The sequence below is a fragment of the Amblyraja radiata genome, chromosome X (assembly GCF_010909765.2).
Source record: "Amblyraja radiata isolate CabotCenter1 chromosome X, sAmbRad1.1.pri, whole genome shotgun sequence".
Taxonomy (NCBI): Eukaryota; Metazoa; Chordata; class Chondrichthyes; order Rajiformes; family Rajidae; genus Amblyraja; species Amblyraja radiata.
In genome coordinates this window covers 7,593,419-7,665,507 of record NC_045999.1, presented here as the reverse complement: position 1 = coordinate 7,665,507, position 72,089 = coordinate 7,593,419, and the positions used below count along the sequence as shown (strand labels likewise).

At 45.3% G+C, this 72,089-nt stretch overlaps 1 protein-coding gene across 1 annotated transcript; it reads left to right on the top strand.

Annotated features, from left to right (window-relative positions):
- Window positions 1–13,218: 13,218 nt before the first annotated feature.
- furin (furin, paired basic amino acid cleaving enzyme) lies at window positions 13,219–69,227 on the top strand. Its single transcript, XM_033014823.1, has 14 exons — window positions 13,219–13,332; window positions 27,829–27,924; window positions 31,764–31,892; window positions 33,905–33,981; window positions 35,053–35,141; window positions 38,079–38,251; window positions 38,696–38,908; window positions 40,896–40,996; window positions 44,986–45,089; window positions 49,112–49,229; window positions 59,417–59,596; window positions 62,031–62,155; window positions 63,447–63,572; window positions 68,149–69,227. Exons 1-14 carry the CDS (start codon window positions 13,219–13,221, stop codon window positions 68,715–68,717), a joined length of 2,214 nt encoding a protein of 737 aa, XP_032870714.1. The 3' UTR covers window positions 68,718–69,227.
- Window positions 69,228–72,089: the final 2,862 nt, after the last annotated feature.

The following is a 72,089-nucleotide window of genomic DNA, read 5'->3' as shown; positions in this document are numbered from 1 at the left end:
CCTGTACGTCTTTGGAGTGTGGGAGGAAGCCCGAGATCCCGGAGAAGACCCACGGGGAGAACGTACAAACTCCATATACGCAGCGCCCATAGTCGGGATCGAACCAGTGGTCTCTGGCGCTGTAAGGCAGCAACTCTACCGCTGCGCCACCGAGCCGCCCTTTTGTTTTTTTTAGTTGCAATGGATGGCAAAGTGGCAAAAATAGTGGTGGAATGTGTATTTGATTGTCCGCATTATCTTTGTTGTAACCATTTCAGACACGATTAGAACAATCCGAATAGATTTAACACAAGATCCACCTGGCAGATTTTGCTAATTAATGCTAGATCCCTGAATGAGTACATCTGATACGTTTCAGGTTTCAACCTGTAAAGTTGAGTTCATGTTTTGGGTCATTAAAACTTAGAAAGCCCTGTAATCCAAAACATTGTTGTACTAAACCTTAAGGACGTGACAAAGAGAGTGAATCTGTATTCTTACCTGATACTACAGGCTCGTGTATTAAGGTAACGTAATATCCTAATAGATGATTTAGAACAATTTGCAATAAATATGTGTAGGAAAGAACTGGAGATGCTGTTTTATACTGAAGATGGATACAAAGTACTGGAATCACTCATCGGGCCAGGCAGCATCTCTGGGGGAAAAGGATGGATGACATTTCGGATCGGAACAGTCTGAAGAAGGATCCCGACCCAAAATGTCGCCCATCCTTTTTCTGCAGAGATGCTGCCTGACCCGCTGAGTAAGGGGTCTTAAGGGGTTGGACAGGCTGGAAGATTGTTCCCGATGTTGGGGAAGTCCAGAACAAGGGGTCACAGTTTGAGGATAAGGGGAAAGTCTTTTAGGACTGAGATTTTTATTTATTTATTTGAGAGTGGTGAATCTGTGGAATTCTCTGCCACAGAGGGTGGTTGAGGCCAGTTCGTTGGCTATATTTAAGAGGGAGTTAGATGTGGGCCTTGTGGCTAAGGGGATCAGGTGGTATGGAGAGAAGGCAGGTACAGGATACTGAGTTGGATGATCAGCCATGATCATATTGAATGGCGGTGTAGGCTCGAAGGGCCAAATGGCCTACTCCTGAACCTATTTTCTGTTTCTATGTAACTCCAGCACTTTGTGTCAATCTTTTGCAATAAATATGCCTCCGCTGCCTTTGGATGCAAACTTGACATTGCGTGTAACTTTGCAAAGTTGCCGTACAGAGGGGATTGCAAACCTTTAGCATTGTGAAAATATTCCAACAGTGTATTTGCAGTGCATCTTGTGTCATGCAAGTTCTGCATTGGTTTTGTGGTATTATCTTTGCAGACATCACGCCAACCCTGCAGCCACACGCATAGTATTTTCACTTGCTCGCAATGCACCGGAACGAATAGATTCCTGAAATGAATGGAGCACAAGGTTGAAATGGTATCAAGCGCAATAACTAAATAGCGCTTTTATTTTCCCCTTTAGTTTCATATATCATGCCTCACGAATGTTTGACGTCATCTTTTGTGATTAGCCATAATCAGCAAATTGTTCAATCTTTGATGTGGAAACTTAATGTCGTCTCTCATGTCTTTTGTGACATAATGTTATCTGTAAATCAGTAGGAATTGTGGTTTTCCTTCTTGAATTGCTATCTAGACTTAAAATCCATCAGAGGTGCAATTAAAGTACTTTGTTACCCGTTTAACAGTTGAATTTGAGGATAAAACTTTATTTTTGCTTGTTTTATTCAAGGATACGAATTACAATGTGAAAATCCAGTAGCAACTTGGTCGAATTTATTTTTGTAAAAGCTCATGTTACGGAATGGCTACACTTCAAACAGCTGCAAATGCTTTTGAGTCTCTAAGGTCTTCAAATGCTATGTGAATACAAGTCTTTTTTTTTCTTTCTTTGACCAAAATAATGGGAGTCTCCACTTCAAGTCTGTGACTTTTGAGGGGACAAGTTGTAGACCAACAAGTATAATTGGACAAGAGTTCCGATACCTCACAACTGTCTTCCACCAGAATTTAAGTTCTGGTTATTGAACCAAGAATTGGTTATTTTCATGGGACTATGGGCGAGTTTCTTCTCAAGTCGCTAATTGAAAGAGCCATGGTTCCTTTCATGCAGGTATAACTGCTTACTCAGATATGACTGAGTCACCTGTTACCAGGTTAGATGGGAGGAGAGTGGAAGGAACAAGAGGAGCTAAGGGTTACCTGAATTTGGAGAATTTAGTGTTCTCATCATTGGGTTGTGGGCCGCCCAGGTGAGTGTGAGGTGTTGGAAGAACCACATGGGGCAACGTGCTCTGGTTCCTCGTGGTCTTGTAGCTTGTTGGGGTGATTGGCGAAGCTCGCGATGGTGAGTTTAGGGAAAGGAAGGGAGCAGATCATGATTCCTCATCTTAAACAACAGTCTCTGTTGCTAATTATGTTTCATGGGACGACAGGCAAATGTATTCTCAAGGCTAATTGAAAGTGATATGGTTCCTTTCATGCAGATGATATCTGCTTACCTTATCCCTGAGTCGGCTGTTACCAGGTTAGATGTGGGGAGAGAGGAAGGAACAAGAGGTGGTGTGGATTACCTGAATTTGGAGAATTTATAGTTCGTGTCATCGGGTTGCAGACCACCCAGGTGTGTATGAGGTGCTGTTCCTCCAGTTTCCATTTGGCCTCGACCTGACGGGGGAGTCGAGTCAAGTCACTTTTATTTATATAGCACATTTAAAAAACAACTCTCGTTGGCCAAAGTGCTTTACATTGGTATAAGAATAGTGTAACAAACAACAGTGGTTCCTAGATTAAATACAAACATCGCTACATGCATATAGCCCTCACTCAGAGGACGTCAAGAAAGGCTTGGGAGTAGAGATGAGTTTTTAGTCTCGACTTAAAGGAGTCGATGGAGGGGGCGGTTCTGATGGGAAGAGGGATGCTGTTCCACAGTCTAATACAGATGGATCAGTGTAGGAATGGGAAGGGGATTTAAAATGGCAGGCATCCGAGCAATGAGTGCTTTAATACACAGACTCGGTGTGAAGCACTTGTTTAATGTCAAGGCTAGCAAAATCAGCAAGATTGCACTCCATTTATCTTAGTTAGGTCATCGTAACCAGGACGTCAAGGATAGGAAAGGAGAAAATAAACTGCAGGCTGGGTTTTAGTGGGACGTAACAGCAGGGTGCACTGAATCCATACCGCATACCTGGCAATTAAACATAGCTACCTGGCAATTAAAGATACCGCCTACCTGGCAATTGGGAAATGGCCATGATTTAACCATGGGTAATGTTTAAGAAGGAACCGCAGATGCTGGAAAATCGAAGGTAAACAAAAATGCTGGAGAAACTCAGCAGGTGAGGCAGCATCTATGGAGCGAAGGAAATAGGTAACGTTTCGGGTCGAGACCCTTCTTTTGTCTACCTGTCTAACCATGGATAATGGTATTATTTCCCTTTGCTGTATCTTGCATATCAAAGTGTAATAAACATCAACTAAATGAACAAATCCAGTTGAAGAGTTTGCAGTACAATTTAGAGTTTTATTAATCCCAAGTGAGATTTATTGCCTCTTAAACTAAAACCTAGACCACTGTGTGACAGCAAGAGTAATTGCATTAAAATCTAAATCGAAGTGATCCAGCTAATCTCTTTCAGAACTGTACAAAGTTGTTGCTGTTAGTTTATGAGGAGTTTGCTGTGCGTCCAATGTGACCTGCTGATGTATGTTCGCATGCTGATGTGTCAACTCCATTCCACAAAGGGTGATTGAGACAGTAAAATGAACCGCAACTCTTTGCAGAATGTGTTCTCTGTGCTAGACGCACAAAGCTGGAGTAACTCAGCGGGACAGGCAGCATCTCTGGAAGGAATGGGTGACATTTCGGGTCAAGAGCATCACCCATTCCTTCTCTCCAGAGATGCTGCCTGTCCCGCTGAGTTACTCCAGCTTTTTGTTTCTAAGGTTTAAACCAGCATCTGCAGTTCCTCCCTACACGTGTTTTCTGTGCTATTCGCTTTTAACGTGGCTTTGGCCTGATCCTTGACGCTCCACTAAAGTCAGCCATCGTCCTCCGCCTGTTCCACCATTGAGGTCTTGGTTGGATTGCTCTTTGTCAGGGACCTCCCCCTCGACCATATCTCCAAGGGTGACCCTACCAGGAGCACAGCTCCAGACGGCATCGCTCTCAGGATCTCAGGACCACACAAGCTTCTCCACCACGACAAGGTGACAATCCACGGAGAAGACAATTCACTCAATTAACAATGCATGAATAATTTTGTTTTAACTTTGAAAATTAACTTTGTGTTTAGTATTTCCTGTTCGTGAAACATTGTGAAGCACTTCGGTTCTCCACAAAAACAGTATTATTTCTGACGAAACTATTCCACCTGCAGTATAAAACTTCAAACAACAAGACCTTTTACAACAGAGGGTGGTGAGGGAAATGTGTGCGCATGGGGAGGGGGGGCAGGGGAAAGAGAGGAGGGGTACTATGGACCCTTTGGGCCAGAATGTTTGTGCCAAACACGATGCCATGTGATCTCATCTGCCTGCACATGATCCATATTCCCTGCACTTCCATGTGCCTATCCCAAAGCTTATTAAAAGCCTCCACCACCGCACTGTGTGTGAAAAATTAACTCTTACCCTGTACGTCTCCTTTAAACGTCCCCCTCTGTCATCTTAGGGTCATGTAGCTGTCATCTGAGGTAATGCTAAGTGTCAGGCTTGAAGGATGTGGTTCCTGTCAGGGAAGTCATTTTGCTATTTTTAAAAAACTGGTTGATTTAGCAAATACTCATTTTTCCATCTTCAACTAGTCTAGATTTACCACTGCAGAAATTCAACTCCAAAGCCCGATTCAAGTGACAAGTGCCCCTCCATAATGTTTGGGACAAAGACCCATCATTATTGTCTGAAGAAGTGTTTCGGCCCGAAACGTTGCCTTTTTCCTTTGCTCCATAGATGCTGCTGCACCCGCTGAGTTTCTCCAGCTTTTTTGTGTACCTTCGATTTTCCAGCATCTGCAGTTCCTTCTTAAACCCATCATTTATTTATTTGCCTCTGTACTCCACAATTTGAGATTTGGAATAGAAAAAAAATCACATGTGGTTGAAGTGCACATTGTCAGATTTTAATAAAGGCCATTTTTATGAGTCTGAAGAAGGGTTTCGGCCCGAAACGTCGCCTATTTCCTTCGCTCCATAGATGCTGCTGCACCCGCTGAGTTTCCCCAGCAATTTTGTGTACCTTCCATTTTTATACATTTTGGTTTCACCATGTGGAAATTACAGCTTTTGGCCCACCAGCGCAACACCGCTCAGTGTTTACAGTTTGCCAAATGCATGGATTAAAGAACCGAGGTTATCTAGAAAGTAGGGGGAAAAAGCAGTAAATCTATCTCTGTTGCTGCATATGTTAATATCAAAATGAGGGTGCACCCCTTCACTCTAACCTAGCCAGCCCTTGAGAAATGTCAGCATTAATTGTAAGAAATGATATTTTGTGTCCAAAGTTAAATCGGGAAAATATTTTCTGGCGATCTGCAGGCCAAGAGTCAATGTAGGAGAATTTGTTGGAACAGACATTGTATCCTTGGATGGTGAAATAGTTTTTGCATGCTTGAGGCCATAATTAAAGTGTTTGAATTGAGCTGGTGATGAGTAATGAGTCTAGGAATGGTTCTTCTGCTTCCTGCCTCCATCTCCCACCAGGCGCAGCATCGATGCACTTAATGTCACTGTGACTTCTGCGCATTACAGTTTTCCACAAGAGAATAATAAAAATTTCTGGTGTGAAAAATTCTACTGCTCTTCCAATTAATTAGCATCTGCTATTTGAGGCACCACATCATAGCTGAGTCTTATGTGCAGACGAATGCAGATCTTGCTTGACGTAGGCTTTCCTTTTATAGTCGCTGGCTAGGCATCAGGGCATCGGAAATGTCCTCGCTCTTCAGGGAACGGGGATTCCCCTCCTCCACCATAGATGAGGCTCGCACCAGGGTCTCTTCCATACCCCGCAACACTGCTCTCTCTCCCCATCCCCACACTTGCAACAAGGGCAGAGTCCCCCTAGTCCTCACCTTTCACCCCACCAGCCGGCAAATACAACAAATCATCCTCCGCCATTTTCGCCACCTCCAACGTGACTCCACCACTCGCCACATCTTCCCATCTCCCCCCATGTCTGCCTTCCGCAAAGACCGCTCCCTCCGCAACTCCCTTGTCAATTCTTCCCTTCCCTCCCGTGCCACCCCCTCCCCGGGCACTTTCCGTTGCAACCGCAAGAAATGCAACACCTGTCCCTTCACCTCCCCCCTCGACTCCATTCAAGGACCCAAGCAGTCGTTCCAGGTGCGACAAAGGTTCACCTGTATCTACTGCATCCGCTGCTCTAGATGCCAGCTGATTTACATCGGTGAGACTAAGCGGAGGTTGGGCGATCGTTTCGCCGAACACCTCCGCTCAGTCCGCAAGAACCTACCTGAACTCCCGGTGGCTCAGCACTTCAACTCCCCCTCCCATTCCCAATCCGACCTCTCTGTCCTGGGTTTCCTCCATTGCCAGAGTGAGCAACACCGGAAATTGGAGGAACAACACCTCATATTCCGCCTGGGTAGTCTGCGTCCGGCAGGCATGAACATTGAATTCTCCCAATTTTGCTAGCCCTTGCTGTCTCCTCCCCTTCCTTAACCCTCGAGCTGTCTCCTCCCAACCCCCCCGCCCTCGGGCTCCTCCTTCTCCCTTTTTCCTTCCTTCTCCCCCCCACCCCCTATCAGTCTGAAGAAGGGTTTCTTATTTCCTTCGCTCCATAGATGCTGCTGCACCCACTGAGTTTCTCCAGCATTTTTGTGTACCTTCTATCATCTTTAACGATGTCCTTCCCTGAGGCCAATTGCAGCAACATTGCACCATGCTGCATGCGATGAGAAAGCTTAACATGCAATCGGGCGTGAACCGTGAAATGTGTGTGTGGGTTAATCTATTGAGGTAAACTTAGAGGATTTTTAGCGTTGCTTTAATATTCCACTTCAGTGACACTGAAGATTACTTTGAAGGTAGACACAAAATGCTGGAGTAACTCGGTGTTTAAGAAGGAACTGCAGATGCTGGAAAATCGAAGGTAGGCAAAAGTGCTGGAGAAACTCAGCGGGTGCAGCAGCATCTATGCGAGTCTGAAGAAGGGTTTTGGCCCGAAACGTTGCCTATTTCCTTCGCTCCATAGATGCTGCTGCACCTGCTGAGTTTCTCCAGCACTTTTGTCTACCATGCTGGAGTAACTCAGCGGGACAGGCAGCATCTCTGGTGAAAAGGAATGGGTGACGTTTCGGGTCGAGGCCCTTCTTCTGACATCACAGCTTAATATTGGCAAAGAGTGAGCCTTTGTATAGCACATTCTTATATAAGGAGACATTTGTCGCATCTGACCATCAAGGCTGGGCAGGTGAGGAAAGAGCTGAGCAGACCAAGATGCAGCACATACCACCACAGTAGATTCCTTTTCCCTGTGGCCATCAAACTGTACAATTCTTCCCCTGCTGTCGTGGGGTAGACTCACTTGCTACTCATAGAATTACATTGGCAGTGCCGTTGTGAACATTCATTTGTTCCGGTTGAATCCCAGTCCCTTCGGCTGGTGCTGTATAAAATGTGTCTTGGGGGAAGAGTCATAGAGTCATACCGTGTGTAAACAGGCTCTTCGGCCCAATTTGCCCACACCTTCCGACATGTCCCAGCGATCCTAGTCCCACCTGCCTGCGCTTGGTCCATAACCCCCAAACCTGTGTAAGATAGAACTGCAGATGCTGGTTTAAATCGAAGGTAGACACAAAATGCTGGAGTAACTCAGCGGGTGAGGCAGCATCTCTGGAGTGAAGGAATGGGTGATGTTTCAATCTGAAGAAGGGTCTTGACCCGAAATAGAATTACCCATTCCTTCTCTCCAGAGATGCTGCCTCATCCTTCAAACCTGTCCTATCCATGTACCCGTCTAGCTGTTTCTTAAATGCTGGGGATAGTCCCAGCCGCAACTACCTCATCGGGCAGCTTGTTCCATATACCCACCACTACTTTTATCGTTTGCTGTGAGCTCCTTGTGAATTAGGAAGTTGGTGGCACGCTGTGTACATGACATTAAATGCATCTGACTTGAATCAGTTGGAGGAGCCTGATATGATGGAGGGACACCAGGCTTTGCTGCATCCTCTGTTGCTGGCCTGCAACCTCCGGGAACCGCACAGAAACCTTGGGTGGGGCGCAAAGTCTCCAGAGGTTTCCGTTCAGTTTTCCAACGTCGGACGGGCATTATGCCCCTGTCCCACATAGGAAACCTGAACGGAAACCTCTGGAGACTTTGCGCTCCACCCAAGGTTTCCGTCCGGTTCCCGGAGGTTGCAGGTGGTTGCCGGAGGTTGCAGGTAGTGGAAGCAGGTAGGGAGATTGACAAAAACTCCGGTAACCTCACGGAAACCTTGCGTGGGGCGCAAAGTCTCCAGAGGTTTCCGTTCAGGTTTCCTAAGTGGGACAGGGGCATAACAGTGGAGCCATCGACCACCTCTCTATCAGGTTTGTTCAGGTGCTGGCCATCTGAACCAGGAGGTTAGGGTCTCACGTCATGAAACATCTGATTTGTTCCCTTTCCTGAATAATTCTTCTTCTGCTTTTGCTGTAATCAATAGGCCCTTATTTAAGTTGTCGTCTCAGATGTAAGACTTCTGTAGTCTGTGTCACTGGTTTGATGTCTAAATAATGGGTGACTTTCAATCCACAGCCAAGGCAGATGTCACGCTAACGGCTTGCAACGCAAGTCAACGCAGTTTACAGAGTCCATGAACTCTCTCTTCATGCTTTATGTTTGTCTTTTCTTTTGAAGTTTCTGTGATCAATGCTACTGCAGCCCGTGGCCAACCTTCAATGCACACAAGACACTGATCGCACCAGAGTGGGTCTGACTCTAACGTTTGAACTGTGACTGAGTTCCTACTAAGTATGATTGATGTATTTGGTGGGCAGGTGCGGTTTTTTAAACTGCGTTATCACAACAACGTCAATGAGACGTGGCCTTTTTCTGTGTACCATTTTGTCATGTTAATGTATTCTATGTCAACACAAGACTCAAATATTAAGAGCATATCAGGAAGCATGATTCTTGTCAATATTGTTATTGGCAGTTTATTGTGAGCCCAGAAGCTATTTACTTGTGTAATGCTAAACCCATTCTGTATGTTTGGTTCGGTGTGATATGCAGACAACCTTTTTTCCTCTCACCTTGTCATCTGGAATCAAAATGGTGGGTTTAAGAATAGTATTATCGTACATGCCTATAAATTAGAGTCTACATCTCTAAACAAAAATTAAACTTAAACATCTTAACCCGAAACGTCACCTATTCCCTCTGTCCATAGATGCTGCCTCACCTGCTGAGTTCCTCCAGCATTTTTGTCTATCTTTAAACTTATACTTTGGTTTGAACCAGTATCTGCAGTTCCTTCCTTCACAAACCTATACAGTGTTAAATAAACAGGAAATGCTTCCATGGGCAAAATTAATCTTTTTTAAAGTGCAGACCGTATTCTTGGTCACGCAAACACAAATTTGTCTCGAAATTTTTTTGAAGGTACATGAGCAGAGTTTTTTAGCTTCCCTTGGAAAAGTTTAATTGGGAAGTTAATATTACTTTGATTTAATGATAGTTCCTCGATCAGTGCAAACATTTCTTTGGTCTTCTACTGAGTTACCAGCCGTGATACTCTAGTCCTGGTTTGAAGTCAATTGAGTTCTATTCAATTCAATCGAAGAAGGTTTCTGACCCAAAACAGCCTATCCATGTTTCCAATGATGCTGCGTGGCCCACTGTAACTTCAGCAGTTTGTGTTCTACGCAAGATTCCAGCATCTGCAGTTGCTTGTGTCTTCAATTGTGTTGTGCCAAGTAAAATTTTAATTCCTGGATATTTTGTTTATTTAATTAACTAACTGGTGAATGAGGCAAATTTGAAGGTAAACTTGAAAAAAACATTGAAGTAAAATGGCATTTTTAATTTCTATATTGACTAACAGATTAGTCTGAAGAATGGTCTCGACCCGAAACGTCGCCAATTTCCTTCGTTCCATAGATGCTGCCTCACCCGCTGAGTTTCTCCAGCATTTTTGTCTCCCTTTGATTTTCCAGCACCTGCAGTTCCTTCTTAAACAGATTGTTGTTGAAAGCTCCAAATCCTCAGGGCAATGAGCACCGTCACATCACCTTAACAGTAATATAGAGAAACGGGAAACTGCAGATGCTGTTGTACAAATCAACTCACAAAGGGTCTACGTTTGGTCTTGCTGATGTAGGGGAGGCCACTTTGAGAACACTGGAGGCAGTGGATGAGGTTAGAAGAGGTGGACGTGAACCTCTGTCTCACCTGGAAAGAGATGCTACCTGAGCTGCTTAGTCGCTCCAGCATTCCCACAATATTCGGCATTTCCTAATCATTATTCAGGCTGATCTATTTTGTCAATTTCAGTGCAAAGGTTTGCTCCTATTTCAATTCCTTTATTGATTTAGTTCAGAGATACAGCACGGAAACAGGCCCTTCGGCCCACCGAGTCCAGGCCAACCAGCGTTCCCCGCTCATTGATGCCCCTGTCCCACTTAGGAAACCTGAACGGAAACCTCTGGAAACTTTGCGCCCCACCCAAGGTTTCCGTGCGGTTCCCGGAGGTTGCAGGTGGTTGCCGGAGGTTGCAGGTAGTGGAAGCAGGTAGGGAGACTGACAAAAAACATTGACATATTAACACTACCCTGCACACACTAGGGACAATTTTACATTCATACTAAGCTAATTAACCTACAAGCTTGTACGTCTTTGAAGTGTAGGAGGAAACCGAAGATCTTGGAGAAAATTCATGCAGGTCACGGGGAGAACGTACAAACACCGTACAGACAAGCACCCATAGTCAGAACCCGGGTCTCTGGCACGAAGGCAATAGCTCTAGCGATACACCACCTTGCCGCCCTCAAGTCTGACAACGCCTTAAACACTGTTTTGTGCAAATCAGTGGAAATGTTTATTTAAACGTTGAATTCTGCAGTACAGTTCCACAAGCCTAATCCCCACTGTTGAATCTGACTTACAAAGAAAGACTTGTCAGCAAGGCAAGAGCTTTCTACTTGTATATGAGGAGATATCAGGCACAAGTGATATGAATGAAATGAAGAAGATATTCTTGAACCATACAGTAGTTGGGATGCTCCAACATGGCACATTTGGGATACAAATGTCTGGTTAAAACGGCTCAATCTAACCAGACGCAGACGTTGAAACGGAGATTTAGAAACTGGATGAACTGAAGTGGGTCAAACTGTCTTCATTTTTCACCATCTTGTACAAATTGTTGCCAGATTATGGAGAATTATGCACCATTCTTTAGCCAGAGGGTGGTGAATCCATATAATTCATTGCCACAGACTGATGTGAAGGCCTAGTCACTGAGTATTTTTAAAGCAGATATTAATACGTTCTTAATTAATAAGGGCGTCAAAGGTTACGGGGAGAAGGCAGGAGAATTGGGTAGAATAGATCAGTCATGATCAAATGGCGGAGCAGACTTGATGGGCCGAATGGCCTAATTCTTCTCCTATGGCTTAGCAAGAGAAGATTTTGTGGCTCCCTAAATTCAAGATATTGTGGACTTGACTGATTTTATTTTGTATGTTTAAATTTCTAGTTCCTTTACGCCACAAATTCAGTTATCTTTTTATGAATCTAAACTTAATTACAAGTGGTCTAATAAAATTTGTTGAAATCGTTTTTACCCATGAACTGGCCCAGATTTGCTTAAAAATGCACCAATTCAGACAAGGTCATGTTTTGTGTGTTCTGCTCCAAATTGTCTTGCGAGTGGGAAGCATATTCCTCAAGAGGTTTAAGAAAGTCTGAAGAAGGGTTTCTGCCCGAAACGTTGCCTATTTCCTTCGCTCCATAGATGCTGCCTGCACCCGCTGAGTTTCTCCAGCACGTTTGTCTACCTTCCTCAAGAAGTTTATGGTTTTTGGAGGATTGTCAATAAACTGTTCAGTTCTTTTAATATTGCCAATATTTTATTTATTTTAATCTACTTTATCCATAATTTAAGTTTTGCTGAAAGTTCAAAGTTGGTGGTGTGCACTTTAAAATAGCTTCTCCAATCAGCAGAGAAACCTTTCACGCGTATTTTAAGGCTGAAGCATAAAAGTCTCTTGCAGTCTGAAGAAGGGTTTTGGCCCGAAACGTTGCCTATTTCCTTCACTCCATAGATGCTGCCACACCCGCTGAGTTTCTCCAGCAATTTTGTCTACCTTCTCTTGCAGGCTTTGCAGGATGTTGTATTTAATATTATTTAGTAATAATTTACAGCCATTAACAAGTGCTTTACTTTTGGGAGAAGCATATGGTCCAAGGTAAACCAGTGTTGGTTGATAGTGGGAGTTGTTCCAGTCTATTGCCCATGGCTGGTAGTCAGTGCGAATCCAAAATGAATGGAATGACTCACTTTCATTCACAGGCCCGCTTGCTTCCCTGCCCCCTCATTTTCCCTGAAGGCAGAGTCAAGCTGGTATATGTGCCACGGGTGTTGATTCTGCATGCAGGGAAAAGTTTTGATCAGCCAAGTTGGCGCAAGCCTAACGGTACATGTTGCCTGCGGTCATCGCGCATATGAAAGCCAACATTGCATCTAGTAATCCTGCAAAATGGTCACGCAGGTTTGAGGGCTTTTTGGTCTACAGTTTGCCTTGTGTTCTTGACCAATGGTTGGGAAAAAACCTAGGTGTGGTATCAGATGTAGACCTTAATGGAAATTGATAGTCAGCTGCGGTTCCCCTTCATGGTGGAATAACTCATCCACACTTGCTACGGTGTAGACAGATCACTGGAACAAGGCAAATCGGTATGTGTTTGATGCTGATCTCACCAGGAAAGACGAGGGACAATTAATATCAATGCCATAAAAATGCACCTTTGCCATTTGATGACCTGGCCTTCTATTAGTTAAATGCCGAGGCAGTTCATTTATTATTTGTAAAATACACAACATACAGAAACTGAAGCAGATTGAATGAAGACACGTCAAGTTTGTGTTGTTGGTTATTCGTATGGTTATCTTGACTGGTATCAGCCACTAAAATAGTTCTGCCTTGCGTAATTCTCTGTGGCATCAAGGCTACGGCTGTTTTCTTTAATATTAAATTTATAATATTTGAATATTATGTATGTCCTGCAGATTTTCGATGATTACCATCATTTTCGGCATCAAGGAGTAGTGAAACGATCATTGAATGCCCATGTTCACCATCACGTTAGACTGCGGCAGGCACACGAGGTAAGTCTCGACCACATTTGGATCAGTTTGGTCCTTTCTATTATCCTGTGAATTAGTTTATTATATGGGGCGTTATTCCCAGGTAAGTGCATGGATTTCAATACATTTACACATTAGTGGGACTACAATGATGCTCCTAATTTTAGTTTAGTTTGGAGATACAACGCGGAAACTGTCCCTTCGGCCCGTCGAGTCTGTGCCGACCAATGATCCCTGCACACCAACACTGTCCTAAATACACTAGAGACAGTTTACAATTATACCAAGCCTGTGCACGTCTTTCGAATGTGGGAATAAACCGGAGATCTACAGAGAAAACCCACGCAAGTCACGGGGAGAAGGTACAAACTCCGTACAGACAAGCACCCATAGACAGCCTGGCTCTCTGGCCCCGCTGTAAGGCAGCAACTCCACTGTGCAATTCTATTGAAAATATTGAGCCCCGCTGACCATTGATCACCAGCTCGGCCTAGTTGTATGTTATTCCACTTCTCCATCCACCCCCTGCGCACTAGGGACAATTTACAGAGGCCCATTAACCTATCACCGGGACGTGGGAAACCGGAGCACCCGGAGGAATCTTGCACAGTCCGAGAAAGAACATGCAAACTCCACCCAGTCAGCACCCGGGGTCAGGATCGAATCCGAGTCTCTTGAGAGAGCAGCTCTACCCGCTACACCACTATGCTGCATATCCAGTAATGCAACCATCAGATTTTTTTAACCAAGTCTTGGGACTTATTTGCAGAAAATGCATTAAGTTGTTTACCATTTGAGAATTACTGCAGATTATACCGGTGGTGCAATGAATTTGGACGCAGGGAAACCCGATGAATAATTACTGAGTGACCAGAATATTCTCCTGTGGTATTTTGAGTGCGCGCTTTAGTTTCAACGCACCTCCTGATGGGGAAAACTATTCCTGAGGAATTTGAAAGTTTCATAATTGGATTTGCTTGCTCTGACGTTCCTATGCTGGGTTGGGTGGTTGTATCTTGTTTGCTGTTACTTATGCCCCTGTCCCACTTAGGATGCCTGAACAGAAACCTCTGGAGACTTTGCGCCCCACCCAAGGTTTCCGTGCGGTTCCCGGAGGTTTTTTGTCAGTCTCCCCGCCTGCTTCCACTACCTGCAACCTCCAGGAACCGCACGGAAACCTTGGGTGGGGCGCAAAGTCTGCAGAGGTTTCTGTTCAGGTTTCCTAAGTGGGACAGGGGCATTAATTCCCATGTTCAAAAAAACAAAAACAACTTTTCAACTGGGAACCAAACAGAAGCATCTTTCTATTGACTCGAATAGATTAAGTGCATGGACTCTTGTTGGTAAAAAGCTTTGTTATTGAGGTGCAGTGTCTTGCAGACAAGGCCAGGCATTATCGCTCACTTATAAGATATCGTCAAATATCATCGAGCCATACATCGTGGAAACAGGCTCAACTTGCCCCACCTACACTAGTGTTTAAGAAGGAACTGCAGATGCTGGAAAATCGAAGGTAGACAAAAGTGCTGGAGAAACTCAGCGGGTGCAGCAGCATCAATGGAGCGAAGGAATTCATTGCCACATGTAAAGGCCTAGTCACTGAGTATTTTTAAAGCGGAGATTAGTAGGTTATTAATTAATAAGGGCGTCAAAGGTTACGGGGAGAAGGCAGGAGAATTGGGTAGAATAGATCAGTCATGATCAAATGGCGGAGCAGACTGGATGGGCCGAATGGCCTAATTCTGCTCTTATGTCTTATGGGCTTAGCAAGAGAAGATTTTGTGGCTCCCTAAATTCAAGATATTGTCAACTTGACTGATTTTATTTTGTATGTTTAAATTTCTAGTTGCTTTACACCACAAATTCAGTTATCTCTTTATGAATCTAAACTTAATTACATGTGATCTAATAACATTTGTTGAAATCATTTTTACCCATGAACTGGCCCAGATTTGCTTAAAAATGCACCAATTCAGACAAGGTCATGTTTGTGTGTTCTGCTCCAAAGTGTCTTGCAAGTGGGAAGCATATTCCTCAAGAAGTTTTTAAAAAAGTCTGGAAAAGGGTTTCGGCCCGAAACGTTGCCTATTTCCTTCGCTCCATAGATGCTGCTGCACCCGCTGAGTTTCTCCATCTACACTAGTCTCACCTGCCTGCTTTTGGCCCGTATCCTTATAAACCTATCCATGAACCTGTCCAAATGTTTTTCTTCTTCTTGTGTATGGTGTGCACAGCCCAAAGTTGTAGGACAACTTGGTCTATTTGATTGTGCACGCCGGGTTGATTGCATTCATCGAAACAGTGAAGTTTGCAATCTTCCACCCCCCCCCCCCCCCAAAAATGTTTTTTAAACATTGTGATAGGACGTGCCTCAACTACTTCCTCCTGCAGCTCATTCCATATACCTACCATCTTTGTATAAAAAAAAGTTGCCCCACAGGATCCTGTCTTTCCTCCCTCACCTCAGACCTATGTCTTCTCTGTGAATAATGCTGCATGTACAACTCCCGGAGCAGAGCCTATTATTCATATCTCGGATGGATCCTGTTGTGACGTTTGGACGCAACACTTAAACCAGCTGTGCACGGGTGACATTGCGAACACAGTGAATAATGCTGTTAGGAGTAACTGCTACAAGGGCTTGTACAAATTGCATCGACTCATAAGCGCAGTTAAACCTTTCATCCGTCTCAAAACTGAACTATGTGGTGTTGCACTTTATTGACAACGTAAGAGGCGTTAATTCCTTAACGTCTCCACTACCCGAGTACATACAAAATAGAATAAAGGGCCTGTCCCACTTAGGCAATTTTTTAGGCGACTACAGGCAATTAGGCTGTCGCCACATGGTCGCCGGGGTGTCACCTGTATGGTCGTGAGTCGCCCAAAGAGTCGTAGCGTCTTTCTGGTCGCCGCTGGATTTTAACATGTTCAAATATTTTCCGAAACATTCGGCGACATTGGGTTTGACGCCAATGAGCGTAGCTTGACTTCTCCTGACGTAGGCGCTGTCGTAGGTTGTCGCCAGGTGACATAGGTTGTCGGCGACTTGGTCCGACTATGACAGTCGCCTAAAAATAGCCTAATGGCCCTGTCCCACGGTACGAGTTCATTCCAAGAGCTCTCCTACGTTTAAAAAAAAAAAAATCAAACTTGTGGTAAGCACGGAGAATGAACGTAGCGGGTACGTCGGAGCTTGGGGACGTCTCTTAGCGGATCGTAACGCTAACGGCAGGTATTCGGGAAGACTCGCTAACGGCAGGTAAGCTCGGGAAGACTCGTGAAGATTTTTCAACATGTTGAAAAATGCCCACGAGAGCCCCGAGTACTGACGAGCGGCCATTACAGTAAATCACCGAGTTCGAATCAGGGCAAACTCGGGAGAGCTCTTGGAATGAACTCGTACCATGGGACAGGGCCATAAGTGGGACAGGACCTTAATGCAACTTGATTTGGAAGCTGCGTATGTTCTTTTTTACTTTTCCACTCACCATCCTGGAACCCAACACACTCCACAGTGAAGCAGTGATTGAGATACACTTTTTCTACTTTATTGCAGTTGGCGATCAGAACATGATTTTCTCTATATTGGGGAAAGGAAACGTTGATTGACCATCTTGTAAAAAAGCCATCATCTATTCGCCTAAAATTTTAGTTCTCCACCCGACCCGAAACGTCACCCATTCCTTCTCTCCAGAGATGCTGCCTGTCCCGCTGAGTTACTCCAGCTTTTTGTGTCTATCTTCGGTTTAAACCAGCAGTTCCTTCTCACGCATTTCTCCATTGCTCGTCTTACATCAGGTTTTGAGGTGGGTCGATGGTTCAACTTGGCTGTGGCACAGCCCGCAGAGGGTGAGGCTGTTGCCACGTCAAGAGTAATTGGTGCAGAAACCTCTCTGAACTGAGAGTCGGGAGGGGTGGAGATTCCGGAAAGCTTCCTGTATGTTTACTATTTGTGTTTGCTGCCTTTGCTATGTTGCCATAACTATCCCCATTCAACGAGAGGCTGAGGTAAATTAGCCTGTTAAGGAAACAATAGCGGGGATGGGTGGATTTTGAAGTACAAAGGCGTCATTATTAATCTTCATTTCCCTGTGAGCGTACCCAGCAGGAAGCAGCTGGCAAAGGCAAACAATGCACGCCAAACATGCGACCTGAGATTTGCATGCAAAGAGAGCAAAGCTGCAACGTGCTTTGTACTTAATCCACCCTTTGTCTGCCGATCACTGTGAAAGCTGGGTGTTCACTGTTCTCTATAGTCTTCTCATTGTGTGTAAACTGCCTTGTAATTAAGGTAAACAAATCATCTAAAGCAGACCCCCTGACGTTCTGACGTTCTGTCAGATCAAAATAGAAACTCCAAGTATAGCTGTCACAGGGCAAACCATCCACCCCTGTCAGGTGTGCAGAGATCATCATAAATGATAGGAGCAGAATTCGGCCATTCGGCCCATCAAGTCTACTCCGCCATTCAATCACGGCCGATCTATCTCTCCCTCCTAACCCCGTTTTTAGTTTAGAAACACAGCGCAGAAACAGGCCCCTTCGGCCCACCGAGTCCCTGCCGGCCATCGATCCCCGCACATTCACACTATCCTACACACACTTGGGGCACTTTGCATACACCAAGCCAATTAACCTACAAACCCGTACGTCTTTGTAGTGTGGGAGGAAACCGAAGATCTCAGAGAAAACCCACGGGGAGAACGTACAAACTCCGTACAGACAGCACCCGTAGTCGGGATCGAACCCGGGTCTCTGGCGCTGTAAAGCAACAACTGCGCCCCCGTGGCTTCTCCCCGTAACCTCTGACACCCATGCAGCTCCCTCTCCTTAAAATTTCCCTCTCCCCTGACTCTCCGTCTGAAGTTGATGTCTCACTGTGTCCCATTGAGTATCTCCAGCATTTTGTGTCTGTCTTTGTTGTTAACCAGCACCTGCAGTTCCTTCCTACACTCTGTGTACTCTCTGCTCACTAGCTGTGGTGGGTAGGGATAATGAAGTTATTTGTGATTTTCGTTGCCTCGGGCACACAATTATCCCAAGGAACTTCACGTGGAAGTATTTGTTCACTCCCTCTCTAACCCAGTCCAATGTTTCCACAGTGTTCAATCATTGCCCCTTCCTGCCAATAACATTGCCAGGCACACTATTATCTTTTTCTGTCTTTTAATATATTAAAACTAATAAGCAAGTCTTTGAAGTAACTTCATTATGAATGTTCATTTGATTTTCTCCTGGATTATTCATTGCAGAGCCAGGAAGTTACTCTTCAATTGTTGAAGACTTTTCCGACATTTGAATTGCCAAAAGGAAATGATTTTGGCTAAGAAACTACTATTAAATATATTAAAACCAGTGAACTGTTTTGAAATGGCGAAGGGTTCAACTGCTCAACACACAACAGAGCCTCTTGATCCAGATCCAAGTGTTTAAGAAGGAACTGCAGATGCTGGAAAAATCAGAAGAAGGGTCTCGACCCGAAACGTCACCTTTTCCTTCGCTTCATAGATGCTGCCTCACCCCGCTGAGTTTCTCCAGCATTTTTATCTACCTCTGGATCCAAGTGGTCTGGAAATGGATCACCACATTCATAACAAAAATAATTGGTTATAGACACAAAATGCTGGAGTAACTCAGCCGGGACAGGCAGCATCTCTGGAGAGAAGAAATGGGTGACGTTTCGGGTCGAGTCTGAAGAAGGGTCTCGACCCGAAATGTCACCCATTCCTTCTCTCCAGAGATACTGCCTGTCCCGCTGAGTTACTCCAGCATTTTGTGCCTATCTTCAGTTTAAACCAGCATCTGCCGTTCCTTGCTGCACAAGAATAATTGGTTCCCCGATGAGGACATGTATGTAGATGCACCTGTTTGGGGGAAAATTTGACCTAATGAGATTGCCAATCTATAAATAGTAAATTAACAGGAGACAAGTGTGAGCTTGGATTTTAATTGCTATGATAATTTGTGCACGAGGCTGTTCAACCAAGCATCTTCAGGTTTATCATTAGTGTTGATTAGATGCAGTCTTCCTGGAGAAGTGTGCATAGATTCCTCGCATCCACCTCCACAAGGTTTCTTCTTCTTCTTCTGCTGCTTTCGTGTGGCGTGCACAGCCTAAAGTTGTTGGACAACTTGTTCTATTTGATCTTCCGTTTGTGCACGTCGAGTTGATTGCATTAGTCGAAACAGAGTGGACCATGTGAAGGTTGCAATCTTCCACCCCCTCCACAAGGCTGAAGAGTGAAGAATGGGTCAGGTCTTAAACAAGACTCCTGTCCTGGGAAGGTCTTCCAAAGGATAAATGTCCTATACCCATCGGGGGAATGCTGTACACTACCCTTCACTGGTCTCATGGTCTTCTATTGCTCATTGCTGGCAGGCATAACGCCTCATAACCCTGACAATCACCCTCACTTTAAGTTGACCCGTTAAGTGGAGCATTGGCACTTGCTCGGGTTCCTCAATCACTAGAACAAGTAGTCCTTGGGGCATGTTGCAATCTGCCATGTGTTTGAAGTGCAGCAGCAGGTGGGTGCAAAGTGTTTTCCAATAATAGCAGTTGAAATGAACACCAATGTCTCATTTGCTTCCAAACAGCTGGTTGCTGGGGAAAGAAAGAATTGGGACATACTGGCTGCTATAATGCCAATGGAATGATCTGCAGCGGAGATTTTGGGTGTTGGTCTGTCCCTCAACAAGTCTTGGCATGAACCCTTTTCTTTCATGGGTCTTAATCATGGAATTATACAGCACGGAAACAGTCCACTTGTCCACACCAACCAAGATGTCCCATCTAAACTAGTTCCACTTGCCTGCGCTTGGCTCATGTCCTTCTAGTCAAGTCAAGTAGAGTCAATTTATTTCTATAGCACATTTAAAAACAACTCTCGTTGACCAAAGTGCTTTACATCAGTGCAGGTACTAACATGGTACATAGATCTAACAATACATACATAAATACATACATACATCCTGCGCTCCCTCAGAGGACCTAAACCTTTCCTATCCATGTATTTCATGGTCTTTCATTTCTTGCTTGCGACTTCAAGTTAAGACTTCATTTTATCCAACTCTACTGCACTCTGATAGACACAATGCTGGAGCAACTCAGCGGGACAGGCAGCATCTCTGGAGAGAAGAAATGGGTGGCGTTTCGGGTCGAGACCCGTCTTCAGACTGAAAGGCACGGGAAAGGGAAACGGGAGATATAATCGATGATGCAGAGAGAGCGAGAGAACAATGAATGAAAGATGCAGAAACGTAACGATGATAAAGGAAACCGGCCATTTTTAACAGGTTGCTGGGTGAGAACGAGAAGCTGGTGCGACTTGAGTTGGGGAGGGATAGAGAGAGTGAGAGAGAGAATGCACGGGTTACTTGAAGTTAGAGGGGTCAATATTCATACCACTGGGTTGTAAGCTGCCCAAGTGAAATAAGAGATGCTGTTCCTCCAATTTGTGTTTAGCCTCCCGCTGACAATGGAGGTGGCCTAGGACAGAAAGGTCAGTGTGAGAATGGGGAATTAAAGTGTTTAGCAACCGCGAGATCAGGTAGGTCCAGGCGGACTGAACGCACGTGTTCAGCGAAACGATCGCCCTCTACTGCACTTTATACCATGGGAATATGATACATGAATTGAATATTTTTCCATTTTCAAGCAACAATTTATATTGGACCGGGATTATTCAAATCTGTTTTCTCCTGCAGAGAATTCATCTCTTGTGTTTGTGGAGAAAAGCAATGACAGAAAATATCCGACTTATTTAATAATAATTTTATTTATAGAGCACTTTAAAAACAAACATAGTTGCAACAAAGTGCTGTACATCACTAATCATTGACAAAAAAGTTAATACCCACCAATAATAACAGTTAAAAGATGGAGTAAGTAAAGATATTCAAAATAAAGAAATATTAAAAACACTACAAGCAGGAGCAAAGTCTCATGCATGGTCAAAAGCCAGGGAGTATAAATGTGTTTTAATACTGGATTTGAAGATGGACAGTGAGGGGGCCTGTCTGACGTGCAACGGCAGAGCGTTCCAGAGTGCCGGAGCAGCAACAGAGAAGGCTCTATCCCCTCTGAGCTTCCGCTTAGACCTCGGTACCTCCAGGAGCAGCTGATCAGCTGACCTGAGGGACCGGGCAGGAGCGTATGGGTGGAGCAGCTCAGAGAGGTAAGGCGGGGCGAGCCCATTCAGAGATTTAAAACAAATAACAGAATTTTAAAATGAACTCGAGAGAGCACCGGGAGCCAGTGGAGGGAGGCCAGAACTGGTGTTATGTGCTCCCTCTTTCGAGTTCCAGTTAAAAGGCGAGCAGCAGCATTCTGAACCAACTGGAGACGAGCCAGTGAAGAACGAGCAACTCCAAAATAGAGCGCGTTACAGTAATCCAGCCTAGATGTAATAAAGGCATGGATTACTGTCTCAAAATGCTGCCGCTCGAGAATGGGCTTCACCTTTGCCAGCTTCCTTAAGTGAAAGAAGCTGGACTTAACCACAGCGCCTATTTGGTGATCTAATTTAAAGTCACTGTCCATCCTAAAACCCAGATTCAAAACTGTTGGCTTCACGTACCGTGACAATGGACCTAAATCAACGAATGGAGGTTCACGGCAGCCATTGGGATCAAACAAAATCACCTCTGTCTTCTTTTCATTAAATCCTAGAAAGTTTAGGGCCATCCAGGACTTAATGTCCTCAAGACAAGACAGAAGTGAATTTACAGAAAAGGCGTCTTCCTTCCGCAGCGGCAAATAAAGTTGGGTATCTGCATAACAATGGAAAGAGATGCCATGCTTTCTAAGGATGGAACCCAGGGGAAGTATGTACAACGAGAAAAGCAGGGGCCCCAGAATCGAACCCTGTGGAACCCCATATGACAGGGGAGCGGAAGAGGATTCAAAACCAGCAAGGCTAACACACATGGTTCTGTCTGCCAGATAGGACCTGAACCATCCCAGGGCACTGCCGCAGATGCCCACTAACTGCTGTAGCCGAGATAATAAGATATTATGGTCCACTGTATCAAAGGCGGCAGATAAGTCCAGCAGGACAAGAACCACACAATCACCAGAATCATTAGCTGGGAGGATGTCATTAAAAACCCTTAGCAATGCTGACTCTGTGCTGTGCATAGTTTTAAACCCAGACTGAAAGATCTCCCGTATATTTAATGAAGCCAAGATGGCTTTCTAACTTGATAGAGGACAGGGAGAGGAATCTTCTATCTTGGAGGCAGATGTTTTTATTTGACTGCAGAAAGCAGTCAGCAGTTAGACAGGCCCTTTGTTATAGTCCTTGTAATGTCCTTAAACAATTGGCCTCTTGTTATGAGTTCATGCAGATTAGATTCCTTTGTAGACCAAATCATCACTCCCAGCACCAAAATAAAATGATTTATCAAGTAATGCACGCTAGATGCCCATCGTGGGTTTGTAAAACTTGCTGGGTTTTGAATGACCTCGAAATAAAAGGAAAAGGAGCAAACTCTGAAAGCGGACAATGTAACCTGCCAAAATGAACCCTTGGACTCAAGACAAGTCAAGTCAAGAGAGTTTATTGTCATGTGTCCCAGATAGGACAATGACATTAGTCCGATGGCTGTGGGGAAGAAGCTGTTCCTGAATCTGGACGTTGCAGATTTCAGGCTCCTGTACCTTCTACCTGATGACAGGGGAGAGATGAGTGTGTGGCCAGGATGGTGTGGGTCCTTGATGATGCTGGCAGCCTTTTTGAAGCAGTGACTGCGATGGATCCCCTCGATGTCAGAGCCGATGATGGACTGGGCTATGTTAACAACTTTTTGCAGCTTTTTCCGCTCCTGGACGCTCAGGTTGCTGAACCAAGCCACGATGCAACCGGTCAGCATGCTCTCAATACAGGCGTCATCCCATGTGTCGCCTGTATGGTCGTGAGTAGTCGCCCAAAGAGTCGTACCTTTTTCTGGTCGCCGCTGGATATTCAACATGTTGAACATTTTCGGCGACCTGCTGCGACTATGACGGGTGCCGGCAGTTGCCAAGAGGAATAGATTGGGTAAATGCACAGTCTTTTGTCCAGAGTCTGCTAATTGAGAACCAGGGAACGTTAGTTTAAGGTGAGGGGTGAAAGATTTAATAGGAACATGAGGTGTAATTTTTTCACACAGGTTGGTGGGTGTATAGAACAGAAGAGTTGAGGCAGGTACTATCGCAACGTTTAAGAAACATTTAGATAGGATAGGTTTAGAGGGATGTGGGCCAGACACAGGTAGGTGGGACTAGTGTAGATGAGGCATGTTGGTCTGAGTCGGCAAGTTGGGCCGAAGGGCCTGTTTCCATGCTGTATGACTCTATCATATAAATATTTTTCAATAACGAGGAGAGGAATACTTCCTTAAGTCACAGTTTTGGTTTGTGAATGTGCAGCTGCTGTCTAAATCCAGAAGACACGCACATTTTCTTTTTCAAAAGGGTCACTGTATATTTTTTTGTGTGGCCTGATCTCCCTCAGGCTGTTACTAACTGATACTCGGGTTTTTATTTCTCGAAGTTGCTGGGTTCTCACATTTCTCAAAGTTGCCTCATTGAAAACAGATGGTTGCTTATCTCCTTCCATTTTCCCACCCTGGCATCCCACATGCAGAATCAGATGTGTTTGTTGTCACATGTTCCCAGACCCTCCAAGTTGCTGATGTAGATCAGACGAGACTGCAATGGAGTAGCTCAGTGGGTCTGGCAACATCGCAGGAGAACATGGATAGGGCTATCTATCCATCATGTGTAGGAAGGAACTGCAGATGCTGGGTTAAACCGAAGATAGACACAAAAAGCAGGAGTAATTCAGCAGAACAGGCAGCATCTCTGGAGAGAAGGAATGGGTGACATTTCGGCTCGAGAACCTTCTTCAGTCTAAAGTGTCAAGTCAAGTCACTTTTATTTCTATAGCACATTTAATAAACAACTCTCGTTGGCCAAAGTGCTTTACATATTATCATCCAAATAATGTTACATGCGACTGGATGGCTTGTGAACAAGGCTGCTAATTTCACTGTGCAGTAGTGAAAAGCTCTGATGGTTCAATGATTTATGTATTTTCTTCTAAAAGCAAAAACTGTGCATGGTGGTGGAAGTCTTTGAAAACAATTTCTGTCAGCAAGACGAGTTGATGGTCTTTCATCGGAGTGACAAAGTTAGCAGACAAAATATTTTGCAGTGCAGAAGAACAGGAACAGAGGCGAGTGGACGTGGCGGGAGGGTCCATAGAAAGCATTTTATCAAGATGCATCATGGCTTGTTTTGGGAACAGCTCCATCCAAGACCACAAGAAATTGCAGCGAATTGTAGACGCAGCCCAGACCATCGTACAAACCAACCTCACTTCCATTGACTCAATCCATACCTCGCGCTACCTCGACAAGGCCAGCAGCATAATCAAGAACGAGTCGCACCCTGGCCACTCCCTCTTCTCCCTTCTCCCATCGGGCAAAAGGTATAGAAGTGTGAAAACGCACGCCCCCAGATTAAGGGACGGTGTCTTCTCAGCTGTTATCAGGCAAATGAATCATCCTACCACAGCCAGAGAGCAGTCTTGAACCACTGTCTACCTCAATGGTGACCCTCGGACTATCGTTGATCGGACTTTGCTGGCTTTACCTTGCACTGAACGTTATTCCCTTCTCACATATCTATGCACTGTGAATGGCATAATTGTAATCATGTATTGCCTTACTGCTGAGTGGATAGCACGCAACAAAAAGCTTTTCATTGTACCGTGGTACGTGACAATAAACTAAATTGTGAACTGTAATGTAGAACAGTGCTGATTTTGGTAAGGAATTTTGGACAAGCAGCGAAGATATCCTGCTTGGTACTGAAATGTCCATTAGCAATGCTACAGTGGCCTATCCTTGGGTCGATGCTAAGCATGTCTATGTGGCAGTACATACCATTGAGATGATGCCGTTTGTGATTGCGTGGCTGCTATGAATTATCCTAATGTTGGGCTAATGTTCTTCATTATTAGATTAGCTCTTATGCAACACAAAACCTCCGTGATTTCCCTTGTCCATAACTCATCAGCTAAAATGTTGGTGTCTCCGAATAGATTTTGCACCATTAAATAACTTGGTCACAACTCTTGGTCAGCTTATCAAAATGTACAAACGGCCAATTTTAGATGTCTTGTCAATAACAGTAAGAAAGGATCGAAAAAAAAGTGTGATTTCTTCTCCTCTGTTTAATTGTCGGTTATCTTTTCAAGAAATGAGTTTAGTTTAGAGATGCAGTGTAGAAACAGGCCCTTCGGCCCATCGAGTCCGTGTCGACCAGCGATCCCCACACGCTAACGCTGCCCTACACACACCAGGGACAATTTTACAATTTTACCAATGCCATTGAAGCCAAAACCTGCACGCCTTTGAAGTGTGGGAGGAAACCAGAAATCCGGGAGAAAAGCCACGCAGGTCACGGGGAGAACACACAAATTTAGTACAGACAGCACCCGTAGTCAGGATCGAACCCGGGTCTCTGCTGCGGTCAGGCAGCAACTCTACCGCTGCACCAACGTGCCGCCCATTTATTGTAGCTGAGTGTCAAGAGGGCTCCTACTGATAAGTTCAAATTCCCCTTATTGTTCAGAAGCCATGGTTCTGAGTCTGTGTGCTTGTGGGGATGTTTTCAGTATTTACTCATACTACTTTAACTCTACGGCCAAAATTGCTTCTCCAGTTAAATAGACAATAGGTGCAGGAGAAGGCCATTCGGCCCCTCGAGCCAGCACCGCCATTCAATGTGATCATGGCTGATCATCCACAATCAGTACCCTGTTCCTGCCTTCTCCTCATACCCCTTGACTCCGCTATCTTTAAGAGCTCTGTCTAGCTCTCTCTTAAAAGCATCCAGAGAACCAGCCTCCACCGGCCTCTGATGCAGAAATTTCCACAGATTCACAACTAGATGGCTTCTCCCTTATTCTTAAATTGTGGCCCCTGGTTCTGGACTCCCTCAACATCGGGAACATGTTTCCTGCCTTTAGCGTGTCCAAACCCTTAATAATCTTACATATTTTCAATAAGATATCCTCTGATCCTTCTAAATTCCAGAGTATACAAGCCCATCCACTCCATTCTATCAACATATGACAGTCCTGCCATACCGGGAATTAACCTGGTGAACATATAAGATTGTTAAGAGCTTGGACACGCTAGAGGCTGGAAACATGTTCCCGATGTTGGGAGAGTCCAGAACCAGGGGCCACAGTTTAAGAATAAGGAGTAAGCCATTTAGAACGGAGACGAGGAAACATTTTTTCTCACAGATAGTGGTGAGTATGTGGAATTCTCTGCCTCAGAGGGCGGTGGAGGCAGGTTCTCTGGATGCTTCCAAGAGAGAGCTAGAAGGGCTCTTAAAAATAACAGAGTCAGGCGATATGGGGAAAAGGCAGGAACGGGGTGCTGATTGGGGTGATCAGCCATGAACACATTGAATGGCGGTGCTGGCTCGAAGGGCCAAATGGCCTACTCCTGCACCGTTTGTCTATTGTCTAACCTACACTGCACTCCCTCAATAGCAAGAATGCCAACTTGGTTAGCATGGACAGAGTGGGCCATAGGATCTGTTTCCATGCTGGGTGCCTCAGATTCTAAATGTCCAAACATGTAATCATCTTGAAAGGAGTTCTGAAAGGCTGCATTTCCATTTGACCAAATAGTTTTGAACCATTTTGTAATTCAAAAACAAAGCTTTTATTTGTAAACTTTTCATACTTTGGTGGAGTTTTCTGAACAAAATACAAAATCCACCACCTTTTCCTTCCGCTTCAATTCGTGCACCAGCTGTTTTTCTAACTTCAGTTAAACAATAGCTTATCTGCAATGTCTTTCGGAGATGTGCAGGAAAGAACTGCCGATGCTGGTTTAAACCGAAGGTAAGCACTAAATGCTGGACTAAAGGGCCTGTCCCACTGTATGAGATAATTCAAGAGTTCTCCCGAGTTTCCCCTGATTCGAACTCGGAGAATTACGGTAATAGCCATTCGTAGGTACTCGAGGCTCTCGTGGACATTTTTCACAGTGCTGAAAAAACTTCACGAGTTACTGCGTTTCCCGAGTACCTGCCGTTAGCGTTACGAGCCGCTACGAGACATCCACGCGCTCCGACATATTTGATTTTTTTTTAAAACTCGGGATTGCTCTGATTTTTTTTTTTAACTCGGGAGAGCTCTTGAATTACGTCGTACAGTGGGACAGGTCCTTAACTCAGCCGGGACAGGCAGCATCTCTGGAGAGAAGGAATGGGTGACGTTTCGGGTCTCCAGAGATGCTGCCTGTCCTTCAGAGATGGATTGTTTATTGTATTGTATTGTATTGTATTGTTTTCAGTCTGAAGAAGGGTTTCGGCCCGAAACGTCGCCTATTTCCTTCGCTCCATAGATGCTGCTGCACCCGCTGAGTTTCCCCAGCAATTTTGTGTACCTTTGTTTATTGTATGGATTGTTTTGCTGTAAGATGCTCTTTTATTTTTGTAAATAGGTCAAATGGCTGGAACAGCAAGTTGCGAAAAAAAGAACAAAGCGTGATACTTACATTGAGCCAAATGACCCCAAGTTTTCACTGCAGTGGTATCTGGTAAGTAATAATGGGGAGTCTAGGACCAGAGGGCACAGTCTCAGAATAAAAGAACATACCTTTAGAATGGAGATGAAGAGGAGTTTCTTTAGCCAGAGGGTGGTGAATCTCATTCCACAGGCAACAGTGGAAGCCAAATTTACTTTAGAAGCACAGTGTGGGAACAAGTCCTTCGGGCCACCGAGTCCACACCGACCAGCGACCACGTCTTTGGGATGTGGGAGGAAACCGGAGCACCCGGGGGAAACCCACGTGGTCACAGGAACAACATGCAAACTCCACACAGACAGCACCCGTAGTCAGGATTGAACTTGGGTCTCTGGCACTGTATGGCAGCAATGCTACCGCTGTGCCACTGTCATTGGGTATTTGTGAACCTGTAGAGGTGGGCCTGGATAGAGTGGATGTGGAGAGAATGTTTCCATTAGGGGGAGAGCAATGGACCAGAGGGCACAGCCTCAGAATTAAAGGACGTATCTTTAGAAAGGAGATGCGGAGGAATTTAGTTAGTGGCTGGTGATTCTGTGGAATTCATTGCCACTGGTGGTTGCGAAAGCCAAGTCTTTGGGTATTTCTTAAGGTGGAGATTGACAGATTCTTGATTAGTAAGTGTATAAGGGTTATGGGGAGAAGGCAGGGGAATGGGGTTGAAAGGGAAAAATAGATCAGCCGTGATCGAATAGCGGAGCGGACTCGATGGGCCGAATGGCCTAATTCTGCTCCTGTGTCTTTATCTCATGTTCTAGTTCAGGGGTGGGAAACCTTTGAATGTTGGAAGCCCGCATTAAGTTAGCTGTAATCTAATAAGGCTGCACCCAAGAAACTTCAATTTGATATGGGATTATTTTGTTGAATCTTCTTTTACTCTTTGGTATTTTAAATACGTTCATTTTAAGATTAAAATAGAAATAATAAAAGACGAACAAAAGCATATTAATAAAAATAAAAGGATTTGTTCTACAAAATTTGGATTCATTCAAAAGGCCGCACTTAATGGCCTAGAAGGCCGCATGCAGCCCTAAGGCCTCAGGTTCCCCCACCCCTGCTCTAGTTATTCCTGCATATGCTGGAATTGAGCTGTCCTTCTGTCCCCATGAGGAGGGAATACAGCAAGACGCGCTCAAATTATGAAAGAAGAGCTTTGTCCAGAATTGTTGAGAAATTCAAGAGATTGTTGTCAGAGAAAACTCTGAGGTAGAAAATTCAGAGAAAATTCCACCAGCCAGCCCATGCTCGTCTAATGTTGAACACATGATTTGGATTTGAGATAAGAGTTGTGTGTGTCTTCTGCTGAAGTGGGTTCGTAAGTCGCCATCTTATTTCCCATTTTGGACAAGCTGTGATGATATTCAGTTTGGTGCAGAATTGGTTGCTAGCAGTGCAACTCTTGCACCACTGTGGTAAAGGCTTCCAGCTAAAGGAACTGCAGCATGTTGTAAGAAAACTAGACGTTGCAGAAGGTAGAAGTTGCAGAACTGGTTCAGAGGCAAAGATATCGTGGCAAACAATTCAGACGAGCTTGAAAACAATTGAGTGAAGTTGGTGAATCGGTGGAATTCATTGCCACAGAAGGCTGTGGAGGCCGTCAATGGATATTCTTAAGGCAGAGATGGATAGATTCTTGATTGGTACGGGTGTCAGAAATTATGGGGAGAAGGCAGGAGAATGAGGAAGGACATCCTTGTGATTGAGGCAGTGCAGCGTAGGTTCACGAGATTGATCCCTGGGATGGCGGAACTGTCATATGAGGAAAGATTGAAAAGACTAGGCTTGTATTCATTGGAGTTTACAAGGATGAGGGGGAATCTTATAGAAGCATATAAAAGGACTGGACAAGCTAGATGCAGGAAAAATGTTCCCAACATTGGGTGAGTCCAGAACCAGGGGCCACAGTCTTAGAATAAAGGGGGGGCCATTTAAGACTGAGGTGAGCACGTGCTTAGAGAAATATTTCGCTTCGGTGGTTTACATCCCAACGGTATGAACAGTGACTTCTCTAACATCAGATAGCCCTTGCTTTCTCTCTCCATCCTCTTCCCTTTCTCAGTTCTCCCACTAGTCTTACTGTCTCCGACTACATTCTATCTCTGTCCCGTCCCCTCCCCTGACATCAGTCTGAAGAAGGGTCTCGACCCGAACCGTCGCTCATTCCTTCTCTCCAGAGATGCTGCCTCACCTGCTGAGTGAGGCAGCATTTTGTGCCTACCTTAGAGAATTGATACTCGCTTCAACAATGTAACCATCCCCTTAACTCTGCTCCTAAACAGTAATTGACGCCTTTATTTATTAGTTTTCAGCCCTGAACCTTCCCATGTTAATGAATATGTTACAAAGAATTCTGTAAAGCTTGACCTTGTAAATAGTGTTGCTACTCAGACAAACACAACGAGGGTTCAGTTGTGTGATTTCTAAACTGCTTTTGGTCTGTTTTGTGCATGGTGGGGAAGTTTGGCTCCTCGCCAGTTCAGAGATGCAGCTCAGATTGCTTAGTTTAGTTTAGAGATTCAGCGCGGAAACAGGCCCTTCGGCCCACCGAGTCTGCACCGACCAGCGATCCCCGCACATTAACACTATCCCACACACACTGGGGACAATTTACACATACACCAAGCCAATTAATCTACAAACCTGTCCGTCTTTGGAGTGGGAAGAAACCGAAGATCTCGGAGAAAACCCACGCAGGTCACGGGGAGAACGTGCAAACTCCGTACAGACAGCACCCGTAGTCAGGATCCAACCCGAGTCTCCGGCGCTGCAGGTGCTGTAAGGCAACAACTCTACCGCTGTGCCACCGTGCTGCCCTAATGCTCTAATAAAACCTTTTAAGATCAACCGTATGCAGGCATTGGTTCCATATTGTTTATTTGTTGGGTTAGCTCTGACCCGCTGGAAACCGGAGCTACCGGAGTAAACCCACGCGGTCACGGGGAGAAGGTACAAATTCAATACAGTGAGCACCCGTAGTAAGAATCAAACCCGTGTCTCTGGCACTAAGGCGGCAACTCTACCACTGCGCCCCTCTGCCGCCACCACCAAGTGCTACACTGCTGTACGATAAATTGTCCAAAGAAGCCCTTGCGTTAAAATGCAATTGGTAAATGAACAAACTCTTTGGTTTCTGGCTCCGGCTGCAAATCTTACACACGCTCCCGACCTCTACCACATACCAGACTGGGTATCCAGCCACAGTCTGGGCTCTGACTGTAACTGCTCCAAACAGTGCCTTTTCATCCTGCATGCACTCTGCGACCCCATTGGGATATACCACACTAATCAGTAAGCCAGGTATCACGTTATTAGGATTTCTGAACATTTCAGATGCTGAATTATCAGAGTTTTGCTCGCCTGTGCTGAAATATAAACTTATTGGAATGTTTTCCACTACTTAGGAACTTTTCAAAGGGGATCCCAAGACTCGAGTAATTAGAGTATACTTCTCGAAAGAGCAAAGCTTAAAGGGCCTGTCCCACGGTACGGGTTCATTCCAAGAGCTCTCCCGAGTTTTAAATAAATCAAACTCGTGGTAAGCACAGAGAATGAACGTAGCTGGTACGTCGGAGCTCGGGGACGTCTCTTAGCGCGAACGGCAGGTACTCGGGAAGACTTGCTAACGGCAGGTAAGCACGGGAAGACTCGTGAAGATTTTTCAACATGATGAAAAATGTCCACGAGAGCCCCGAGTACCGACGAGCGTAAATCTCCGAGTACGAATCAGGGCAAACTCGGGAGAGCTCTTGGAATGAACTCGTACCGTGGGACGGCTTTAAGGCTTCATTCAGTCCACGTGCTATCAAGACGATTCTTCAAGTTTAATATTATTCTGTGTTTTTTATGTTTAGCATAATTCAAATCGTCGTGACCTGAATGTGCAAGATGCCTGGAGACAAGGTTTCACAGGGAAGGGTGTGGTGGTTTCTATTCTGGATGATGGAATCGAGAAGGATCACCCGGACTTAAAAGATAATTATGTAAGTGGATGTATTACATTCTTGCTACAGCAACCGATTCCAAGATAAGGTAGACCAAAATGTAGATTAAAATGCATCTATGGAGCGAAGGATATGGCGACGTTTCGGGTCGAGACCCTTCTTCAGACGGATGTGAGGGTGGGGGGGGGGGCGGGAAGAAGCAAGGAATAGGCTGAGACAGTGGGCTGTGGGAGAGCTGGGAAGGGGAGGGGAAGGAGGGAGAAATCAAGGACTACCTGAAATTGGAGAAGTCAACATTCATACCGCTGGGGTGTAAACTACCCAAGCGAAATATGAGGTGCTGCTCCTCCAGTTTATGGTGGGACTCTCTCTTAAAGATTCCAAGATAATGATCTTTTAAGGAATGCTGCTGAACAAGGTTGCTGGTTTCCAAACAAAAAACATCGCAGAATCGTCCTAAAATACAGCTAGGAGAAAAACATATCTTTAAAACTTGCTAATCATAAACCAATGAATAATTCAATCATGTATAATTTTACTTCCACGTAAAAAATAAAGTCCAAAGTTAATCCTTTCGCATAGAAGTTCATTTTACCCATTGTGTTTTAACTGGCTCCAAACAATCCTATTTTCCCAGGCACTTCCCTGTAACTTGTTCTGATTTAAATACCTATCAACATGCTCATTCTCATGCCATCCGCCCACATCAGAGGCAATCTAGTAACCAATTAATCTACCTGACATTGCTCAAGGGCAGAGCACATCACTGTCATCCCAGCAATGTGGAAATAATGAATAAAATCCAGTCTGTTCAGTCCATAAAGGCAATCTTTTAAAAATTGGCATCTGATTTGATATTGGAACCGGAATGGACCTAAATGTCAAATGCGTTGGATGAGAATCTCGCCCTCCCTCCTCCCCGCTCCACCCTTTGATTTACCTCTGATGAAGAGATGTGGAGGCATTGATTGCCAGACCTCGGGACAAGTTGTTGCCACAGGCATCTGACATCTGAGCAACTCCCAAAGTGATTGATTGAAAGACACAGCATGGAAACAAGCCCTTCGGACCATCGAGTCCACGCTGAGCATCGATCACACTACTTACTTACTGCCTATGATGCCTCCTGGCATGTAGGGCAGCAACGAAGGTCCTCTACTCCTGTCTGTTCAGGGCTAGCTCCTGAACACTACCCCCAGGTCAGGTCCATAGTCCTTGTCTCTTCCGGTGTCCAGTGCAGGGCTATTGGAAACATTGAAACATAGAAAATAGGTGCAGGAGTAGGCCATTGGGCCCTTCGAGCCTGCACCGACATTCAATATGATCATGGCTGATCATCCAAGTCAGTATCCTGTACCTGCCTTCTCTCCATACCCCCTGATCCCTTTAGCCACAAGGGCCACATCTAACTCCCTCTTAAATATAGCCAATGAACCGGCCTCAACTACCTTCTGTGGCAGAGAATTCCACAGATTCACCACTCTCTGTGTGAAAAATGTTTTTCTCATCTCGGTCCTAAAAGATTTCCCCCTTATCCTTAAATCTTATTATAAGTATAAGAACCTTATTCTTGGGATGCTGTACATTCATCCTGGCACCGGTCGATAGCCCTGGAAGTCCATCACACCCAGTAGTGTTGATTCCTTCAGTCGCTGTTTCCGTGACATATGTGTTTTACGAGGCAGGGTTGTTAGCCCTAGTGCTCAACCTTCAACCTGGAGGACCAAGTGGATCGCTCTTCGTCTTGCCTCGACCCTTCGACCCGTCCAGCATGGGAAACCCTAACAGGAGACGAATCTCCCGTTGGCGTAGCTCTGGGGGCCACTGAGACACACGACCACGACTAGGTTGCAATCCAACGGGGATTCACACTAGTTCCATGTTATCTCGCTGTCGAATGGTTCCATCTCGGATGATCTCACCGATAAATCGGTTACTAAGCATCAGCTCAGAAATCGGAACAATGTTCGATCCTTTGCCCGTCATGAAGTGTTCTGTAGCGAGAAAGAGAGACAAGGCAACTAAAGCAGTCTTTTCTTTCCCTCTTGTAGGATGCTGACGCCAGTTACGATGTGAACAATGAGGACTCTGATCCTCAACCTCGTTACACACAGCTCAATGATAACCGGTGGGTTATTGCATTGAAAGACCTGCTTGAAATGGAGTCTGAAGGATGGTGGTGGCAGCATTGGGGAGAGGGGGGCAAGATTGTACTCCTTTTTTTATTTTTGATGACGAGCTCAGTATGCCGATAATTTAATATTTCCTCAAGCGAAACCCTGCATTTGATCACCTGCACATAATTTCTACAGCAGGTTTGCTGCAGGAAGAAAACATTAAAGATAGACACAAAATGCTGGAGTAACTCAACGGGACAGGGACAGCATCTCTGGAGAGAAGAAATGGGTGACATTTCGAATCGAGACCCTACTTCAGACCCGAAACGTCACCCATTCCTTCTCTACAGAGATGCCTGCCAGTCCCGCTGAGTTACTCCAGCATTTTGTGTCTATCTTCGGTGTAAACCAGCATCTGTAGATCCTAGGTACACAAAAATGCTGGAGAAACTCAGCGGGTGCAGCAGCATCTATGGAGCGAAGGAAATGGGTGACGTTTCGGGCCGAAACCCTTCTTCAGACTGATCTGTAGATCCTTCCTGCACATCAGTTTAAAAGGTCCTATTGGTGTGAATGACAGGACTCCAATGCGAGTAGGAGACCTGTGTAGGAATTGGGGCATTTTAGGAAATTTGGAGTCGCTTTAGACTCGAGATACAGCGTGGAAACAGGCTTTTTGGCCCACCGAATCCGCGCTGACCAGCGATCGCCTCGCACGCTAGCACTATTCTATACACAGGGACAATTTACAATTTTCCTGAAGCCAACTAACCTACATGCAGGTACAGCAGGCAGTGAAGAAAGCGAATGGCATGTTGGCCTTCATAACAAGAGGAGTTGAGTATAGGAGTACAGAGGTCCTTCTGCAGTTGTACAGGGCCCTAGTGAGACCGAAGGGCCTGTTTTTGTCTTGTGTGGTTCAGTTGCGGTGGTTCAGATGTTGGTGCCAATGTGAAGACAGGGTTGAAGATGGGACTGAAGTGATCGGAGTGGTGAGGTGCAAATGTATTTATCGAAAAGCACGTGTATATGTAAATAGTTGCATCCTGATTTACAATGTCCTCGTGTTTTCCATTTCACAGGCACGGAACTCGTTGTGCTGGGGAAGTAGCTGCTGCTGCAAACAATAATATATGTGGCGTGGGGGTGGCCTACAATGCCAAAATAGGAGGTACGTTCAACGATTCTCTTCCAATCACTGCGTAGCGACACCGAGGTATCGGAGGTTACGGGGAGAAGGCAGGAGAATGGGGTAAGGAAGGAGAGATAGATCAGCCATGACTGAATGGCAGAGTAGACTCGATGGGCCGAATGGCCTAATTCTGCTCCTATCACATGAACAGCATTCTACTGAAACTGAAAGCCCAATTCGTGTCATAGGAGCAGAATGATGCCATTTGGCCCATCGAGTCCACTCCGCCCTCTATCTCTCTCCCTGAATGCCATTCCCCTGCCTTCTCCCCGTAACCTTGGACACCCTTGCTATCCAAGAACCTGTCAAATCTCCACTTTAAAAAATACCCAGACGTGGCCTCCACAGCCGTCTGTGGCAATGAATTCCACAGATTCGTCAGCGACTGACCCAATTATTGACTAATATCGAAAAGTTTGAGGAATCATTATTCTATATAAACTTAGCGAGAAGTAGGAAATTGGTTTACATTTTTGTGTTGATCTCAGTAAGGTCAGTGGCATTGATGGCCTGACTTGGTCAGAGAGAAAGTCGTCGAGTCAAGCAGCCCGGAAACAGATCCTTCAGCCCAGTTTATCCATGTCAACCAAGCTAGTCCCATAGCCCTCTAAACCTTTCCTATCCATGCACTTAATAATGTTGTTATTGTACCAAGTGCCTGTTAAATGTTATTGTTGTCTGACTTGTTAAACAATGACTCATTTAATTCCCTTGAGATGACTGGGCGTTAATGTAAAGGACAATATGATTGCCCTTCCCTAGTTACATTCCTTAAAGTATTTCCTGGAGTGTTGCGGCGCCTAACGCCAGCGGCTCGACTGCAGTCCGTCTGTCTTTTTTTTAATTTTTATCCCGTTAGATGTATGTTTCTGGTTCTAGTTTTTATTATTTTTTAGCTGTGTATATGTGGGGGGGTGGGGGAAACCGTTTAATCTCTTCCCTGTACGGGACCCGACTTTTTCCCTGTCGGGTCTCCGGTGTCGTTGGGCCTAACATCGTGGAGCCGGCGGCGGCCTCCAACCGGAACCAACCTGAGGGCTCCAGTCGCGGAGCCTGCGGACTCGCCATCGTGGAGCTGGCCGACTTCAGAACGGGGAGAGCTGTGGTGGCGCGCGGCTGCAACCCGACTTCGGAGCTTCGGAGGCTCCAGCCGCAGGCCCGGTGGACAGGAACATTGGGAGCTCGAGGGTCCCTGGTGGGAGACCGCTTTTCAGAGCTCCCGCAACGGCAACTTCTCCCGCTGGAATCGCGGGGTTTAAATGACTCGGAGCGGGGTCTAACATCGCCCCGCGCGGCTTAAACGGCCGCGGGACTTACCATCGCCCGCCGGGGGCATTAACATCGGGAGCCCCAGTCGCCTCAACGCTGCAGTTGGACTGCTGGACCGCGGGAGAAGGAACAAAGGGAAGAGATAAGACTTTTGCCTTCCATCACAGTGAGGAGCTGTTGGAGATTCACTGTGATGGATGTTTGTGTAAATTGTGTTAAGTGTGTGTCTTGGTTTTTTTTTTGTAATATCATGAAATTTTGTTCAAACCTTGTCCGTTTGAATGACAATAAAAGGCATTCTATTCTTCTTTTTCTATTCCTGAACCTCTGCAATGTATTGGTGAACTTTTTCCCAATGACGTTCCAGAATTCAGATCTAGCCAGGATAAAGGATCGGTAATATTGCAGAGGAGATAGCTCCTGATGATGCTGTTCACGTGTCTATAAGGCAGGAGCAGAATTAGGCCATTCGGCCCATCGAGTCTATCGTGACTGATCTGTCTTCCCTCTCAACCTCATTCTCCTGCTTTCTCCCCATCTCCTTTGGCACCCTTACCAATCAAGAACCTATCAATGTGTTTAAGAGGGAACTGCAGATGCTGGAAAATCGAAGGTAGACAAAAGTGCTGGAGAAACTCAGCGGGCGCAGCACCATCTATGGAGCGAAGGAAATGGGCAATGTTTAAGGGTTTCGACCCGAAACGTTGCCTATTTCCTTCGCTCCATAGATACTGCTGCACTCGCTGAGTTTCTCCAGCACTTATGTCAACCTAAGAATCTATCAATCTCTGCTTTAAAAACACCCAATGGCTTGGCTTTCACAGCCATCAGTGGCAATGAATACCATAAATTCACCAGAAATTCCTCCTCATCTTTCTAAAGGTACGTCCTTTTAGCCTGAGGCTGAACCCTCTGGTCCGAGACTCTCCCACTAGTGGCAACATCCTCTCCACATACACTTTTTCTGGGCCTTTCATGATCCTGTAGGTTTCGGTGAGATCTTCCGTCATCCTTCGAAACTCCAGCGTGTGCAGACCCCAGAGCCTGCTTGCTTTTGTTTTTGTGGAAAGTAGATATCAGATTTGGGAAGTGCAACTGAAAACAAAACCCTGTGAAAATATACAATATGATGAAATAAAGCGATATGATGATAATCATAATAGTACTTTATTAACCAAGTATGTTTTGCAACATTCGCGGAATTTGATTTGCCATACAGTTATACCAATAGAGAGCAACAAGACGCCCAAATAAATGTTTAACATGAACATCCACCACAGCGACTCCCCCCACATTCCTCACTGTGATGGCAGGCAAAAAAAGTTCAATCGTCTTCCCATCTTTGAGTTTTCCCCTTGAGTCAAACTCGGAGAATGTCCATAGGAGGCCGTAGATATTTAGTAGCAGCTCGTAATGCCAGCCGTGGGTACTCGGGGCATCAGGTAAGTCGGGACGTTTTTTTTCAGCATGTTGAAAAATGTCCACGAGTAAAAATAAATAGCCCCGAGTACCTACGGCTGGCTATTACCGTAATTCTCCGAGGGGAAAACTCGGGAGAATTGTGAGTAACTCGGGAAAGTGGGACAGGGGCTTAAAGCTTTCTTCCACAGTAGTTGGTTCAGCCATTTGTTGTTTGGGACTCTGTAGGTGTGCGGATGCTGGATGGAGAGGTGACTGATGCGGTCGAAGCCAAGTCCCTCAGCATGAATCCACAGCACATTGACATCTACAGTGCCAGCTGGGGCCCGGAAGATGATGGGAAGACAGTGGATGGGCCCGCTAAGCTCGCACAGGCAGCATTCTTCAAAGGCATTACTCAGGTAAAGTGGAATTTAAGTTTCCACACTGCGTTTCTGTGGAAGGTGGACGTCAGCAGGTCTGGAAAATATAACTTACAAAGAATTACCCAGACACTAAATTAGCTTCAGCTTTGGAGGGTGGCGCAGCAGTAGTTACAGCACCAGAGATTCGGGTTTGATCCTGACCACGGGTGCTGTCTGTACGGAGTCTGCATGATCCCTCCGTGACAGTGTGGGTTTCCTCCGGGAACTGCGGTTCGAACGCCGCACAGGTTTGCAGGTTAATTGGCTTCGGCAAGTTGTAAAATTGTCCCTGGTGTGTAGGAAAGTGTCAGTGTACGGGGTGAACTGGTGGGCGTGGACTCGGTGGGCCGAAGGGCCTGTGTGTGTCTGCACTGTATCTCTAAAGCCCTGTCTAGGGTTGGGGCGGGAGGTCTAACTTGCCTGTTGGTTGAATGTTTGCAGGGACGCGGAGGTCGCGGCTCGATATTCGTGTGGGCCTCTGGAAACGGTGGTCGCGAGCGGGACAGCTGCAACTGTGATGGCTACACAAACAGCATTTACACCCTATCCATCAGCAGCACCACGCAGAACGGCAATGTGCCCTGGTACAGCGAGGCGTGCTCCTCAACGCTCGCTACCACCTACAGCAGCGGAGAACAATTTGAAAAGCAGATTGTAAGTAATAGTTCAAGGCAAGACCAAGTGCTGGAGTAACTCAGCGGGACCGCCGAATAAACCCGCTGAGTTGGTCCAGAACTTTTTTTGTTTTGGGGTAAAACTGGCATCTGCGGTTCCTTTTGTCCGTAGATAGACACAAAAAGCTGGAGTGACTCACCGACCGGGTCAGGCGGCATCTCTGGAGAGATGGAATGGGTGACATTTTGTGTCAAGTCAAGAGAGTTTATTGTCATGTGTCCCTGACAGGACAATGACATTCTTGCTTTGCTTCAGCACAACAGAACATAGTAGGCATTGACTACAAAACAGATCAGTGTGTCCATATACCATTATATACGTAAATACACACATGAATAAAGTGCAAATAACAGATAATGGGCTATTAATGTTCAGAGTTTTGTCCGAGCCAAGGCCCTTCTTCAGACTGAGAGTCGGGGTAAGGGAAACAAGAGATTTTCAAGATTCGAGATTCAAGAGAGTTTATTGTCATGTGTCCCAGATAGGACAATGAAATTCTTACTTTGCTCCAGATTTTGATGGTGATATAGAGAGATATAGAACAAATGAATGAAAGGTATGCAAAAAATAACGTTAGAGCTCACAATGGTCCATTGTTGGCTGTGGGCCGTTGAATCACCTTGTAATTAACTGTTATCCCATGATAAAGTTTACAAGATTTTAGATTCATAAAAATGTTCCACTGTCTGGGGTGCTTGAGTCATGAGGAGAGGCTGGGTAGGCTGGGACTGTTTCCCTGGAGTAGACGTGGGGTCATGGATAAGGTGAGTGGTCTTTTCCACAGGGTTTTGGAGTCCAAAGCTGGAGGGCATGTGAGAAAAGCATTTAAAGGGGTTCTGGTGGGTGTATTGAACGAGCTGCCAGAGGAGGTAGTTGAGGTAGGTGCAACAAGAACAGTAAAAAGACATTTGGCCAGGTACACAGATAAGCCACCATATCTGGAGAAGATGGATAGGCGAGCTGGTGGGCATGAATGAGCAATGGGCTGCACATCTCTGCTTCTACGATTACTAACTTGTGGCTGATAAACGCAGGGTTAACTTGTCTGCAACTCAAATCCAGCCTGCAAACTGTTTCGAGCCTTTGTGAAACAGCCACGAATGTGGATTAAAAGAGTGGACAATTATTCAGATTTCTTGCCAAACTGGTGCTTTCTGAGGAAGCAAGATATATTTTTTAACGGCGCAGTGGCACAGCAGTCGAGTTGCTGCCTCATGGCGCCAGAGACCCTGGTTCGATCCTGACTACAGGTACTGTGTGCACGGAGCATGTACGTTCTCCCTTTAGTCGCATGGGCTTTCTCCGAGCGCTCGGGTTTCCTCCCGCACTCCAAGGACGTGCAGGTTTGTGGTTTAATTGGCTTCGGTAAGTTGTCCCTGTGTGTGTGTGTAGATTAGTGTACGGGGTGATTGCTGGACTCAGTGGGCCGAAGGGCCTGTTTCCGAGCTGCATGTTGAAAGTCTAAACGCACGCCAAAGGCATATCTGCTCATTAGGACACACAGCCTAGGTGGAACCTGCTGTTTAAAAGTTGTGGTGATTGCAGAATGAGAGCACTTTGATCTCATTCCGACCCCATGCAGCGTAATCCCGAGTGTGTTGTTAATTAATAGCAGCTAACGTAAAGCAACTGTTTGACTAAGTCTGGGTCCAAAGACTCGTTAGTGTTGGGTCATCAGATGGGCAGGAAGGAGGAGACGGAATCAATGGGGCATGTCTGCTCAAATGTCTCTTTTTTGGTGTTTTGTGATTATGGCAGAAAATGTAACGTCTGAAACAGAGAATATTGTTTCTCATCTTAGCTTGAGACTATTGCAGACAGACCCACTGTGCATTTCCAGCAGGTTGCCTGTTTTATGTTGGGATCTTACAACTCGGAGCCAGTTTCCATCGTCTGACTGAACTTGCAATTTCTGGTTGCTTTTATACCTCGTTAACAGATGTTCCTTGTGATTCTGCCCGCCCAGGTCACCACTGATCTCAGACAGAAATGTACAGAGTCGCACACTGGCACGTCAGCTTCAGCTCCGCTTGCTGCTGGAATCATTGCCCTGGCATTGGAAGCAAAGTAAGCAACATGGAGGATTCCCTGTGGCGGCTGCCGGCATATGTTTCGTGTAGCGATCTGCCAGTTTTGTATTTTAATAAATGCATTGCTGTTTCCAACGGGCGGCACGGTGGCGTCGCGGTATAGTGCTTACAGCGCCGGAGAACCGGGTTTGATCCCGACTACGGGTGCTGTCGGTACGGGGCTTGTTTGCGGTACCAGACTGATTCCTGGGATGGCAGGACTTTCATATGAAGAAAGACTGGATAGACTCGGCTTGTACATGCTAGAATTTAGAAGATTGAGGGGGGATCTTATAGAAACTTACAAAATTCTTAAGCGGTTGGACAGGCTAGATGCAGGAAGATTGTTCCCGATGTTGGGGAAGTCCAGAACTAGGGGTCACACTTTAAGGATAAGAGGGAAGTCTTTTAGGACCGAGATGAGAAAAACATTTTTCACACAGAGAGTGGTGAATCTGGAATTCTCTGCCACAGAAGGTAGTTGAGGCCACAGTTCATTGGCTATATTTAAGAGGGAGTTAGATGTGGTCCTTGTGACTAAAGGGATCAGGGGGTATGGAGAGAAGGCAGGGATGGGATACTGAGTTGGATGATCAGCCATGATCATATCGAATGGCGGTGCAGGCTCGAAGGGCCGAATGGCCTACTCCTGCACCTATTTTCTATGTTTCTATGTTTGTTCTCCCCGTGACCTGTGTGCGTTTTCTCCGAGAACTTCGGTTTCATCGCACACTCCAAAGTAGGTTAATTGGCTTGGTAGAAATGTAAAATGTCACTGGTGTGTGTAGGAGAGCGTTGGATGTGCGGGGATCGCTGGTCGGTGTGGACACGGTGGGCCGAAGGGCCTGTGTCTGTACTATAGTTCTAAACTAAAAACAATCAACAGAAAAAGACGCAAAGCGCTGGAGTAATTCAGCGGGTCAGGCAGCATCTCGATGGGCCAAATGGCCTAGCTCTGCTACTATGTCTTATGATCTTGTGATCCCTGGATAATGCCGATGGGTGACTTTAGAGAAGCAGTGTGGAAATAACCCCTATGCCCACCAACTTCGTGCCGACCAGCGATCACCATGTACACTAACCTGGCGGTTGTAATCCAGGTAATGCAAGGTGCTGCATGTCCCGCCAGGTCAGCGCCCAATTTTGTGTCTATGGTGGTCCGATCGATCTGTTACACTACTTCATCTCCAAGATAAACGGCTGCCCTTTTGTAACGTGATCCCATCATTCAAGATTCACTCTCTTACCGGCCCTTGCTATTGCAACCACCGTCGCCGGCTCCCTCAGCCCATCCTTCTCTCCGCATCTCCAGCCCTCGGGGGACGAGCTGGGACCAGCTCGGTGGCTTCCCTCTGTAGGCAATGGCCCTCCGTACTTTCAATAGATCACCCTTCATTCTTGTAAACTCGGTAGAATAGAAGTCCCAACATTTTCCTCCCTTTGTGACAGAGTCACCTCCCATCCCTGGATCCGAGTGAATCTCTTCTGGACTGCCTCCAATGCTAGCACGTCGTAAACAAGGGGACCAGAACTGTACACAAAGCCACAGGTGCGGCTCACAAACGCAATTGTAACAGTACTTCTCTATTTTTATACTCCATTCCCCAGGCAATAAAGGCCAGTGACCCATTTTCTTTCTTAATGACTTGCTTCACCTGCATGCTAACTTCACATTTCGTGCACAAGAACACCTAGATCTCCCTGTACTTCTGTTATTTACTTTCTCTGACCATTGAGATCAGAGTCTGCTTTTTCATTCCTTCTACTCAAATGTACAACCTCTCACTTTAACCTATGATGAGAGTTGGTCGGCACTGGGGCCTGTACTCGCTGGAGTTTGGAAGAATGAGGGGGGGGGGGGGGGGAACCTCATTGAAACATACAGAATAGTGAAAGGCTTGGATCGAGTGGATGTGGAGAGCATGTTTCCACTAGTGGGAGAGTCTCGGACTGGAGCTCATAGCCACAGAATTAAAGGACGTTCTTTTAGGAAGGAGATGAGGAGAAATGTTTTTAGTCAGAGGGAGGTGAATCTGTGGAATTCTTTGTTGTCCCATATTGGCCTTGTCTGCTGCCCAATTGCACTCTCCATCTCCTCTCTCTCTCCACCTCCTGGTATTTGGTTCCTACTAGAAACATAGAAAATAGGTGCAGGCGGAGGCCATTCGGCCCTTCGAGCCAGCACCGCCATTCATTGTGATCATGGCTGATCGTCCCCTATCAATAACCCGTGCCTGCCGTCTCCCCATATCCCTTGACTCCACTAGCCCCTAGAGCTCCATCCAACTCTCCATCCAGTGATTTGGCCTCCACTGCCCTCTGTGGCAGGGAATTCCATAAATTCACAGGTTTCATTTTTCATGCCTGACTCGTGTGTTGCCAGGCTGTCAGAACTGGAGGCCAATGCCTGATACCTCAATCGCAAATGAATACGATCACCAGTGAGCCAGGCTTTCTGCCTTTTAACTTTCTCTCATCCCGCGTTTGAGTTCAGCATTGTTATGAGTTCCTCTGCCATCAAATGGCAGCAGCTCTTGGCTCACGGCCAAGGCAACAACAATCCACCAGTTTCCATGATTCACCAAACAAACCGCAGATGCAAGGAATCCAAACTATAGACCAAAATTGTTGGAAATGATCAGCAGGTCAATAGACAATAGGTGCAGGAGTAGACCATTCGGCCCTTCGAGCCAGCACCGCCATTCAATGTGATCATGGCTGATCATCCCCATTCAGTACCACGTTCCTGCCTTCTCCCCATATTCCCTGACTCCGCTATTTTTAAGAGCCCTATCTAGCTCTCCCTTGAAAGCATCCAGAGAACCTGCCTCCACCGCCATCTGAGGCAGAGACTTACCACTCTCTGTGAGAAAAAGTGTTTCCTCGTCTCCGTTCTAAATGGCTTACTCCTTATTCTTTAACTGTGCGGTCAGGCATCACCGAGATAATGCTTCATGTTGAAGATAGGCGCAAAATGCTGGAGGAACTCAGCAGGAACAGGCAGTATCTCTGGACAGAAGGAATGGGTGACGTTTCGGGTCGAGACCCTGCTTCAGTCTGATCAGTCTGAAGAAGGGCCTTGACCCAAAACGTCACCCATTCCTTTACTTCAGAGATGCTGCCTGTCCCGCTGAGTTACTCTGGCATTTCGTGTCTCTTCGATTTCAATCAGCATCTGCGGTTCCTTCCTACACATGAAGCTTCACGTTGTTGACCTTTCAAGAGAATTACTCACAATCATGATATCTTGCCTGGCGAGTTTCTCCTCCTTCCCAGAAAACAAGTGCTTACGGCATAGGCGTGCTTCAGCAGAGAAATTCCAATCATATATTTAAATCATTTGTTTAAGAAGGAACTGCAGATGCTGGAAAATCAAAGAAAATCTGAAGAAACAAAACGGAGTCTGAAGAAGGGTTTTGGCCCGAAACGTTGCCTATTTCCTTCGCTCCATAGATGCTGCTGCACCCGCTGAGTTTCTCCAGCACTTTTGTCTACCTCATATATTTAAATAATTCAATTAGCTAAATGTATAATCCACGTTCAAATGCCGCCATTCATGGAATGAGACTTTCTATTTGTCTTTTTATCACATGTAATCAACATTTTTCATGCACGTTCCAAGAGTGATGTTAGTGCTGTCAAAAAAGCTTTTTTTGCTGTACCTCGGTACACATGGCAATACTAAATGAAACAGAACTATCTTTTGCATGGGTTCTTGCCCTTGTGTATGCGATGGTGGGCGGGCCCCGTGAGCTGTGGCCATTCCCCAAGACTGCACCGGGTTCAGTTGACGACCTTTGCCAGGTATCTCCAAAGCTGGGACGTCTAAATTGCTCCAGTTGCCATCCTTTGCAAAATGCTATTCTCTTAATTTCTGACATAGAAGAACAAGGGAGCTGTTCCCTGTGGAAAATTGTACTCTGCATTACCAGTGCTGCCGAGAAGCTCATCAGATTGACTGCAATTCTTCCTCTCTTCCCTCCAAAGTAAGAACCTGACCTGGCGGGACATGCAGCACCTTGTAGTCCGGACATCCAAACCAGCCCACCTCTCCTCCAAGGACTGGATTACAAATGGAGTTGGCCGCAAAGGTAACGACCGCCTGTTTGAAGTGTTTTGTGGTGGAAGCTGAGACAACCATTTGCACGGTCTCGAGGCTCAGGCACTATCTCACACAAAGTTAATTAATTGCCTGCCTGCATTCATTAACATAGAAACATAGTAGCCATTGGCAGCAAGAAACTAGTCTCTCTTATTGAGTCTCATTGTAACTCATTCTCAACTATCCCACGGCTAACAATGCCCCCGGGCCCTTTATAGAAACATAGAAAATAGGTGCAGGAGTAGGCCATTCGGCCCTTCGAGCCTGCACCGCCATTCAATATGATCATGGCTGATCATCCCACTCAGTATCCTGTACCTGCCTTCTCTCCATACCCCCTGATCCCTTTAGCCACAAGGGCCACATCTAACTCCCTCTTAATGAACTGGCCTCAACTACCTTCTGTGGCAGAGAATTCCACAGATTCACCACTCTCTGTGTAAAAAATGATTTTCTCATCTCAGTCCTAAAAGACTTCCCCCTTATCCTTAAACTGTGACCCCTTCTTCTGGACTTCCCCAACATCGGGAATAATCTTCCTGCATCTAGCTTGTCCATCCCCTTAAGAATTTTGTAAGTTTCTATAAGATGCCCCCTCAATCTTCTAAATTCTAGCGAGTACAAGCCGAGTCTGTTTGTACTCGTTGTTTGCTGCTGGTTATGAAACCAAAGTCAAGGGTAAGAGAGTGTTGATTCAAAGACAGATACAAAATGGTGGAGTAACTCAGCGGGACAGGCAGCATCTCTGGAGAGAAGGAACGGGTGACGTTTCGGGTCAGAATGAAGAAGGGCCTTGACCCGAAACGTCACCCGCTCCTTCTCTCCAGAGATGCTGCCTGTCCCGCTGAGTTTCTCCAGCATTTTGTATCTGCCTTCGATTTAAACCAGCATCTGCAGTTCTTTCCCACCCAGTGTTGATTCAGCTCATCCCGGGCAGCTAACTCTACTGCTGCAGCCTGCTATCCACCTAATGTGGAGGATGTTCTACATCTCTCTATCCCACCGTCTATACCTCTCGTTCCCCTCTCCCCTGACTCTCAGTCTGAAGAAGAGTCACGACCCGAATCGTCACCTATTCCTTTTCTCCAGTGAGTCACTACACCTTTTTGTGTCTACTTCCTGATGTTTCTCCCTGTCGTCTGCCTGGCTGGTTTCCGCATCGACTGGTCAATGAGTCAAAAGGTCCCTCCGAGTGTTAGGTCAGATGTTTGGTAATTCTCTTTATATCTTGAATCCATTTTTTGTTTTGCCATTACCGTTCAAATCTGCATTTCGATCAGGTTTGTATGCATTTTCCTCTCTGTCGATTGTAATCTTGTTTGTTTTCTCACATTAGCTTGCAAAACGGGTTTGCTAAGACAAGTACATCTTTTGCAAAGAGTGTTAATGAGAACAGTATGTTCAGTGAATCTTTCCATCATGCTGTATGTGGAGGGAGGTCTTGCCTCAATATAACACTATGTCCGGCTTTTACAGTATGTCCCACCTCCTATTAACCTCACTTCCTCCTTCCAATAACACATCCTATTTCATGGCCAATACAACTTAAAACCTTCAGGCCTCTTTGACCAACTTTTGGCCACTTTGTCCTTATTTCCTTCTGTAGCTCAATTGTGTCAAATTTCAGAGGTGTGGAGCAGCGTAGCAGGCCCTTCTGCCCACCGTGGCTATGCTATCCATCTAATACCTTTTTATTCTAATCCCATGTGCCCACCCTTGGTCTGTCACCTATGATGCGTTAATTTTGGATCTTATAGAAACTTACAAAATTCTTAAGGGGTTGGACAGGCTAGATGCATTTGCTAAATCATTTGCTATGTCGCTCTTCCAGGGAGATGCTAAATGCATTTCGTTGTCTCTGTGCTGTACACTGACAATGACAATTAAAATTGAATCTGAATCTGAATCTGAATCTGAATCTGATGCAGGAAGATTGTTCTCAATGTTGGGGAAGTCCAGAACAAGGGGTCACAGTTTAAGGATAAAGGGGAAATCTTTTTTAGGACTGAGATGAGAAAAACATTTTTTCACACAGAGAGTGGTGAATCTGTGGAATTCTCTGCCACAGAAGGTAGTTGAGGCCAGTTCATTGGCTATATTTAAGAGGGAGTTGGATGTGGCCCTTGTGGCTAAAGGGATCAGGGGGTATGGAGAGAAGGCAGGTACAGGATACTGAGTTGGATGATCAGCCATGATCATATTGAATGGCGGTGCAGGCTCGAAGGGCCGAATGGCCTACTCCTGCACCTATTTTCTATGTTTCTACATTATTCCAATGCTCGTCTGGATATTTATTAAATGTGTGAGTACTTTCCTCCACTACTGTGTTCTAGAAATACAGTATGGAAACAGGCCCATCGAGTCCGTGCCGACCACCGATCAGCTCGTACACTCACGTTATAATGAACAATTTACACAAGCTAATTAATCTAGTTGTTCCAAAGCCCTCTAACCCTTGTGGTCCTTGCCTTAAACTGCATCCTTTGTCACGGGAGAGTTCCCAACAGCCTGTGCCCTTCACGATTTAGTGTACCTCCACCACATGCCCTTCACCTTTTCCGCTCCAGGCAAAACAACCGCCGGCCTCTCCAGCCACCATCCTGGTAATCCTGCTTTAGACTTTGGAGATACAACGTGGAAGCGGGCCATTCGGCCCACTGAATCCTGCTGACAGCCACTGCCCACACACCAGCACTATCCTACTTACCAGGGACAATTTACAGAAGCCAATTAACCTACAAACCTGAAGGTACACAAAAATGCTGGAGAAACTCAGCGGGTGCAGCAGCCTCTATGGAGTGAAGGAAATAGGCAACGTTTCGGGCCGAAACCCAAAGGAAATAGGCAACGTTTCGGGTCGAAACCCGAAGGGTTTCGGCCCGAAACGTTGCCTATTTCCTTCGCTCCATAGATGCTGCTGCACCTGCTGAGTTTCTCCAGCATTTTTGTGTACCTTCGATTTTCCAACATCTGCAGTTCCTTCTTAAACACAAAAACCTACAAACCTGCATGTCCTTGGAGTGTGGGGGGAAACCTGGAGCACCCGGAGAAAACCCACGTGGTCGTAGGGAAAATGAACGTACAGACAGTATCTGTAGTCGGGATTGAACCCAGGCCTCGGGCGCTGTGAGGCAGCAACTCTCCCCTTGTACTCCTTTTGTTGATTGTCCTCCTTGGTGTCATTTTACACCAGGTTTGCTCACAGATGGAAAAATAAATCCAGGCAAAGGCATTTAGTGTTTGTGGTGTCAACTGCATCAATTTGGATCCCACATGGAGGGCAGAATACCATGACCTCACAGCTCTTGAGCTTTCCCCACTCCACTGATTTTGGCGACGATATTGTCATTTGATTTCTTATAGTTACGTTGGAAAGAGAATCGACATTTCAGTCATTTTTCTCTAATACCACTGTCCCTGCTTAGCCCAATTCCTTTTGCCTTTGCTTCTCTTCACCAACCCCCTCCCCCAACTCCATTCTGCCTCGTTCTATCATAGAGGCTGTAATGGGTTTTACAGCCATGGTCATGAAACAAGGAAACCGGCCCTTCGGCCCAACTAATCTATGTTGACCACAACGCCCCATCCAAGCGGCGTCAGGGCAGCACAGTGGTAGAGTCGCTGTCTTTCAGCGCCAGAGACCCGGGTTCGATTTTGACCACTGTCTGTACAGAGTTTGTACATTCTCTCTGTGACCATACGGGTTTTCTCCGGGTGCTCCGGTCTCCTCCCACTCTCCAAAGACGTGCAGGTTTGTAGCTTCTGTAAATTGTTCATTATAATGTGAGTGTACGAGATGATGGTTGGTCGGCACGGACCCGATGGGCCGATGGGCCTGTTTCCATACTGTATTTCTAAAGTCTGGTCCCTTTTGCCCGTGCCTGACCCATATCTCTCTTACCCTTTTCTTAAAATACTATGCGCATGCAGCCCTAATGTCAATGCATCCGTGCGAAAGAGGCAGGTTATTGCTCTACGATGTCTGAGTGTGATGTTCCCCTGTTCTTACAGTCAGTCACTCCTACGGCTATGGACTTCTGAATGCTGGAGCTATGGTTGAACTGGCTAAAAACTGGACAAATGTGAGGAATCAGCGCAAATGTGTCATTGTTATCACCTCTGAGCCAAAGTAAGTGGAGCTTTATTAATGGCACTTCTCGCAAAGGTGCAGTTGTACCAACATTTGATACCATTTACCTAAACGTTTTTGTTTGTTTGTGGGATTGTGGAAATGTGGGATTTTGTGAACAAGTGATTATTACATTGTTGTTATTGTAGAACCACTCAACTGGTCGATGTTCTAAATTTAATCTTCGAAAGTTATCGACCAACTGAGTGAATGTAAAACTCAACTAATAAACTAGACAGTTTTCCATTAGGCGTCCTAAAGGGGCTGTCCCACTGCGGCGACCTAATCCGCGAGTTTAGAAGTTTGCCCTCGACTCATACTCGCAGCATGGCCGACACGAGGTCGTAGGAGGTCTTTGCAACTCTCCTTCATGCTTGAGAGTAGTCCCCGCGTACTCGAGGCCTCAGCTAGGTCGTGGCGGATTTTTCAACATGTTGAAAAATGTCAGCGAGTAAAAAAAAAGGTCGCCATGGAAATTTTTTTTGTTTTTTTTACTCGTAGGTTCCGTCGAAGTAGGTCGGCATGTTAGTCGTAGGTAATCGAGGGTAGTCGAAGGTAGTCGTAGATAGTCTTCATCATAGTCGAAGGAAGGTCGTCTTCACGCTCCACTATTCGGTGTCCAATTTTCCCGAAGCCAGTCGCAGCTAGTCTTCAATATGACATTTATCAAACTCTTCTAAACTCGCCAATTAGGTCGCCGCAGTGGGACAGGCCCTTAAATGTGCTGGTACTGGGTATTTTATCGTTTCATTTACCAGTGTATAGGTGTAGTCATTGTGCTGAGGATTCTTGTAGCGTCAAGCTGGCAGATCAGTTGCCACAGAGTAGTGTCCGCTGGTGCAGCAACAGAGTTAAAGGCAGTTGTGTTGAAAGTTGAATCGCTGTGAATATATTTAAGAACCAAGCTACTGATTTGGCTACCAACCTATTTCTAATGAAAGGACGGTTGTGTCTGTCAGCCATGTGATTAGTGAGTCCCTGCAACAGATCTGCCATAGTTCCCCTCTGTCTTTCTGCCAATTTGCTTCAACAAGGATGTAAAGAAACGAAATCCTGACATGAACTTCAAAAGGCTGCTTACTTCTTGACTGCAGAAACACTTTTCCCACAAGAGTTTTACCCCTCTTGTCCCCTCAGTTCTAGTTATTCTGTGGAGAAGATTTGAGTGTAAAGCCTGTTTCCTATTGGGGAAAATATCAAACCCAATTAAATAAAGCACAGGAGAAAGGAATCATACGCCTCAGAAGACCCGGCTTTGAAATGGGTGGATTCTGCACAAACACAGGCCTCAAATTGGGAGGGATGAGTTTGTGGGGTGGCTCCATGGCTGAAGAAAGGTCTTGACCCGAAACGTCACCATTTCCTTCTCTCCATAGATGCTGCCTCACCCGCTGAGTTACTCCAGCATTTTGTGTCCGCCTTTGATTTTACCAGCATCTGCAATTCTTTCTTAAACATAACAGCACCGTGGTATTGCTGCCTTAAGCCCCTGCCCCACTGTACGAGGGAATTCACGAGTTTTACCGAGTTTTCCCCTGATTCGAATTCTGAGAATGTCCGTAGTGGGTCGGTAGGAGTCTGTCTATGTCCTGTAGCGGCGCATAATGCTAACGGTAGGTACTCAGGACATCCGGTAAACTCGTGACGATTTTTCATCCCTGTAAAGAAAATGTCCACGAGTTAAAAAAAAAAAAATACTCGCGATGAAAAAAATGGTTGTTTTTTACTCGTAGTTGATCATTACGAGACATCGTTGATCATTACGAGACATCCACAAACTCCTACGGACCCGCTATGGACATTCTCCGAGTTCGAATCGGGGGGAAAACTCGGGAGAACTCGTGAATTACCTCGTACAGTGGGACAGGGGCTTTACAGCGCCAGAGACCCAAGTTTGATCCTGACCGTGGGTGGTGTTTGTACGTTCTCCATGTGACTGCGCAGGTTTTCCATGGCTGCTCCAGTTTCCTCCCACACTCCGAAGACGTACAGTTTTGTAGTTTCAATTGGCTTTGGTAAAAAATGTAAATTGTCCGTTGTGTGTAAGATAGTGCCAGTGTACAGATTGCGGGCAGTGGGCCGAAGGGCCTGTTTCCACGCTGTATATCCTGGGTCTAAAGTCAGGAAAAGCAACTTTCTTCCAACCAACATTTCCTCCAGGCCTAGATAGAGTGGATGTGGAGTGGATGTGGGAAAGTCTAGGCATAGAGGGCACAGCCTCAGAATAAAAGGACGTACCTTCAGAATGGCGATGAAGTTACTAGCAAGGCAACTGAAGCAACAAGAAAAGGAAAAAACTATCACTAAAATTAAATCGGATAAGGGTGAGTTTCTAACACTGCCAAAGGATATTAATAAGAGGTTTGCCCAATTTTATCATAATTTATATACATCAAAATAAATACAAATGTTAGTAAAATTACAAATTTTTTAGATAATTGCAATCTCCCAAAATTGGATAGTTTACAACAAGAGCAATTAGGAGCACGGATTACTAGTGAAGAAATAAAACAAATAATAAACTCACTGAAAAATGGGAAGACCCCAGGACCAGATGGTTTTAGTAATGAATTTTATAAAAGATTTCAGGAGTCAATTGTACCAAGATTATTCAATTTATACAAGCAGGCTTATACTGAAAATAAACTACCAGAAACCCTAGCAGAAGCAGCAATAATGCTTATACCAAAAAAAGATAAAGATTTAGATGAACCGGGTTCTTATAGAGCTATTTCACTTCTAAATACGGATCAGAAAATTTTAGCAAAGATTCTAGCTAGAAGACTAAATAATTATATTAACAATTTAATAAATATGGATCAAACGGGATTTATACCCAAAAGACAATCATTTAATAATTTGAGAAGGCTTTTCAATATAATGTACTCTCACAATGAGGACAATGAAGATATTTCAGTTGTTACGCTGGATGCAGAGAAGGCATTTGATCAGGTAGAATGGCAGTATTTATACAAGGTACTCCAAAAATTTAATATGGGAGAGAATTTTATTAGATGGGTTAAACTACTTTACAATAGACCTACGGCAAGAATATTAACTAACAATATGCTATCTCCAAAATTTTACTTATCAAGGGGTAATAGGCAAGGTTGTGCCTTATCACCATTGCTATTTGCCCTTATGATAGAACCGTTGGCCGAAAAGATTAGAAATCACCCGAATATTCACGGATATAACACTAAGGACTCAAAGAATAACATTTCATTATACGCTGATGATATCCTTTTATATATTACTAATACACAAACGAGTATACCCACATTATTAACACTAATTGAGGAATTCGGCTCTTTTTCAGGATATAGAATAAATTGGAATAAAAGCGAAATTATGTCTTTAAAACCACAGGATTCAAGACACTTACTAAAATTCCCCTTCAAAATTGCAACAGAAAAATTCAAGTATCTGGGTATTCAAATTACGAGAAGACACAAATCATTATTTAGTGCCGATTTTATGCCACTATTAAATAAACTGAATGATATGATTAAATTTTGGAAAACGCTCCCGCTCTCATTGATAGGTAGAATTAACACTATAAAAATGACTTTCTTACCACAATTAATATATTCGTTTCAAGCGATCCCAATATATATTCCAAAATACTTTTTCAAAAAACTAGATTCTACTATCACTAATTTTATATGGGATTACAGAGCACACAGAATTCAACGAAAGCATTTGTGTAAACCTAAAGAAGTTGGGGGTTTATCATTACCTAACTTTATGTATTACTACTGGGCAGTGCATATTAAGAACATAATGTACTGGTTGGATAGTTCCACTCAGCAGTTGGAGTGGATAAGAATGGAGAAAGAGGAGTGCTACCCGCACGATATAGGAACGATCTTGTTCTCACCGATAAAATTGAATAGTATAATATATAAGAAGAACCCAATTATTCACAATACAATAAGAATTTGGAAACAAACACAAGTATCCTTGAAATTAAATAATCTATCAGTACTAACCCCTTTGGACGACAGATGGCACAATGGGCTAAGTGTTCGGCTGGCAACCAGAAGGTAGCTGGTTCGAATCCCGCTTGGAGTGCATACTGTCGTTGTGTCCTTGGGCAAGACACTTCACCCACCTTTGCCTGTGTGTGAATGTGTGTGAGTGATTGGTGGTGGTCGGAGGGGCCGTAGGCGCAGATTGGCAGCCACGCTTCCGTCAGTCTGCCTCAGGGCAGCTGTGGCTACAGAAGTAGCTTACCACCACCGATTGTGACTGAGGAGTGAATGAATAATGCGATGTAAAGCGCCTTGAGTATTAGAAAGGCGCTATATAAATCCCATCCATTATTATTATTATTAACCCCAATATTGAACAACCCCGCATTCAAACCATCTCTCATCGACAAAACATATCAACAATGGGATAGACTGGGGATTAGGAAAGTAGGGGATATGTATGAATTGGGCAAACTGTTATCATTTCAACATTTAAAATTAGAATTTAAACTGAAGGATAATCAATATTTTAAATATATACAGATATGTGACTTTATGAAGAAATATACACATAGATTTCAAACTATATTTTTAGACCCTTTAGAAGAAGCAATGAATATTAAGGCTGATTCACAAAAACTAATATCATACTTTTATAATAATATATTATATAGAGAATTACCCTCAACAGAAGCACTAAGAGAAGATTGATAGAAGAAGATGAGCTAATGATAAAGATCTCGAAGGATAGATGGGAAAAGTATTTGATGAACACACATAATTGTTCTATTAATGCAAGACATAATTTAATTCAATTCAAATTATTACATAGACTATATTATTCAAAAACGAGGTTGAATAAATTTTATCCAAACGTCTCTCCCAGATGCGATAAATGTTTGTTTCAAAACGCTAATATAACACATTCATTTGTAGGATGTACAAAGTTGAATAAATTTTGGAGCGATATATTTGATATATTTACAAAGCTTTTCAAGTCCACAATAGAACCTAAAACGGAATGGATTATATTTGGAATAATAGTAGAAGATATCAATTTAAATAAAGACCAAAACGTTTTTTTTAATTATGGGTTAATAATTGGAAAGAAATTGATACTTAAATTTTGGAAAAATACAACCATACCAACTATTAAAATGTGGATTAGGAATATGATGGACATAGCACGCCTTGAAGAAATGAGACTCCGACATAGATAAATATGACCAATTCTTAAGGAGTTGGTCTCCTTTCATCGACTTTTTGGAATCATGTGATGCAGCGGTACCATAAGGATTGCTGATTTCAGTTCATGCCGCGGATAGATCTACATCTCCCAATACAGATTTGAAAATTTCTCTTTTAAGGGGCCTTCTCTCCTATTTCTACTTTCTACTTTTTCTTTTATTTATATACACACTTCACGTTTTTCTATTCTCTACCATCTATTTTTCCTCTTTTTCCCCTTTCTATCCTTTTCTTTTTCTTGTCTTGCTTACTTCCTTCTCAAAACATAAAACTAGAGGTTGTACATAGAATGGATTACGGTATGACATAGTCGGCACCTAAAATTAGGTTCCACTGTACTGTTTCGTACTGTATTAACTTCTAATAAAATAAACAAAACAAAAAAAACAAAAACAAAAAGAATGGCGATGAAGAAGAATTTCTTCAACCAGATGGTGGTGAATCTGTGGAATTCATTGCCACAGACATCTGTGGAGACCATGTCTTAAAACAGAGATTGGTAGGTTTTTGATTAGCAAGGACGTCAAGGTTACAGAGAGAAGGCAGGAGAATGGGATTGTGCGGGAAATATAGATCAGCCATTACGGAGAGGACTAGATGGTTGAATAGCCTAATTCTGCTCGTATGTGATATTGTCTTTATCAGTTTCTTGAACTAACCTGCATAATTCTACCTCAAGAAGCTGGAGTACTCAGCGGGTCAGACAGCATCTCTGGAGAAAAGGGATAGGTGACCTTTTGGGTTGAGACTCGAAATGTCTGCTAATCCTTTTCTCCAGAGATGCTGCCTGACCCGCAGTTACTCCAGCTTTTTGTGTCTATCTTTGGTTTAAAGCCGCGTCTGCAGTTCCTTTCTGCACTAATGCCCCCTCAAATTGGCTGGGAATGATAGATTTCTTGCCACCACTCCTGAGAGAACACCATTCGTGACATATTTGTTTGTGAGCATCCTATTATGTGGGAAAAATTAGAAATTAGTAAGATGCCTGAAATATGAACTGTGACATCCAGTTGTGTCTGAAGGGCCCATCCCACTTTAACAACCTAATTCACGACCTTTTTTACTCGTGGACATTTTTCATTAGGCTAGAAAAAACGCCCCGACCTACTTGGTGCCACGAGTGCCTACGACTAGCATCACGGCCTGCTACGACCTACCTACGACCTCATGATGACCATGCTGCGGGTATGAGTCAAGGGCAAACCCGGCAGAGGTCGTCAATTAGGTCGTGAAAGTGGGACAGGCCCTTAACTTGGAATGAAATCGGGTGTCGGCCCAGATTCCTGATGTACACCTCCGTGAGTTGAGGCCAGTTCATTGGCTATATTTAAGAGGGAATTAGATGTGGCCCTTGTGGCTAAAGGGATCAAGGGGTATGGAGAGAAGGAAGGTACAGGATACTGAGTTGGATGATCAGCCATGATCATATTGAATGGCGATGCAGGCTCGAAGGGCCGAATGGCCTACTCCTGCACCTATTTTCTATGTTTCTATGTGAGCTTCTGTCACATAACCAGTTCTGTGCAATTTTCTAATGAACTTAACGTCACTTTTAAAAAATTCTTATCACTATTTTTGGAGTGTCAGTAAATTAACAGCTGTTGAAGATAAGTACTTTCCTTCATTCTAATTATACAAGAATAGTGCTATTTCTGGGCCTTGTGGACACGCTTGCAGTGTGTGGAGCATCAGATACAGTTGCTTGCATTTGAGTAGCTCCTTCTGGTTATGCTGAATTTTGTCTGAATACTTTGGGGTGTCTGCAATGAGGATAAATGAATCCTTGCCATTCTCGATGATGTTCGTTCCACAAATTGTACACAGTTGCAATAGCAGTTGCTAGGAATATCCTCCAGGATATGCAGTGAACGACTCGCGCCATGACTGAAATGACACCAGGAGCTGCAGATGCTGGAAGTTTAAGTAAAACGCAACATGCTGGAGGAACTCAGCGGGTCCGGCAGCATCTGCAGAGGGAAGGTCGACACAAAGCTGGTGTAACTCAGCGGGACAGGCAGCTTCTCTGGAGAGAAGGAATGGGTGACCTTTCAGGTCGAGATCCTTCTTCAGACTGAAGCACTGAAGTTCCTCCAGCATGTTGCGTTTTACTCAAGCTTCCAGCATCTGCAGCTCCTTGAATCTTTACAGCTGTGCAAGTTTTCAGTCATGGAGCTGGTAGTTCCCTGCATATCCTGGGGGATATTCCGAGCAACTGCTGATTCAACTTCCAATTTGTTGAAGGAACTTCAGGCTGAAGAAGGGTCACCCAGGCAACTGAACCATCCTACCAGGAACTACTGAGTTACTAAAGTCCTGAGCTGCTATCTACCTCATTGGAGACCCTGGGACTATCTTTAATCGGATTTTATCTTGCACTAATGGTTATTCCCTCTATTGTGTATCTATACAACTAAACTAGTGTAGTTTATTGTCAAGAGTGCTTTATTGTCATGTGTCCCAGATAGGACAATGAAATTCTTGCTTGCTGCAGCACAACGGAATATGTGAACATAGTACATCACGGGGAAATAAGGTTCAGTGTGTGGTATATACACATGTACACATACTCAATAAATAAATATAGTGCAATAATAAAAATAGCCTATTTAAGAAGGAACTGCAGATGTTGGAAAATCGAAGGCACACAAAAAAGCTGGAGAAACTCAGCGGGTGCAGCAGCATCTATGGAGCGAAGGAAATAGGCAACGTTTCGGGCCGAAACCCTTCTTCAGACAACAAATAATAAAAATCAATAAAAAATAGTCTGTTGTCGTTCTGAGCTTATTTGTTGTCGTGTTTAATAGCCTGATGGCTGTAGGGAAGATAGCTGTTCCTGAACCTGGACGTTACAGTTTTCAAGCTCCTTCTTCCCAATGGCAGTGGTGAGATGAGTGAGTGGCCAGGTTGGTGTGGGTCTTTCATGATGTTGACTGCCTTTTTGTGGCAGCGACTTTGATAGATCCCTTCGATGGCGGGGAGGTCAGAGCCAGTGATGGACTGGGCAGTGGTCACAACTTTTTGCTATTTCCTCCGCTCCCGGAGATGCACTGAGCTGGTGAAAAGCTTTCAGTTGCGGTGCTATCTTTTTACTCGTCCCATGCACACAAGGTGTACCCTGCTCCATCAAACCTGCTTGCCTCGGGGTTTCAAGGGTGTGCTTTGAACCACAATAAGTACATGGCAAACATCCAGCGGCAATTTTGGGAAATGTAATTCTTTGGGAACATGTTTGCTCCAGTTTTATCTCTGATGTGTGCTGTCAGATCCCTAATCGGCAGATGTTCGGAGTTGCTCATTACTAATTTGCTAACAGCTGCATTAGATGCCCACGCAAAGGGCGAGGAGTGAACGTTTTTAACCACAAAACTGTGAGACTTTGACAAGTGGTTTTTGTGTCGAGGTTGCTGCCATTCTTCCACCCTGTGTGCCTTTCATAGTTGTCACTCTCTCTATGAGGTGAATGTGCAGCTATTGCATTCGCTCACTGTGTCTCTGTGTTTGTGAACTGTCCCCAGTTTAAATGCAGTTTAGGGCACCACAGTGGTGCAGTACCAGCGACCTGCTGGAAAGAATGGATCGACTGGACTTGTAGTCACTGGAATTTAGAAGGATGAGAGGATATCTTCTAGAAACATGTAATAGTCTTAAGGGATTCTTCTTCTTGCGTGTGGCGTGCACAGCCTAAAGTTGCAGGACAACTTGTTCTATTTGATTGTGCACGCCTGGTTGATTGCATTCGTCGAAACAGAGCGGACCATGTGAAGGTTGCAATCTCCCATCCCATTAAGGGATTGAACAGGCTAGATGCAGGAAAAATGTTCCCGATGTTGAGGGAATCCAGAACCAGGGGGTCATAGTTTAAGGGCTAGACCAGTGGTTCCCAACCTTTTTTTGGCCATGCCCCACCTAATCACCTCTAAAATCCTGATGCCCCCCCCCATATTTTAGCACGAGCAGACAAAGAAATAATTCTCAGAAAATGGAATTTACTCAAAATAACATCTGAAACATAAACTACATATGTTTACCTGATGCCCCTCTTAAAAATCTAATTGCCCCCCTGTGGGGCGTACGCCCCACGTTGGGAACCACTGGGCTAGACCATTCAGGACCAAGATAAGGAAAAACATATATGTCTACCTTCGACTTAAACCAGCATCTACAGTTCCTTCCTACACAAATTCTTAAGGGGTTGGACAGGCTAGATGCAGGAAAAATGTTCCCCATGTTGGGAGAGTCCAGAACCAGGGGTCGCAGTTTAAGAATAAGGGGTAGGAAGGACATTTAGGACTGAGATGAGGAAACTCTCACTGTCTCATTTTTAAGGCCAGAGTTTTATGGGTGGCACGTCGGCTTAGAAGTTGAGTTGCTGCCTTAGCGCCAGGCACCCGGGTTCAATCCTGATTTTGGGTGCTTGCCTGTATGGGGTTTGTGTGTTCTCCTCGTGACCTGCGTGGGTTTTCTCCAGGATCTCCAGTTTCCTCCCACACTCCAAGTACGTACAGGTTTGTAGGTTAGACAAAAATGCTGGAGAAACTCAGCAGGTGAGGCAGCATCTATGGAGCGAAGGAAATAGGCAACGTTTCAGGACGAAACGTTGCCTATTTCCTTCGCTCCATAGATGCTGCCTCACCCGCTGAGTTTCTCCAGCCTTTTTGTCTACCTTCGATTTTCCAGCACCTGCAGTTCCTTCTTAAAGGTTTGTAGGTTAATTGACTGGGTATAATTGTAAACTGTCCGTAGCTTAAGTGTGCGGGGATCGCTGGTCGGCGTGGAACCGAAGTGCCTGTTTCCGCACTGTGCCTCTAAACTAAACTGAGCCAACCTGGATGTGACTGGTTCTACACGAGCTTGGGACAGAATAACTGATCTTGTGTGCACTGTATATGTGAACAATGACTTCAGAGGTTTTTGTGACATTTCCTTTATTTAAGTGATGGTCTGATGTTGAACTTTCCGTTTTAGGGATATCGAGAGGCGGTTGGAAATACGGAAGAGTGTCGACGCTTGCCTTGGGACACCAAATTTTATTCAGTCCTTAGAACATGTGCAGGCAAGGATCACACTATCATTTAGCAAGCGTGGAGACTTGGCTTTATACCTCACCAGCCCCATGGGGACAAGGTCTATTCTGTTGCCACTAAGGTATGAACTTACTGTTGAATAAAATCAGCGACACATTGTGAATATTATCCTTTGATTCGTGAATAATATCCTTTGGAGCGACTGAAAACAGTCAATTCAACACTATAGTTTCTATAGATTAAATTTAAATTGTCACTGTTTCATTTGGAAGGATGAGAGGGTATCTCATTGAAACATATAAGATTGTTAAGGGCTTGGACACACTAGAGGCAGTAAACATGTTCCCGATGTTGGGGGAGTCCAGAACCAGGGGCCACAGTTTAAGAATACGTAAGCCATTTAGAAACATAGAAAAATAGGTGCAGGAGTAGGCCATTCGGCCCTTCAAGCCTGCACCGTCATTCAATATGATCATGACTGATCATCCAACTCAGTATCCTGTACCTGCCTTCTCTCCATACCCCCCATTTAGAACAGAGACGAGGAAAAAAAAATTCTCACAGAGAGTGGTGAGTCTGTGGAATTCTCTGCCTCAGAGGGCGGTGGAGGCAGGTTCTCTGGATGCTTTCAAGAGAGAGCTAGATAGGGCTCTTAAAGATAACGGAGTCAGGGGATATGGGGAGAAGGCAGGAATGGGGTACTGATTGGGGATGATCAGCCATAATCACATTGAATGGCGGTGCTGGCTCGAAAGGCCGAATGGCCTACTCCTGCACCTATTGTCTATTTTTATTGGGGATTTTAAAGTTTTGTGCAATGCCATATAACGAGAGGCTGAAGTTATTGGGGTTTTTTGGGCCTGGATATCAGTGAAGGCCAGGGCATAAATATATATATATTTTTTTAATTTGCTCCTAGAAAGTGGTGGTGAGCTAACTTCTTAAACTGCGGCACTGCTTTAGGTGCAAGTAATCTGGTGGAAACCCTTACTAAGTTTGCTCCTGGATTTAGGTCGGAGGTAGATGGAGTGAAGAGGAATTCATCCTTAGCGTATGAGATGGGCACAGAAAGCTGGAGTAACTCAGCGGGTCATAAGATCATAAGTGACAGAAGCAGAATTAGGCCATTCGGCCCATTAAGTCTCTACCCATCACATCTTGGAGATAGCATCTCTGGAGAATAAGAATAGGCGAAGTTTTGGGTCGAGACTCTTCCTTCTCCAGCTTTTTGTCCCTATCTGATTTAAACTGGCATCTGTTTCCTCCCCCACACTTCTTCTTGCGTTTGGCCTGCACAGCCTAAAGTTGTAGACACCAAAACACTACATCTATTTGTTTGTGCTCGTCAGGTTGGTTGCATTGGTCGAAGCAGGGTGGACCACATGAAGGTTGCAATATCCCACCCATTCCTACAAACTTGGCATATGAGAGTCTGTGGGATTCTCTGCCTCAGAGGGCGGTGGAGGCAGGGTCTCTGGATGCTTTCAAGAGAGAGCTAGATAGGGCTCTTAAAGATAGCGGAGTCAGGGGATATGGGGAGAGGACAGGAACGGGGTACTGATGATCAGCCATGATCACATTGAATGGCGGTGCTGGCTCAAAGGGCCAAATGGCCTACTCCTGCACCTATAGCCTATTGTCTATTCAAGAGTCTGATAACAGCGGGGAGGAAGTTGTTCCTGAATCTAGTGGCGCGTGCTTTCAAGATTAAAATATGTTCTGCCTGACGGCTGAGAGGGGAAGAGCGAATGGCCAGGGTGTGAGTGGTCTTTGATTATGTTGCCTATCGTGCGTGCAGTGTAGATAGGTTTAGGTTTATTATATTGTCCTGTACTGAGGTACAGTGAAAAGTACTCCGCTGTTGTTTCAAGTACTCTCGAATCGAATCAGATAATATTATACACAAGTGCAATGGAGCTAAACTCGAGTACCGCAGGTAGAGCAAAGGGAAAGATACAGAGTGCAGAATATAGTTCTCAGCGTTGTAGCGCAACTGAGGTAGCAGGGAAGCAGACTGTACACTCATTTGTGGAGTTGAAGGAGGGGTGTGTGCAGGAATTATATCTTTTCCCCTTCACCTTAAACCTCTGCCCTCTGATCCTCGATCCCCCTACTCTGGGCAAGAGACTCTGTGCATCTATTCATGGCTTTATACACCTCCACAGGATCACCCCTCGTCCTCCTGCGCTCCAAGGAATAGAGTCCCAGCCTACTCAACCTATCCCTGTAAGCTCAGACCCTCGAGTCCTGGCAACACCCTCGTAAATTTCTCTGTCCCCTTTCCAGCTTGACAATGTCTTTCCTGGGGTGGGAGATTGCAACCTTCACGTGGTCCGCCCTGTTTCGACGGATGCAAACAACCCGGCGTGCAGAATCAAGTAAGATCAAATAGAACAAGTTGTCCTACAACTTTAGGCTGTGCACGCCATACGCAAGAAGAATAACGTGGTGCCCAGAACGTTTCTGAATGACAAAGCGGAGGGGGGGGGGGGGATGTGTGTTGTTGATGGATGATGTTCCTGAAGTACTGAGCTGTACGTTTTTGATGCTGACAGACAACGTGACTATTCGTCTGAGGGATTTACAGACTGGGCCTTCATGTCCACGCATTCATGGGATGAAAAAGCAACCGGCGAGTGGCTTCTGGAGCTGGAGAACATGTCAGACCAAAACAACTATGGTTTGTATTTCCAATGGAGAGCCATTGTATCTTGTCTGAATCCTTGCCTCCAGGGGCGCTGCCTGACCCGCTGAGTAACTCCACCATTTTGTATCTGCCTTCCCTCACAGCCATTTGTGTTTAAGAAGGAACTGTGCAGATGCTGGAAAATCGAAGGTAGACAAAAGTGCTGGAGAAACTCAGCGGGTGCAGCAGCATCGATGGAGCGAAGGAAATAGGCAACGTTTCGGGCCGAAACCCAAAGGAAATAGGCAACGTTTCGGGTCGAAACCCGAAGGGTTTCGGGACGAAACGTTGCCTATTTCCTTCGCTCCATCGATGCTGCTGCACCCGCTGAGTAACTCCAGCACTTTGGATACCCCTCTGGCTCCTCCTCTTCCTTTCACTCTCCTTCATGCTCGAGTGTGGTCTCAGCGTATTCGAGGCCTCAGCTAGGTCGCGCCGTTCTTATCAATTATAAATTACAACGCATAGTTAACAAAGCATCCAAAATCATCAGCACTCCCCTCCCATCAATAGAATCACTCCATCACAAACGGTCTGTGTCAAGGGTGAAGAAAATCATCTCTGATCCCTCCCACCCAGCACACCACATCTTCCACCTGCTGCCACCAGGAAGGCGCTACAGCTCACTGTCCGCCAAGACATCTCGATTTAAAAACAGTTTTTACCCACACGCAATCCGAATTCTGAACACACTATAACAGCACATATCCTCCCCATGCATGTACTGTATATTGTATGATGTTGTGTTTTATGTTATGTTTGACGGGAATCAGCCTACCTTGTAACATCCTGTACTGAACCTGAATTCCACCAGCTTGACTGTGTGGTCATTAAATAATCTAATCTAATCTAATGTTAAAAAAAACGCCCGCGAGTAAAAAAAGGTCGCCATGGAAAAAATTGATACTTTTTTTACTCGTAGGTTTAGTCGTAGTAGGTCGGCATGTTAGTCGTAGGTAATCGAGGGTAGTCGAAGGTGGTTGTAGATAGTCTTCATCATAGTCGAAGGGAGGTCGAAGGAGGTCATCTTCACTCTCCACTATTCCGTGTCCAATTTTCCCAAAGTTAGTCGTAGCTGGTCGAAGCTGGTCATCAACATAGCTAAAGGAGGTCTTCTACATAGTCAAAGGATGTCATTTTTTTAAACTCTTCTAAACTCGCCAATTAGGTTGCCCAAGTGGGACAGCCCCTTACTTTCTTGCCATTTTCTTACATCTTTGTAAAAGTGTGTAGTTTAAAAAAAGATGTATCTTTTTTTTATTGCAACCAATATTTATTTGTTCAGGAACCCTGAGGCAGTTTACACTGGTCCTTTATGGTACAGCAGCAGTGACCGATGACCAGCTCGATCCTGCCAACATCACGCTGCCTGCCAACTGCAAGACTCTGAACTTTCAGCATGTGTGTGTGGGTAAGTCAGCAAAATAATGCCAGCCGAACCGTCTTCCCTGGAGCGCCCTCTATGGACAAGATTAAAATGATTCAGTCTGACGAAGGGCCTCGACCCGACCGAGACATAACCTATCCACGTTCTCGCGAGATGCTGCCTGACCTGCTGAGCTACTCCAGCACTTTATGTCTCTTTTTTTGTAAACCATCATCTGGACCGACCCGGGTTCGATCCCGACTACAGGTGCTGTCTGTACGGAGATTGTACCTTCTCCCCGTGACTGCGTGGGTTTTCTCCGAGATCTTCGGTTTCCACCCAAGCTTCAAAGACGTACAAGTTAACTAGGTTAATTGGCTTGGTGTATGTGTAAAATTGTCCCTGATGTGTGTGTTAGTGTGCGGGGATCGCATGTCGGTGTAGACTCGGTGGGCCGACGGGCCTGTATCTGCGCTGCATCAAGGACCCAAGCAGCCACACTAACAGGTGCGACAGAGGTTCACCTGCATCTCCTAAATCATACCTATTGCATCCGCTGCTCTAGATGTCAGCTGATCTACATCGGTGAGACCAAGCGCAGGCTTGGCGATTGTTTCGCCGACCACCTCCGCTCGGTCCACATTAACCAACCTGATCTCCCTGTGGCTCAGCACTTCGACTCCCCCTCCCATTCCGAATCCGACCTTTCTGTCCTGGGCCTCCTCCATGGCTAGAGTGTGCACCACCATAAATTGGAGGAGCAGCACCTCATATTCCGCTTGGGCAGTTTGCACCCTAGTGGCATAAACATTGACTTCTCAAATTTCCGATAGCCCTTGCTGTCTCCTCCCCTTCTCAGCTCTCCCTCAGCCCTCTGGCTCCTCCTCTTCCTTTCTCCTTTCTTCTCCCCCACCCCCCCCCCCACCCTACATCAGTCTGAGAAACAGTCTGAGAAACAGCAGGTAAACAAACATGCTGGAGAAACTCAGCGTGTGAGGCAGCATCTATGGAGTGAAGGAAATTTCCTTCGCTCCATAGATGCTGCCTCACCCGCTGAGTTTCTCCAGCATTTTTGTCTACCTTCGATTTTCCAAAATCTGCAGTTCCTTCTTAAACATGAAAAGTAATCTGCTGTTTTGGTCTCCCTTTGAGCCATGTTTAGATGTGGGGGATTTTAATAGGTGGCTTAAAAAATGAATTGCCCTCCTTTGAAGTTTGTCATTCTAATTAGTCTTTGGGGCGTTTTTAGTACCTCTTTCACATTTTTGCTTCCTATATTTACTGGAGTTTGCGGGATAGAGAAAGTTGCCCACAAGCAATTTTATATTTGATTTAAATTAACCAACATCTTTTCATATTCTTTGATTTAAAAAAAAATGTAAAATAGGAACTGGGAAATCAGTAAGAAGGAATTGCAGATGCTGGTTTAATCCGAAGAGAGACACTAACAAGCTGAAGTAACTCAGTGGGTCAGGCAGCATCCCTGCAGAAAAGGAATAGGTGACGTTTCGGGTCTGGACCCTTCTTCAGACTGAATCACAAGCCATCCAAAGATGCAGTCTGACCCGCTGTGTTACTCCAGCTTTTTGTGTCTAACTGGGAAATCAGTATTGACACAGTCTGTACAACATGAAGCTTAGTACAGAGCTTGTGTAAAGGTTTCAGCCTGAAGTATTATCGTTTGGTGATCTTAATGAAACTCCTAAATATATAAGCGACTTAATATAAATTAAAGCTCCTTGATGGCAGTGATCCTTTAAGTTGTAATGGAGTTGCACATCATGGAATCGGGCCCTTTGGCCCAACTTGTCTATGACTACTAAAGGGCCTGTCACACTTGGGCGTCATTTATGGGACATCATTTACGTGTCACGACGCGCACGTGATGTGCGCATTACGCGCGCATGGTGTGTGGTGACGTAGGCAGTGACACGTGGTCGCCCCAGGATTTTGGGATGTACAAAATCTTCGCGCGCCCATCTGCGTGACGCGCAAATGTCGCCCAAGTGGGACACGCCCTTCAGATGTTAGTCCCATTTGCCCGTGTTTTGCCCGTATCCATGTGAACCTTCCCTGTCCAAACACTTGTCCAAATGCCTTTAACATGTGGTTAGTGTACTTGCCTCAACTCACACCTCTGGCAGCTCGTTCCATATCCCTCTGTGTGGACAAAGTTGCCTCTCAACTTGCTGTTAAATGAATGTTGATCAGTTTTATTTTGGACAAGGTCCAAAACTGGCTTAATTTTAATTAGTGCCCTTTCCAAATGCCAGTGTCAGGAGGCAGGGGAGGTGGAGGAGATAACCAATTAGAGAGGAAATTCATTGAAAAGAACAAAGTTAATAATGTTTGGCCCTGTAATAATGTTTGACGGAGCAATGACAGAGCTTTAGGCTAGTTACAGCATTAATTACCTTCCAGTTGACAAGCATTCATGCTCCGACAAACTTGGCATTCAAGGGTTAACCTGCCGTGTCTTGCTTCAGTGTTACTCACCAATAGCTGAACATTTTGTTTTCTTTTAATTACCGTTCACTATTGCAAACAGTGCAAAGAAATGGCAGCAATTGCGAAAATAACCCCTGCAATCCTGACCTGGTTTAGTTTAGAGATACAGTGCGGGAACAGTCCCTTCGGCCCACCGAGTCCCTGCCCACCAACGATCCCCACACACTAGCACGAGGGACAATTTACAGTTCTTACCAAAGCCAATGAACCTGCAAATCTGTACGTCTTTGGAGTGTGGGAGAAAACCAGAGCATGCGGAGAAATCCCACGCGGTCACTGGAAGAACGTACAAACTCCGTACAGACAGCACCCGTAGTCAGGATCAAACCTGAGTCTCTGGAGCTGTAAGCCAGCAACTCTACCATGCCGCCCCTAACTTTGCATTTAAAAGTCTTTGCCTATCTTTGCATTTAATAATAATAATAATGGATGGGATTTATATAGCGCCTTTCTAATACTCAAGGCGCTTTACATCGCATTATTCATTCACTCCTCAGTCACACTCGGTGGTGGTAAGCTACTTCTGTCGCCACAGCTGCCCTGGGGCAGACTGACGGAAGCGTGGCTGCCAATCTGTGCCTACGGCCCCTCCGACCACCACCAGTCACTCACACACATTCACACACACAGGCAAAGGTGGGTGAAGTATCTTGCCCAAGGACACAACGACAGTATGCACTCCAAGCGGGATTCGAACCGGCTACCTTCCGGTTGCCAGCCGAACACTTAGCCCATTGTGCCATCTGTCGTCCCTTTTGCATTTAAAAGTTAAATGGTGCAATGTTGTAGTCAAATCCATCTATCATAGGATCAAGACATAGGAGCAGAATTAGGCCATTAGATCATGCCTGATCTCCACTTTAAAAATACCCAATGACTTGGCATCCGCAGCCGTCTGTGGCAATGAATTCCACAGAATCACCACCCTCTGGCTCAGTAAATTGTTCCCCATCTCCATTCTAAAGGTATATCCTTTTATTCTGAGGCTGTGCCCTCTGACAATAGACAATAGGTGCAGGAGTAGGCCATTCAGCCCTTCGAGCCAGCACCGCCATTCAATGTGATCATGGCTGATCATTCCCAATCAGTACCCCGTTCCTGTCTTCTCCCCAAATCCCCTGACTCCGCTATGTTTAAGAGCCCTATCTAGCTCTCTCTTGAAAGTATCCAGAGAACCGGCCTCCACCGCCCTCTGAGGCAGAGAATTCAACAGACTCACAGCTCTCTGTGAGAAAAAGTGTTTCCTCATCTCCGTTCTAAATGGCTTACTCCTTATTCTTAAACTGTGGCCCCTGGTTCTGGACTCCCCCAACATCGGGAACATGTTTCCTGCCTATAGCGTGTCCAAACCCTTAACAATCTTATATGTTTCAATGAGATGCCCTCTCATCCTTCTAAACTCCAGAGTGTACAAGCCCAGCTGCTCCATTCTCTCAGCATATGACAGTCCCGCCATCCCGGGAATTAACCTTGTAAACCTACGCTGCACTCCCTCAATATCAAGAATGTCCTTCCTCAAATTTGGGGACCAAAACTGCACACAATACTCCAGGTGTGGTCTCACTAGGGCTCTGTACAACTGCAGAAGGAGTTGTGGACCTGTATCCTCTCTTGGGATACAGAAACGCTCTAAAATGATCTGACGGATCTTCCTAGTTTGAAAGATCAGTGTAGTTTAGAGATACAGCGCGGAAACAGGCCCTTTGGCCCACCGAGTCTGCGCCGACCACCCCCGTACACGAGCACTATCCTGCACATTAGGAACCATTTACAATTTTTACCGAAGCCAAATTAACCCACAAACCTGTACGTCTTTGGAGTGCGGGAGGAATCCGAAGCATCCTGGTCACAGAGAGAACGTACAAACTCTGTGCAGGCAACACTGGTCAGGATCGACCCCGGGTCCCTGGTGCAGTGAGGCATCAACTCTACCGTGCCGCCCCATGTTATAGTTTGTTGAAAAGCTTCGAGGCTCCACAGGCAATGAAAGAAAAATGAATTTAGCGTGAATGAGTGGTTCTGCGTTTATGTTCTTTTGTATCAGTTACAGCTGCAGAGTACTCTCCACGAGAATTGTCCCTGACCTCTTTACTTCTCTTTTCTTCTCTCGCAGAATGTAAAGATGTGTACTTCCTGCACCAGCAAAGCTGCGTGAAGAATTGCCCAGGCGGTTTTTACAAAGGAATCATCGACGGCCCCCTGGAGAATAACATTGTTCCTCCCAAGGTGCTGGCCTGCGTGTCTTGCCATGCCTCGTGCCGCACCTGCAACAGCTTCGCCTCCACCCGCTGCCTCTCCTGCCTCCCGCACTCGCGCTACAACGAAGCTGAAATGAGCTGCTCGCCTCAGCTGCAGGTCAGCAGGGAGTCGCCACTGGAGGCTGAGGAGGTGGTCGAGCCGTTAACTGTGTCCCACGTACCCGTGTGGTTTGCGTTGACTATCTGTGCCTTTATCATCTTGGTTTTTTTTATCATATTTATAGTTCTTCAGGTCAGGTCTGGATTCCAGTTTGGCAAAGTGAAGGTATACACGCTACAGAATGGCAAAGGGATTATATCGTACAAAGGAATTTCTGACTCCTGGAAGGATGGTGATTTATCCGAATCGGATTGCGATGAATTTGACGTCGAGGGCCAAAGTGAGAGAATTGCTTTTATAAAGAAAATACAAAGTGTCCTCTAGTCTTCCATCGAAGCATCCTCTCACTAATGAAGGGTTAGGTGTCTATTGGTGGCATGGACGTTCGGGGAAAAAGGTGTCTATTGGGGACAAGGAATCCACACACTCACTTTTGTCTGGAGAATGGGGTATTTGGGGGTCTGGTTCCCTGCAGCTGAACTAATACTGGAAATTGGGCATTTTTCGCAGCTTTGAACTGAGGTAGGTTAGAGCCTGTAGTTCCTTGCAGGATTTGGACGGGAAGACTGAACGGAGGTGATGGAAAGACCCCTACTACCTATGTCTTTTTAAAAAGGAAAAAAAAAAAAAATTTGAAAAGTGAACTGGATCAATTGAAATCATTTAGTTGAGGAATTTTTATTACAGTCTGGAGAATTTTAGAATTATTTTAACCACCTTGAAAAGTGCGGACACGTTTCTGATGTTTGGCAGGTTTTTCCCCCCCCGTGTGTGCCGTGGCAATCGCGAGAGTTTCAAGGGGTACAGGTTTTTTTTTGCACTTTAACAAAAAAACAAAAATTAAAAAAATCCACCCCTTAAAACTCTCACTGAAGTTGGAAGTGATTTTTAGTTGTAACAACTTTTTCCTCTGCAACTTCCCCTCCGATTCGCGTGACACGCAGCATGTGATCGTGTTCAGGCGGAATATTCCGGGTCTTGGCCGGATGTCGGGCTTGGATCAATTGGAATTCTTGGGGCTTGGGAAGGAATCCATCAGATTGGCTCCTGCTCTAAGCACATATGGATGTCGGCCGGGTTTGATCTTGATTCGACTCATCTGATAGCACTTGCCAACTGAAGATCTACAGTGTAAACGCGTGTGTTACTGTTATCCCGGGATAGGGATGTGGTTACAGAATTCCCGGCAACTAATGGCCCGGTACCTCCTTTAATCCGGACAGAGCGCACTTGAAATGGAGGACACAGATAGACAGCGAGCGTTCCCCAACAGTACCGCCACCTCACGACGGAGGTTGTTCAAAACACCAGAAGATGAAAACCCACCTCAATATGGGGCTGATCTTGCTGCCTGAGTGTGGCTCTTCCCAGCAAGAGCTGGCATTGTAGCATACTGTGCACGCTCTGACCTCTAATCCCTGCCTTACTTACTGACCGAGACAATCGCTGTCCTCTCCTGTCAGAATTCTCTGCAAACCCATCTTCTTCCCAAGGAGCTGCGGACCACAATAACACAGGATACCACCTCAGTAATATTCATTGCACTCCACGCAAGTTACTGGCTGGTTGATGCAACTCTCCTCAAAAGCACTTTGTATAGATATTAATTCCTACTGAGCATACAATTTTCCAATAGCACCTCTTTTGTTTTACTTCAATAATGGGTTACAATGGTTAGTCTTGTATAGAGGGCCAAAGTCAGGCTGGTTTAAATTGAACACTAAATGTGATTTCAAACGGTGGGTTTCCCATGTTCTTAACTTTCTTTTGAGGTAAGCCTGCTATCCAGGAATTATAGATAGAATTTAATTTATTTTAATCACATTATTTCAACTATGCAATGTCCAGAGGCGACGTTATCGAGGCATCGCTGCCATTGAAGGAATGATATTCCTGATAATGGGTTAGGTCTGGACAGATGGAACCCCTACCATGAGTTGCAAGGATCCCGCTTGATGTAAAATGGACTTATTGAAATCAGACTGCCCCCTAACTTGTTCAATGGGCAACATGGTTTGAAGATCAGGTTGAGGAGCAAATTGTCTCCAGCAATGCTGTTCTGGAACTCCCCTCAGCATCTAATCTGTGCTGTACCTGCAGTAGCTAGGACACCATCCCTGCCCTCAGTTTGACCACGGCAAAGGACCTTCTACGATGCAAGCTGTGCGTCTGTGAGAGCGTAGCGCCATTTCCCATTCTGAATGTGAAGTCCACAAACTTGTGCCTCCGATGGGCAGCCACAATATGTAGCCTCTGTGATGTCCTGTACAGTTTTCTAGTGCTTCTACCTCATTAGCTAAGTTCAGACAACAATCATTTTTTCCCCCATCAACCTTTCGTGCCTCCTGGCCTGAGGGGAATTTTCTGTGCGAAGATTTGTGATGGTTAGCTGCGAAAAATGCTAGTCCCCTGAGAGCCTCGACGAAAACAATGAGCACAAAACACCACCAGCTAGATGTCTTCTTCAGAGTGCGGGTTGCTAAAGTGAAATAGGAGCTGAGAACTTTGAGGTAGAGATCCTCACATCATCAAATCCCTCTCAGGGTGAGCCGCTGATATCTCCCGTCTTGCTGTGCAGCAAAGTCTCAAGAATTGATTTTCTTTTTTAAGTTTCTTTATTTTTAATTTTGTAACGAATCAACAATAACGAATGGGATCGATAAAATAGTGAACATTTGAAAGAGAAGTTGGAGGAGTTACAGAATCTTCCTCGGAGATCGGCTGAATCTGCTGCATGCCATGTGCAGTTCAAGCTCTGTCTCGTCCATTGGGAAGCGAGGAGTTGGTGGGTTTTATTCTTGGTTTGTCACGGGACTTTGTTAAAATATTGGCACTGGTCTGGTGCAGAACACAATCAACAGACAATTCGTCGCCACATGAACCTCCACTATTATCCACGTCCCCTACAGTATTGTATCCTGGTGCTTCAAGGTTTGTTGCCCAGAAGGACAAAAGCCACATTTAATGCACAAGCTTCAGGCTTAGTCCCCTTTGTATATCACACACTTGGCGCACATCTGGATGGTCTTGGGGAGGGGGGGGGGGGGGGCGAGGAGTTCATAGACGGTGTGTCAGCTATCACAGGTCTCACCTGAATTGAGTATTTTACTCTTTGCAAGTTCCTTCGCTGTCTGGTGTAGCCGAGGAGGAGAATGAATGGGAAGCACATTCACCTGCCAGCGGATGGGAAGAGTTTAGATGGACTTCGACAGCTGGAGATTTTGTTTATTTTCTGGGCTGGGGAAATAGTGGGAAATTAGATTTTATTCCTTGGGATAACTTTGTAAATTGGGAGTGATGCCTTTCAGTGAAACACTACGCCCACATCACAACTTTGTTCCGACAAGCCAAATGAAATGGTGCGAGAGGCTGGGCTTGTTTGAACTGTGAGCTGTGCAATAGAAACCCCATTGACCAAAGTGAGTGGCGATGAGGTCCACAAGGTGGGTCGAAGGGTCCCCCCAAAGTTTCTGCTCCTGATTAGAATTGATGCGTTGGCACACGTGGACATCTGTGCCCAGATCTTGTGCTCGCTCCAGTCAGTAGCTGTTGACTCAGTGGCTTTTCACATGTGGGTGGGACACTTTGATGTTCAGGGCAACCATAACCCAAGGAGAATTATTGGGAAGGGAAATGTCCTTGGGGGGGGGGGGGGGATTGGAAGTCACTTTATTGCAATCTTCAAACCATGATGAG

What these genes read in the sequence shown, in the direction of transcription:
- furin (XM_033014823.1), top strand. Translation starts at nt 13,219, where the DNA reads ATGTATGTCCTGCAGATTTTCGATGATTACCATCATTTTCGGCATCAA. An exon ending in GTTATCACCTCTGAGCCAAA is followed by an intron (nt 49,230 to 59,416) that starts GTAAGTGGAGCT and finishes TTTCCGTTTTAG; the next exon opens with GGATATCGAGAGGCGGTTGG. An exon ending in TCTATTCTGTTGCCACTAAG is followed by an intron (nt 59,597 to 62,030) that starts GTATGAACTTAC and finishes TGATGCTGACAG; the next exon opens with ACAACGTGACTATTCGTCTG.